Source organism: Castanea sativa, chromosome 12 (assembly GCF_040712315.1).
Source record: "Castanea sativa cultivar Marrone di Chiusa Pesio chromosome 12, ASM4071231v1".
Classification (NCBI taxonomy): domain Eukaryota; kingdom Viridiplantae; phylum Streptophyta; class Magnoliopsida; order Fagales; family Fagaceae; genus Castanea; species Castanea sativa.
The window spans coordinates 7,264,594-7,335,311 of NC_134024.1; the positions used below are offsets into that span (position 1 = coordinate 7,264,594).

The following is a 70,718-nucleotide window of genomic DNA, read 5'->3' on the forward strand; positions in this document are numbered from 1 at the left end:
AGACATTTTATTCCATTCTTCCACATATGAGATGAAAAAAAGAAATATACCGCATCAGCATACTAGAAGAGCGAATAGAACTCTGCTGTCTTATGGAGACCACAAGAAGTGGCACACAAAAAGAAGTCAAAACTTTCATTTAAAAATGTTGTTGACACCGAAAGATGGAAAGAAATATTCAAAGTATGCGGCTCTGACTCAACTTTTGACATTGTTCCCACTGGCCATTTTACTACTCTTTGGCAATTTGCCCCCACCATATATGACCTTTTCCTCCCACAAAAAGATCCCAACTTACTTGCCATTGGACAAGAATGTAACCATAATTCACCAGATTAGTTGGAAACTACGTTGAAAGTTGAAACTTTACAATTTCTAAAAAGTCAAATATCATCAACTAATCATCATTTTATTAATTATTATAAATATAATTAAAATGAGAGTTTTACTATAAACGGGCCGTTAAACATCATTACTTTCTCACCTAATTATCACTATTATTAGAATTAATTATTCGTGAGTTTCAATTAGCTAAATTAGTAAAATTTTGGGTCAGGCTTAGGTTCAGTATCTAGTAGTATTGGACTCGTTGAAATAATGACATGGGTTCACTTTTAGATATGTGTCACTATCTAACTGGGTCCAGTGCAATAGATGCACTAGACCTAAATTAAGTCCTAAAATTTTTTACGATAAAATAAGAGATTAATGGTTTAATCTTCACCTATACCAAAAATTAAATAGTATCTTTGTAATACCCCAATTTGATTGATTGTGTGATGTATATGGATGCGTGATGAGTTTCACATTGGGTATTTACTGAATTGATTTGGGCTTTATTAACAACTACAAAGCCTCAATTGTGACTAGTCTTTTTGAAGTATAGCACAGATGTGATTCGCGCTTTCCCTTAGATCGTTGCACACCAGATATTTACTGGCAGATTTTATAAGTTAAAACCCTCTCTAACCAAAAAAAAAAAAAAAGAATTAATTATTCAACTACTACTATTAAAAAAATTTTAAAAAGCAAGCTTTCTCTATTTTCTGTATTTGGGTCTGTATATGCAAATAGTGCAAGTGCAACATAATTTATAACAGTAACTTCCCGATTTAGCGAGTTTGGTTTACATTCTAGAAAGAAAGGAACGAGCCGACAGTCCTACGTGGTCCAATGCGAGGGATAAGCATTAGCCACGTGTGCGGCACCAACCTCTTTAAAAACCATATGACTTTCAGACCGAACCTCCTCTCTCTCTCTCTCTCTCTCGCTCTCGCTCTCTGTCTTTCTCTCTGCTCCAATTCAGGACAAGACATCTAAACCTTAATAAAAAAACCCAACATTTTCTTTGTTTTTCATTTTTCTTTGTTTTCTCCCTCTCAGCTCTGTGTCTATTAAAAAATCAACCATGCCATTTTGCACCATAGACACAGAGCTCAATCACGACCAAAACAACAACAACAACAACAACAACAACAACAATGGGACCAATATCTTTTACAGAACCTATGGTCATGGACCCACCAAGGTCCTCCTCATCATAGGTGCCACTTCTTTGTTTTTCATTTTTCATTTCTGGGTATTTGGAATTTTTGGTGATCAATTCAATTCAGAATCTGTATGTTTTGAAATGGGTTGTGATTGAATTTTGATGGTTTTTTTTGGTTGTTGTTGATGATGAATTTGGATGGTCAGGATTAGCTGGGACCCACGAGTCATGGGGCCCACAGATCAAAGGTATGGTGGGGACCGATTTGCCCAATGAAGATGAAACGAGGAGCGGTGGCGGTGGCGGTGTCTGTGATTGGAATCGAGTTCCCGATGACAATGAGAGTGGCGGTGGCATCGAGGTCTGTGCCTTTGATAATCGTGGAATGGGTCAGAGCTCCGTACCCACCAGAAAATCTCATTACACGTATGTCCATCGAGCGTGTTCTTAAATCTTTGATATAACATAGAAGAGGATAGTTAATTAATAAAGTCGTTCAATTTTTCAGTTTTTCCTAGATTTTTGTTTGGTTTTTTAAGGTAACAATTCACATAGTATAACATAGAGAGATGAGGATATAATGTCTTTTTCATTCTTTTTCTGAATCCACATTTGCATTTTGAGGCGCGTGCATGTGGACGCGCGTGTGTGCTTGTGTCCATGTGAATTTTCTGCTAAATTTTTAGTTCATAGGGTTTGTTATGTTTCACATTTGCTTGGATTTTAATTTTCTTTCTTCCTTACCCCATTTTATTGAATGATTATGTGACTTAAAACCAGAGTTGGAAGAAATGACAGCTTTCTCCTAGATGAGACTTTCTAGAAACTATTAGTTGGAGTGAACTTTTGATCTCGTACAAGTCAAAGTCAAAAACAAAGTTGAATTTTTTTTTTTTCAATTTTATTTTACTTAAGTTTGAGTAATCAAATGGCTCTTTTACTAGGAGGTTAGTTTTTTTTTTTTTTTTTTTTTTTTTTTTTAAATATGAATTGAATTTCTAATTAATGGGCTCTGATTGTTGGGGTGCAGAACAAAGATTATGGCAAATGATGCAATTGCACTGATGGATCATTTGGGCTGGAAAAAAGCTCATGTTTTTGGACATTCCATGGGTAAGTCTATGACCCTGAATTTTATGTTTAGACTTTGTTCAACTAGGTTTATAATCAGGCAAGTTACAAAGTTCCCCTTAAATTGGAATGTTGCATTACTAGGACAAGAAAATCAAGGAACTATTGGTGGTGTTTTAGATGTAATGTTTAAGAGAAAATGTTCAATTTTGATGAAGTTTCAGTAATCACTTGGTTGAAATACTGAAATTCAACTTTAAGATTCTCTAAATGGTTGTTTATTACTTATCAAAGAGGATTCTATAAAGAACCCAGAAATGGTAGATTTTCATAATGCCTTGGTACCATGATCTAGATTCACATTGCAGGAAAACTATTTTCTTTGATTGATATTGAATCAAATCCATTTTAAGTTTCTTTCCTTTTACTATCAAAACAGGAGCTATGATAGCTTGCAAGTTGGCAGCAATGGTGCCTGAAAGAATTCTGTCTTTGGCTTTACTTAACGTGACAGGTGGAGGTTTCGAATGTTTTCCAAAGGTATTTTATATCTTTCAGCACCACTCATCTTGACTATCTTTATTTCCTTTTTGAACTGTGGAATATTGATGTTACGTCTATCATATGAGTACAACCTCATTGTTTCTTTTCGATCATGTTTAACAAATGTGGTAGCTCTCCTCATTTTTTTTAATATAGTGGAACCCATATTGGTTTCAAAGTTCAAACATCTTAGAAGACTGCTTTTAAATGATTATAGTTGGGGAGGCATAACTATTAAACCTTGTAGTTTTAATTTTTGTTTAAAAAAGGTTTGCATTATATAAAAAGATCCATATTGCCAAACCAAATTATTGCAGACTGTCTTGTATCCTAATGTGAGGTTACCACGTTGTCCACAATCCATACTATTGCCATTGGTACTGGTTATCAGTTGAAACTAAATCTTGTTAACTATACAGCAGCTTGTATACATTATATTGGACTAGATGAGTCTTTCAGGGTGTAATTTCTGGAAGAACTGCAAGATCATGATTTGTGATCAAGTATGAATGCACACAGTTGAGATCTGTTGCATTGCTGTCATAATTTGACTCATAACACAAAAGATATGTTTAACCATCCACACCAAAACTTCTTTAGCTTCATACAAAACTAAATGGAGGAAAATGTGAGTATTATTTCATTACTGAATCAACCAGATATACCACCACTTGTCATTTGGAGGAGATGATTATGAACTGAGAGGAGCAGAAGTGAGGAATGTTGATTTTGCAAAGCTTAACAGATGCTCCTTTTCAGTATATAATATTTAGTGTCCGGATGAGGGAGCAGAGATCAATCATGTGCAACTTACAAAGTGATTTTTTTTTTCCTCTTTTGGCAATTGTGCACAATGAAATTTTGTGGAGTGTTATGAAGATGGCTTAGTGTAGAAAGGTTAGGGATATGAAAATAAGATTTTTGGTCAGAAAATAATAAAACCAGTTCTGTTGGTGATACTACTGGAGAACAAAGTAGTTTTGAAAGTTGAGGCCAAGAATAAGAATAAGGAATCAGAGAAGATTGCAGAGATTACAAGATAAAGAAGAGGAGAAGAAGAGAAAAAACTACACAAGATTAAACAAAACCATAAGTTGTTAAATCTCATTTGCAAATCACAATAACAAAGAGTTACTAGCCTTTATAAATCAGAAAACCCTAATAATTAATCCTTAGTTTAATTAAGGATTAAAATTAGCTTTTTTTAGGGCCAAAAGACTATCATGGACAGTTGACTGCAAATCAAAAGAATTTCTTGTCATGGGCTTCGTGAATGGCACAAGACCCACATTCTTAGTGTTGGGCTTCCACACTAGCCATCTTGAATCTAAGTCATCAATTACAGATGAATTTCATGTGGTTTCAAAAATTATAAGCATGTGCTTGTAATTCTGCATATTTAACAAAAAAAGGAAGTGCAATCACCGATAAGTTTGCTTTACAGATGTGAGTTGTGTTGGTGTCTATTGCAAACATAAGATGTCCATTGCCCAACATGGGCCCATGCTATGTTCTACTTATGGGGATCTTCTGAATATCCTGTATCAAAAGCTACTTTGTAGTGATAAATTATTGTAAAATTCTCACCTGATATAAATTTATTGGGTTGGGTAACTTAATTTTGCAAGTAACTTATTCTACAAAAAGATTCTCAAATTATTTTGTTTCTTGCAGCTTGATCTAAGAACTTTATCCGTTGCAATCCGTTTCTTACGGGCCAAATCTCCTGAGCAACGGGCAGCTGTTGACTTGGACACCCACTACTCAGAGGTAAAAGATGCTCTCAGTTCTGTCCAGAGTTTTGCTATTTATGTATTTGGATGTTCAACTGGTGAAGAAAACTGTTTTATTTGAACATTTAGTGGAAGATAATCTTGGTATTCGTTTTACAATTTTTTTTGCACTGGTTTATTTTCACTTATTCTAAACTAGAAATACACTTCCATTCTTTTTGTGGTTAACGCTTTTATCTACCATCTGCAGGAATATCTTGAAGAATGTATTGGACCCAACACAAGAAGAGAAATCTTATATCAAGTAATAAATTTTAAAAGCTTATCACTTCTCAATTCCATTCCTTTAACTATCTGTTGTAATTTTTTGAAAACATCACCTAGAAGTATTGAGACATAGAATTGGATTTTCTATTAACGGAAAATCATTCTCAATTAATTGTTCATAGACTTTACATTAAGATGTCCCTAACAAGACCTAAAACCTGTGTGCTGCAGGAATATGTAAAAGGTATATCAGCAACTGGAATGCAGTCTAACTATGGTTTTGAGGGTCAACTTAATGCTTGCTGGACCCATAAAATGACACGAACAGAAATTGAATCGATCCGTTCAGCTGGATTTCTTGTTTCAGTCATTCATGGCAGGTGTGCAGGCATATTTTCTGTATTAATTAAACAGTGCTTGGTCACAAAATATTTTCTCAACTCTATTTCTCATTGCACTTGAGCATAGTTGTTATGTTCTGTGATATGTATCAATATAATATTCTTTTGTACAATGAGTAAAAAGCATATCTTGCAAACTCAATTTTTAAAGCTTCAGAAAGGATAAATTTTAGAACATTTTACCATTTAATTTCATTGATTCAGGATTTCCACTCAAGACTTTGTTTGTGAATGTGTAGGCATGATATCATTGCTCAAATATATTATGCAAGGAGACTTGCAGAGAAGCTGCATCCTGTTGCTAGAATGATAGAACTTCATGGAGGTCATCTAGTGAGCCATGAGAGGACCGAAGAGGTATATTTTTCATCTATAATTTATTTGATTACAATAAAGCAGCTCATTGAATTATGGAATGGTGAAAATCTAAGACAAAAGGATTTAAATAATCGGTGCTTAATAATAACAATAATAATTAGTCCTTCTTGAAATCTATGACCGTGACTTGATTGGACCATAGTTTACAAGGAGAACAGAACCTAAAAACTTTTCTTTTCCCTTAAATTTCAGGTCAATCAAGCAATTCTTGAATTAATCAAGGCATCAGAAGTGAGTATCAATCCTAATGAATGGACTAATTTGCCAAAGAAAAAGCCTGGTAAGTATTCCACATTGAAGACAAAAGCCTCTCTTTCTTCCTTTGATTGGATTGACATAATGACCTTTAGCTGTAGCTCAGGAGTCATTATCCAATACTATCAGAGCACCACAATCCCTACTTACATAAAATAGGGCATTGCATGTGAGTTCACAGATAGGAGTAGGAAAGATATGCATGTAAATAGGAAGTATAGTGCTGTAGGAGTGCCCAATAATTCCTTATAGCACTTAGAAAGTTAGAAGTACATTCTAGTTTTAGCCCTACAGCCATTGCATATCAATATTGTGGATAAAGTGATCTGGAAATATAACCTAATGTTAGGAAATTCACTGCACCGGAATTTCTTAACTATAACTATAATTCTAGATTTCAGTATGCTGTGATAAAACTAGCTCAACTGCTAACCAGGGTTATTGCTTGGAGTATACCATAATAAGAGCTTATCCATCATAGCTTCAGGGTGTAACCAAGTTGAACTAAGATGAGCTATGTTTTATGATATTGAATGTTGGGCTATTAATAAGTAACATGTTCATAAAATGAGACTTTTTGTTGTTGTATCTCATAAAATTAACCTCCATAGACTAGTTGAACAACTTTTGATGAATCTAACTACTAACGAAAACTCTGCTGTTACTTAAATCATAAGTAACAAACTAACAATAACCAAATCACATATGCAGTATAAAATTCTACATTCTATTTTGAAATCATGTGTTGATACGTGTTGCTTTTTTTTTTCCCTGCAGGGTGGATAGGGCCAAGGGTGACATTAATCAGAATAAACACAGAGGGAGGAAGCAATATCTCTATCATGCTTTACGTTCTATCAAGACTGAATATTTTCCTGTTATACCTTTTTGGTCTCATTGTTTTGGCATTTGAGTATGGACGAAGGGTTCTAAAAAGTTTAAAACCTGTTAAAGTTGGACCTTCCCTTGCATTAGATGATAGTCAATGAACCCATGTTTTTACTGGTAATCCTCCACTCCAAGATTTCTTCTTCTTTTATTTTTATTTTTTTGTCATTCTCACTTTTCTTGATTAAGAGCATAAATAAGAGAAGCTAAACATTTCTTTTCCTTTTTGCAGGGGCTTATTGATATGTCACCCTTCCATTACCTCATATACCATAACAAGTGATGAATACTGAATACACAGGATTCATAAAAAGTGATGAATACTGAATACACAGGATTCATAAAACGATTTTTTTAACAAAAGATGAGAGGCTGACAATTCGGCCATTCAGATTTTCAAAGCGATTGGAGGCAAAAAATGTGGGAGATTGGGACAGCCAATATTTAGGCGGATACCTCTCCCCTTGCTATTGGTTCATGTTTAATTTTTTATACTTGCAAAAGATGATGTAACAAATCCCCTTTTGAGTGGCAATTTATAAGAAGAAAGAAAAGGCTTCTTGACTCCTTTGTTTAAAAACCCCTCTGCTTCTTGACTCTTGAGATACAGAATAATCATGGTTTTGGAATCTCAAAGGCATAGGTGCAACTATAAGTTAATTACAAAGAAAGCTTTACAAGGTTGCTGGAACATTTTTTATTTTTATAATTCGATAAACGTGGGAAAAGGGAATTAAATAATAGTCATGTTGGAACTTTGAAATCAACATGTACCTAACCTACATATTGAAATGCCGCTGTCACTTGTCACAGAAAATAATGAAATTTCAACAGCTCTAAAGTGCCCAGCAGGGGTTGTACTAGATGGAACCCAAACATAAAAAGAAAGATCTTCTAATCAAAATTTAATAATATTTTGGGATTTGACCCCAAAGATTATAAGCTTCCTATAAAAATTAAAAAACTTGGTGAAAAAGTCTAGATCACCAACTTTCTCTGGAGTATTATGGAATGTGATATTGATTTATGACCTATCAGATGCATGTATAACAATAGCTTACCCATAAAAAAATAAAAAATAAAAGTTCAAAATTCAAGAGCTGGAACTTCCAAAGAATGAAAGAAGCAAAAGTTATCTCATAATAATAATAAAGTTAGAAGTATACTAGAAACTACACAAATGATCATTTTAGTGTTGGCAAATTCCATGTCAAAGTTAAAATTGTAAGTGCAATGATTTTCATGTATTTGATTTCCATAGAACTAAGAGACTTATATCTGAACAAACCTGGAGCTTTCTCCCATTGAATATCATTGAGATGTTCCATACACCGAGATCAAAACATGTGTTACACCAAAAGGGTTTCACAAGTACTGAGATAATTGCACCAATAGTTTCAAAATATGTGTTACATCTCTTGTAATGGGTTTTTGTTATGAGTTTTTTTTTTTTTTTTAAATTTAATCGGCGTTATGTGGCTTATTAATCATATAAAGATAATTTATTTTAAACAAAATTCTATTACCAAAATAACAAGCTGTTTATTAATTGTTAAAATAATTTACTCTAGGTAAAACTTTATTATCTAAAAATTTCAAGAAATATAAAGTGCTACTCCAACTAAAATTTTATAACACAAAGTTTCAAAAAATTTATAATAAAATTATTTTTTTATTTTAATTATGTTGATCATTTGTAAAAATTTTGTGTTTTAATATAAAAGAGTTTCATCTTAGGTAATATGTTTGTGCTAAGTGACTATCAACATGAATTACACATCGTAAAATTATGTATTTTAGTCACATGATCCATTAATTATTAAAATAATTAATTTATTTTACATAAAATTATATTTAAATTACAAGTAGTATCTAACTAATTGTTAAAATGATTTCAATTATACCAGTAAAAAATTAAATTTTTATATAAATTTTAATTAATCCATCGAACACAAGCTTATTATTAGTTTCAAAACTATAGTTCGGCCACCTCAATTTTTCCAAACAATGGAAAGTGATGCATCCATGTTGCAAAAAGGCCATGTTTAAAGAGCACTGCTGTAATGAACTGGTTTTCCCAGTTACAATGCAACCAACTATGACTAAATATAAGATTCAAAAGTTGTTATTACTTATTACAACTTAAACATATAATATAGCAGAAGAAACCACAAATTTTTATAAGACAAGCTGGAATAACATAATTTTATATAAATAGATAGATCATGTTAAAATTCATCATGGCATTCGTTTCATTTCATTATTATTGTTCTACATCCTCAGGTCAAGATAATAATCGAATTTTTTAGTATGAGTATGATTTGAATCCAAAACTTTTATTTAAAGACAAGTGATTTTATTAGGCGAGCTAGCTAAAAAAAACACAATCAAATCATATACATAGAAGAAGGAGAGATGATTGAACGAACCACTATTGTTTGATTCAGGCGATCCAATATTAATGTCCTCCATGTTATATATGGTGGACTAAAACAAACATTCAATATACTATATATAAATACTAGCCTAAAACAAACAATATGTTATTATAATCCAATGTTTGGTTTCAAAGAAAACAGTTTGTCAGCAACAATATTAAGGTAGCATTTGAATTCTCACAGCCAAAAAAAAAAAAAAAAAAAACTTAGAGAGAGAGAGAGAGAGAGAGAAAGAGAACGTGCCCGTCACTTCTTTCTGAGAGATGAACATCCTCTGAGTCTGATGTTTTTCAGTGTTGTTTGATTGAGAGAGAAGTTGGTAAATAATAATGAAACAAACAAGGAAAGATAAGAAGTTTTGAGAGAGAGAGAGAATCTTTAGGTTGTGCTGAATAATATACCATGCATATCCAAAGCAATAAAAGAGGAGTAGATTAAAAACCAATAAGCTGAAATTAAGAATGCATGGTTATAGTTATACTAGATTACTATATAATCATGTACGATCCTATCAGTTACGTGTTATCCTAAGAATCCCGCTCGAATATACCAATATGCTCATTGATAGGATAAATGGATAATGCAACAAAAACATGCAACCTGTCTGTTTTTTTCTTCTTCTCTGAATTAGCAACTTGTTTTTTCTTATTTCATTTCATTTTAAATGTATTCATTTTTAAGATTTAAATTTAAATAAATTTAATATGATGTAATTTAAAATTTAATGAAATGATGTATATCATGTAATATGTATATTGTTAATTAAATATAAAAAATAGAATCTTAATTATAAATTATAACCTCTTTTCACTTTTAAATTTTTAATATCTTAAAAAATTAGGACCATTTGAGTGGTTTTTTGTCATTTTGGCCTCGGTATTGCATCATTGGCATGGCACGGAATCGAATATATGCATGACATATCCATCCTTACTATCTATAAGCTCTGTTTGTTTCGGTATTAATATTTTCTGAAAAATTATTCATTTTTCAAAGAGCATTTTTTAGAAAACCATCTCATTTTTTGGTGTTTGGTAATAACTTTGAAAATGGGCTTGAGAATGTTTTCTGGTATTTGGTATCTACAGTTTTTATAACATTTCTTGTATAATTTAAAGCATGTATAATGTGTGTATTGTGTAAAGCCACCTAATGTAATCAATATAAATAAATAATAAATAAAAAAAACCAAGCATGAATTTGATTTTCAAACTAAAATTTTGACAACGGATACAATCAAAATTAACTATCCAATTTTCATGATCTCAAATACTCATTTTGCTATTGTATATGAACAATAACATCCAATATATATATATATATATATATATATATATATATAAACCATACTTTTCATAATTCAAAATAATCATTATAACCTTAAATTCCATTTTAAATAGTTTTACTAGCAAACTAATCTAGTACAAATAGTTTAGTAAAAATACCAAAAATTGTTATAGAACCATTGGCCAATCTGTGAGGAGAAAAAAAAAAAAACTTTGTTAAAGAATAGTGTTATAGAGGGGAGAAGAAATAGGGATAAAAAAGAGAAGAGAGGCAGATAGATAGAGAAATCTGTGGGAAGAGAAAAGGCCAGAGAGGGTGATAGTGAGAGTGTGAGAAGAGAGAAAAAACATAGGGAGGAGAAGTGAGAGAGTTTATTGTGAGAAAGGCTGAATGAGTGAAAGAAAATATTTTTTCCCAGGTCAAAAGAAGATAATATTTATAGGAGTTATGCACTGTGTAAGAGAGAGATTGTTTTCCAATTTTTTTTAGAAAAAAACCTATAGAAAATAAGTTTTATTTTTATAAGAGTTTTCTATTGACTAAAAATAGTTTTCCGTTGACCAATTTTTTTTATACTATCAAATACTAGAAAATGTGAAAAACTATCTTTATAGAAGGTTTTCCAGCGAAACAAACAGAGCGTAAGAGGATTCCTCTCTTTGGACTGGATTTTTATATGGTTCAAAAATACTCCTAGACCCTACATTTAATAGAACATTTTCTTACTAATCCATGTCTTCAAAACAAACTTATTCAAAAATAAAAATAAAAAACGTCTCAGTCCACTTTATTATTTCCCTCAAGACCATGTTCCAATTTTTTTTTTTTTTTTTGATTTCCTTGATTCCTAATCTCGTTTACAAAAAAAATAAAAATAAATAAAAACATCATCCCACGCAGAAAGCGTGTATGATGAGGCTAGTATTCATATAATAGGACAGAGTTTGGCTCCAACATGTTATTAGAAGCTATTTTTTAAAACTTATTATGTAGTAAATTATAAAGCTATCCAGGTATATTATTTAAACAAATCACATGACTCATTTAAAAAGTTATATACCTAAAAGTACACATAAATGGTTTATTCAATTGTCACATAGTTGATTGGAGTAAGATACTTTTAAATATGTTTTGAACCAAACTTTTTTATTTTATTTTTCCTTATATTATTGTTATTATTATTATTATTATTATTATTATTATTATTATTATTATATAAAGAAAATGATAAGTTGACAAATAAATAAGAATGGGTGGATTCAATGGAAGGGGATCTTATCCCAACAACAAAAGATTATAGCCTGACATAGTGACTATTCAAGAGTATGATCCAAGATGTAGATCTCAACCAAAGCATGCAGGAGTGATTATACCAACAATAACAACTAAGCCTTAATCTTTTTCTTTTTTTTTGATTTATCAATTATAAACTTTTAATAGAATAGTCAAACTCGGCCATATGTATCTTGATGACCATATTACCAAAGAAGAAAAAAAGTGACTATGCCATTGGATAACTCAACTCACCCATGGTGTTAATGTGTTATATTCAATTTTGTTAAATACTTATTCATAAAAATCAAGTATTTTTGTAGAATAAAATAGATGGAACAAATGTTTTATTTCAAATCTAAATATAAGAAAATGAAAACAGAATTAATTCAATAAAAAACCACAATATCTATTTCTTGATTTATATCTAATGAATATATGACTTATAAGAAGCACGTTACTCATTAGAGCAAAGTTGTTAAAATCTACGGCCAAAATCACATTTCGTACTTAAAATTTATCCATTTTTCTAATTTGTCTTTTTAGAGTTGCAAAAGCAGCATTCAAATCCTTCAAAAAAAGTAAAATGATCCAATTTGGTTCTTACACTACACAACATCATCATGTTGTGTTGTCGGATTTGGGTACATTTATAATATGAAAAATGTATTAATAAGCATCTTAAAAATATACAAATGAACTAAAAGTGTCACATTATCATTATGATGTCATGTTGAATTTGGGTTTAAATGGATAGTGTCAATGACCACCCGCACGAAACCCTTTTTATCATTAAAATAAATTATGATGCCATGTAAAAACATGGCTCTAACACCGTTGAGATTAAGAACAATGAAAAATAATGAGATGAGTTATAGTGAAAATATTGTTTTTTTTTTTTTATGAACAAAAAGTCGTCAAAAAAGGGGAGCAGGTGCGGGGACGGGGGCGACTATTGTGACTCACTTCCCTAAGCGTGACAATAACGACACTCCGTTAGAGAATATTGGATTAAGTCATAACTACTGTGATCTGGGGTGACCACAAACCTCACCCTAACATCTCGAGAGCTGAAAATATTGTGTTTGTGAGATGGTAATATGATATTTGTATTAAAAAAAAAAAAGTTATTACCGGGCCTGTTGAGTTTTTTATTTTTTTTTTAAGCCCAAACCCATTATATGAACTCAAAAAATAAAATCATTCGAAAGAACTTGACGATTTCAGTGCCCTAATTTCCAAAGCCCATTATCTCTCTCTCTTTGCATAGCTTGAAGCTATGGCTGCTCCAGTTGCTGACATGGCAGGCACACAACCCCAATGGGAGTTCAACTGGTTAGTCTCTCTCTCTTGAATTCTTGTTCTAATTTGCATGTGAATTTGAATACTTTCTGTCATATTAAGTCTCAGTGTCAACTGGGTTTTCTGGGCTTTGATGCTTTTCATCGTTTTCTTCAATTTACATTCTTAAAGTTGGGATCTTTATTGCCAAACCAATGTGGGTTTCATTCACTTTATTCATATCTTTTGTATAATTGTTGTTTGTGCGTTTGTAATTTTTCATATAATTGTTGTTTAGTTTTAGCTTATGTTGTTATTGTCTGTGTTCTCTATTGGGTTATTTAGGTTGGTTAGTAGTGATTGATTTAGTTTCAGTATTACACTATTACTTTCATGTGTATAGAGCTCATGTCAAATTGGTTATTTTTATCTCCTGGTTTGGTAACTTTTATGAGTGTCAGAACAACCAAAGTATAACAAATTTGGAAGAGTGTGGACAAACCAAAATCTAACCTTTTAACATGAGGAGAATAATTAGTTCTTAGTGGCACTAACCTTTAATATAATGTTACTACTTTGTAACCCTTTACTTTATGTTAACAATCTGCTAGCTTTCAGATATTTAGGGTGCGGTTGTATAAGCTGTTGGAAAACAGTGTTTTGAGTTTAAAAGGAGTGTCTCTAAAAAAGCTATGAGGAGTTGTGGTTGCAAACAGAGTTTGGGGTTTTTAATACGCTCTTTTAAGCTCCCAAAACGCCTAACCAAATGGGCCCTTAGTATCCATCTTAATTACTATGGGTGAGGTTAAGCTTTGTTATTAGGTGCCCCATTTTAATTTCCCATTGAAGTGAGCCTAAACTTGTGTTCACAAGGAGTTTAGTAACAGAAAAGGGTTACTTTTTTTTTTTATCATCTGCACAAGAGCTCTCAATCAGTGATCTACTATGCACTCTTTGAAGGGTGTCTTTTTCTAGCCTGCTTGGCCATTCTTCTCTAATTTTTCACTTGAGTTTTTACTGATTTTATTCATAGTTATGATCAGGGGCTCTGTTCATGAAACATACTTAGAAATTCAAGGGGAAAAAAAAATCATTTTGAAGTGTTTATCTGAAAGGCATGTAAATCTAGTAGTAGAATTATGAGATACTTCTGAAAATATGCAAGAATGAGCATCTGTGAGGTGAAGGTGCACTTTAAATTTTTTTTAAGATAGATAATTGCATAAATCCTAATGTAGGTACAAACCATACATCTTGGAGATTCTTTACCATTAGAAAGACCTAATGAATAACTACAAACTTCAAAGGGTAACTATCTTTGAGAAGGAGTCTGGATTCTATCAATCATTATTTATATGTTTACTTCAATGACATGATGTTCAGGTTCACTTTATCTGACTTTGAGGATTTATTTCTTTAGAATGGTACTTAAATTTTACCTCCAAGTTAATTCTAAGTTGAAATATTATCTGCAGCGACTTGGAAGTAGACTATGAGTCTGAGGAGAATGCTTCTATGGTCTATGCAGCATTAGCTGTTGATAAGGAGGTGATCCTTCATGATGCCTAAGTCATTTTTTTCTTTGTTTTGGGGGGTGGACACAAATTTAGATTCTTACTCAATTCCATTTCTGATTGCAGTTACAGCCAGACAAAGTGAAAAGGCAGATGGAAGTGTCTAATGGAAAGCTTATAGTGTAAGCTCTCTTATAGTGTCTAATGATTAATATTGTAACTGTTCTATATTGCATTATAGTGACTTGATTAATACTATGAAATTCCTTAGCAAAGAAGGGCAGGAGGGGGGAAAGTTAAGCAGAAGAAAAAGGCAGGATGCCACAATATATCATTTGAGAAACTGGGACCAATTCCTGTTTGCCTGCTTGTATTAATTTTCTACTAAATTTATCATTTTAATTTATAAAAGCCCTTGCCAATGAGCTTTAGCTCAAAGAGCACTCCCTTGTTCCATAATAATGGGATTGAGGGTGATGTCTTGGATTTTAAACCCAATGGATGCATGTGTATCTTACCGATAAAAAAAAGGTCATACCCAGTGCACAAGTTATCACTTGTGATCAATTTGGGAGAGGTTATTCACGGGTAGCTTAAACCCAATTTTTTTGGGTGGGAGGCTGATTTCTAGTCTCGAATCCCCAACCTGTCACTTCATATATAAATAAACTCTCTGATTGCCTTATATAACTTCCCATCTCTGTCTTTCTTATACAGGCACTTTGAGGCGGTAGAAGCAAGATTTCTTCGTGCATCATTTAGTGCTTTTGTAGACGTCCTTACACTTGCCACAAAAACAATTGAAGAATTTGGACTAGGAATGGAATTGTGACACCATATGTATTTCACCAACTGGCACTGCTGGTTGTTCCGTGAAATTGATCATTTTTTTTGTTTGTGACATCTTGTTACCTTAGTCTGTAGCAAACTTTTGGTTATGAATTATGAAATTTCTTTTTTTATCTAAGATGCAGCAGTATGAGTTTTACTTTGAGTGATAGTTAATTTATGAAGTTTTTACATGTACAATAGCAATGCTAAATACACAGATTTTAAAATAATGTTAGAGTGATCACTGATTTGTGTTCAAATTTTTAGAGAAAGTGATGCAGCCCAAATGGCTTTGCTCTGGTTGTTTGTAGAACCTGATTTGCCTGGTAATTATAATCCATAACCCAACTTTACTGGGGTTGTTTTTTATTAATCATCACGCCTTTTATAATTCTTGCAGATTCTGCTCTGCCCTGCGGCATGAGCAAGGTTACATGAAATAGAGTGAGGGATTGAGATCCCGTGCAATTGCACAAATCCCAGCCGTTTATTTAATCCAACGCCTTCTTATTTTGACACCTCACCAGACACGCTGGCAATCCGTGTGCTCACTCAAAATCAAATTTCAGCTTCCCATTTTTTGAATTTCACCAAAACTTTTCGTCCTCTCTCTCATTTCAACCTAGCTCTCTCCGTTACTCTCCCTAACCCTCCACTCTCTCAGCCCCCTATGCCTCCACCGCTCTCTCCACTCTCTCAACATCCACGGCCTCTCCCTCAACCCCGTCATCACCGTTCTCTCCTCTCTCTCACTTCAACCTAGCTCTCTCCGTCACTCTCCCTAACCCTCCACTCTCTCAACCCCACTGTGCCTCCACCACTCTCTCAACATCCACGGCCTCTTCCTCAACCCCATCGTCACCGTTTCCCGCATACCCAACTCAAACGGATAATAAAGAACAAAGAAAAAACGGCGCCATCCGAGATCCCGACCCCCAAACACTTGCACCCTTTTTGACCCAGATCAGAGAGAGAGAGTATGGGTTGGGGTTTGGAGAGAATCGGGTGTTTAAGTGAGAAATTGATGCTTTTCAGACCTAGATCAGAGAAAGTAAGGGTTAGGGTTTGGAGAGAATCGGGTTAGGGTTTGATGCTTTTTCAGGTTTGATCTATGGAGGGATATGAGATTGAGAGAGAAAGAAGGAGAGAAGAAGCCACCAAAAAATGGCAGGTTGAGGGAGAGGTAGAGGAGCTCAGGGAGAGAGAAATTTGAGAGAGAGACCATCACTCTCATTCTTGCCGATTTGGGCTTGTTTCAGAGAGAGACCAGCACTCGGTACCACCACCCGGTAGAGTTTTTTTTCATCTCATTTTTTTTTAATAAACTCTTTTTTTTTTATCTCTATTTTTTAATTCTGTTTTCTGTTTTTTTGGTTTTTAGCTTACGAATTGAAATCAAGTCTTATATTGCTTCCATTTTTGTCAATTGTTGAAAAATGCTTGATACAAAAATAGTAATTGTGGAATAAAAAATGCTTTCTCTGGCATTAAAAATCTACCAACGTGATACAAAAACAATATATTAGAACTGTACATCTTCCAAAAATAGTGATTGTGGCTGCTCAACTTAAGGACTCTGGAGGAATTTAGTGTAGATTTGACATAGCTTTATTATGCTTGATGAAAACTGCCATGGATATTGAAAATATTCATAGGTCAAACTCTTTTTCTCATTGGGGCTGAATTTAATTCTGTTTTCTCTTTTTTGGGTTTTAAGCTTAGGAATTGAAATCAAGTCTTAATTCTGTTATTGTTGTTATTGTGGTTGTTGTTGTTGTTGTTGTTGTTGTTGGAACACCTGGAAGAATATTGGATTGTAGAATGTGAGGCATTTTATTCTTGATGAGTGTGATAAGATGCTAGAATCACTGGGTATGGTCTTCTTATTCTTCTTCCCTTTATCCCCTTGTTTATGTGAATTAGTTCTAAATGTCATGTCATTGCCGTGTTGGTTGTGTCAATTGTTGTGGCTTAGGTTTCAATTTGCCTTGTCATTGGCAAGGGAATGAATTTGTAGTTGTAGTACTTGCAATATTTTCAGTTTTTCCTACTTCTAGTCTGAACTTTTCTTTGGGCGTAACCACTTCTCTTGATCCTTTTGGTTATATGTGGTTGAGTGATTGTGTTTGTGGGGCCTTAGTGAGGATATTGGTTCAACTTCTTTTTTCTTGGGTACTAGCTGGATGTTTCTACTATTTGAGAGATGAGTAAGTTCAATCATTACATAGTAGTTCAAAAGGATTGACTTTTTGGATTGCCAATTATTTGTTCATCTATTGTTGTTGAGTTTTGGTTGCTGTAGAAGATGGTATTTTGATGCACTTTATATTGACACTTGTTTTTTTCAACCAATGAAATTTATGTTGATGATGAGACCAAGTTGACTCTGCACGGTCTTGTACAGGTATCATCGATGCTTTTTTTTTTAAAAAAAATTTTGCAATATTTTTGTTTCTCAGTTGACTGTCTCTTGCTCATTCAACTAATGCACATTTCCATTGTCTCTCTGTGCAGCACTACATTTTATTGAAGGAGGCAGAGAAAAACCGCAAATTGAATGACCTTCTTGACACATTGGACTTCAATCAAGTTGTCATTTTTGTCAAGAGTGTGACCAGAGCTGCTGAGCTGAACAAGTTTCTTACCAAGTGTGACCAGAGCTGCTGAGTTGAACAAGTTGCTTTGTTCATGATTTGTACTTTTATTTTTCATATTTTTATTGTATGGGGAAAACATTTAGCTGAGTTGAACAAGTTACTTTGTTCATGATTTTTACTTTTATTTTTCATATTTTTTTGCTCTGTCAAGTTAAGATTAACAGACGAACAATTATGTAATATTTTCCACACAAACGTGATATAAACATGTATTTTACTTTCCATTTGTTCCATACTTTCCATTTTTTGGCACCATTTGTTCCTTGCAGACCTTAATTTGGTACATACCAGGACTTGAATGTCTCCAAAACATTTTGTCCTCCTTAAAAAAAACGAGGAGTGGTGGTAGATATTTCTAACAATGCTGGGATTCTAGTTATTAGTAAATGTTTCAACAAAGTCAGTCACAGTTTTTAAATTTGAGCCAACAAGAGTTGGGATGGTAAACCATTCTCCACAATTACACAATTCCAAGGAGTATTTAAACCTCCTGAACGTGAGCCAAATCTCCACAATTCCTCATTCTCGTCCTGTGCTTTTCCTCTGTCTTATCTCTTTCATTTTTTTTTTCTTCTCTTGCTGTGCTTTTCTTTTTGTCTTATCTCTTTCATTTTTTTTTTCTTCTCTTGCTGTGCTTTTCTTTTTGTCTCATCTCTTTCATTTTTTTTTTCTTTTACTACATACGATAGAATTAGACACTCAATAGCACCAAATCTAATATGAAATTGGAAATCTCTCATTCATTCTAGCATGCACTAACAAATTTAGGAAACAAAAGTTAGAGTATAAAGAGACATTGCACTTAAAAATATTAATCACTTGCATATATAATTAATGTTTAATTAGAAGTTACTCAAACATGCCATTGTTCAATTTAACATATTTAACATGTTTGACTAACTTCTTTAGTTAAAAAAATTTTCCAAAAGATTTGTTACATGTGCAATCAGTAAATAAGTCAGATTTGCTGTCCAAGAAGCTGTCCAAGAAACTGTCCAAGGCAAAGCTGTCCAAAAATGCTGTCCACTATGCAATATACTATCAAACAAACTGTCCAAAAAATGTTATCCATCATACTACAAAATCAATATTAGCCAGAAAATATGTCAAAAAAAAATCAAGTTACATTTTAAACTTAAACAAACATAAGAAAATTTCACTATAATTGAACTTACCATTTATTAGTTTTTTACCTACCAAAATAGTGTTGTGTTTCCAAGCAAGCATTTGTATTTTCAACACATGGAGTTGGTCCATAATTGAACCTAACTTCATTTCCCTGTGTATATATATAAACAAATAAGTTTACTCATTTGGTAAGTAGAGTGGATATAAACACATGAATTTAGTTTTACTTGACCAATATTCATTTGGTGAGTAAGAATTAAAACTAAATATTTTAAATTTGAGGGACCAATACTAAACTTGCCTCAACCAAAAATTTAAGCCACTCACCAAATTGTTATAGGTGGAACTCACACAAAAGGTCAGGAATGATGGAGTTACTCACCACAGGCCAAGCCACTCACACAAAAGGTAAGTCACTCACCACAAGTCAAGCCAAAACCCAAATCACCCATTGCCAAGTATGCATAGCCGAGAGACGATCAATAGCCAGCCACAATCATCCATCACTATCAACCATCAAAGAGCCAACCCAAATCACTAGTCATCAAGACAACACACAGCCATATCCCAACCCATCAACTACCTCATTGGCAGCCAAGACCCACTTAAACACATAAAGCCACTTCAATAGAAACCACTTCAACAGAAACTTCATAATACAAACCAATCAGAAAATCAGACCTCAAATTTAACAAGGAAATGAAAAAAAAAAAAAAGTAAGGAAGATTGGCAGACTTAAAGCAATGTTTACATTTTACCTGAAAAACAACTGCATCATTTGATACTTGAGACAATGGAGTTAATTGAGACAATGATGGAGTTAATGGTGCCTATGTAAACACAATGATTATAAGAGAAATAATTTACGAAATCATCTAATTACTTATAATTGCAAAACAAGTAAACATGTAAGTTTTTTCAAATTTTCATGTATGAAAACATTTACATTTTACCTGACTAACATCCGCAGGATTTGATACTTGAGACAACAATGGAGTTAATGGTGCCTATGTAATCACAATGATTATAAGAGAGAGTTTAAGAAATTATATAATTACTTATAAATGCAAAACATGTAAACAAGTATGTTTACCCTTAAGAATGAGGTGAAACTAGTTTGGTAACTAGGGATTGGTCCCAATTCAGATGTCATCATTGGTGTGGAAAAAGTGACAGGATAAGTCCTCGATATCACAAAAAAGAAAACCTTATTGATAAATTCACAAATAAAAAGGCAAGTGTAGTACAACCTCCAACTTCACAAATTATTAAGTTATTCCACTACAAATAAAAAAAATCTCTTACTTGATGCGAATAATGTTCTCCATGTGAGCCATAATTATTGTATTGCATGTTAGGAGCAAAACCAGGTTCCTAAATGAGAAAAAATATATTATTATTAGCCATAACAAGATAAAAGTATACAAACATTGGAAACTTAGTAAGGGATAAAAATAAATAAATAAAATTTATTTTGGAAAACTATTGACTAACCTCATCATTTAATTCAACTCTACTCCTTTTTTTGGTTTGCTTCTCAACCCAACTTTTCTTTCGTTTTCCACCCTTGCGCCCATCTTTTTTCTTAAGACCTTTTACTCTTTCAACCAAATCTTCCAAATGTTGGTTAGGATCAAGATTTTCTACACCACTACGTAATGGCATTTGATGGGGCAATTGATGACCACCCACATTTTTTGCTGCAATGTCTTCAACTTTCTTTTCATATTCCTCTAGCATCTTCTCTACTAAAGCGAATGCCTCTTCATTGTCAGCCGCTCGAGAAGCTAATCATACTAACTTGGGACATAATCTTCTATATCGTAGTGTAACACTCAAGTTGACATCTTCTTCCACATTTGTTCTCCTATTGTCCAAGATATATCCACTTTTTGCCTCTCTTGTCCATCTTTTTAAAATGTAAATATCAGGAATTGTCTTTATATCAAGGAAGTCAAAGACTTTCAAAACATGACAACATAATATCCCAACAATTTCAAACTTCCTACAACTACATGCAAATGTCTTATTTGTAGTGTCATAAGAGACTATGAACTCACCCGGCTGATGCATAAACTCAATAGTGTATGTATGCACTAACGAGTCCTCTTGGCGATTTTTTATCCTTGTTGCTGATGCAAGGTCATATTGATCATGAAGCATCCGAAATATTAAAGGTGTGTAGACTTGTACTGCTTGCTTCAACAATGGAGAATTTTTCAAGCCCAACTGAGGAAACTTTTGCCTAGCATTAAATTCAGTTTGTAACTCTCTTTCTCGTTTTTGCTTAATCACCCGATCAAAATGTTCAAAAAATTCAGCCACATCCAAATCAGATTTCAAGTAATCTTTTAAATCTCCATTCAAGCTTTCACTGAGTTGGGTACTTCGTATTCCCAATGTAAATGCATTCTTCATGTAACATTTTGCCCATTTTCCTTTCAATTTGTAAATACCATCCAACCAACTACGATCATGTATACCATATGTGTCAATCATGTCCTCCCAAGTTTTTTCAAATTCATTTTCATCATTTAACTCAAACATAGAAGTTTTAAAAACTTGAAGAAAAGAAGAGCCATCCTTCATCAAATTCCCCAAATGTTTTATCCCATTTTACATTATGTGCCAAGTACATAATCCATGGTAAGTGTTAGGCATCACCTCACTCAATGCCTTTGCCATTGCAGGATCTTGATCCGTAAAAATTGTTTTAGGTCTTTTACCTGCATGTGCAACTAAGAAACTTTCAAACAGCCACTTAAATGATTCTGCCGCTTCATCGTATAAAAGAGCAGCTCCAAAAACTGTTAACCCTCTATGGTGATTGAAACCGATAAACACCCCTAATGGTCTTAGCTCTTTATTAGTACCATATGTAGTGTCAAATGTCACCACATCACCAAAATTAGCATAATCAATAACCATTCTAGCATCAGCCCAAAAAATGTTAGTTATTTGTTCAATGTTATCTAATTGTACTCCATATTGAAAAGATGGATTTTTTGTCAATTGATCCTGAAAGTACCCTAATAAACATGCAGCTTGACCATATACCAAGTTTTTTTGCCGCATTGTTCTAAGGTAATTTTTTTGATCAAGCTCAGTGAATCCAAGATTAGCTCTCCCACTAGCCTCTCTACTCATCAACTCATGGGCTGCTTTTGGCTTAATTCTAGAAGAGGATGCTAACTCAATTAATCCCGCATGAACTTCTGAAATTTTTCGTTGAGATCTCATCATATAAACTGTTTTTGATAAATGAAGAGTGTGATTATGTTCTCCAACAAAATCAGACACTTTAAACTTTCCACTTTCTCGCACTAATGAAACATAAAATCTTACAGGACAATTAGTCCTTGTATCATCTCGGTTACGTGTGCGAATCATATCTTCTTTTTCTTTACCTCGAATGCCCTGCTTTGCACATACAAATCCCCTTGATGTTACCTTACCATCATTCTTACTTTTATTTATGTAATGTTTCCTAACATCAAAGCCTACTTGCCTTCCATATTTTACCCAAAATTCCCATACATCTTCTAATGTATCAAATTCCATACCAACTCTAGGATCCAAATCTGCATTGGCATCCATGTTTTGAGAGAATTCTCTCACCACACTATGCAATGAATTAGAAATACTCCTGTAATTAACAAATGTACAACATTATCTACTATTATAAATATAGAAGAATGAATGTATTTCATTAAAAATAAAAGCAGAAATTTTTTGTACCCTGTACCACTGACCATCCATTCCTATAATTATGCTAGACCATATTTCACATATCCAAAATGCACTATATTCAAGTTGCAGAAAAAAAATACCCAAACATATTCCTCAAAACATAAACAAAATAATCATTCCATGGTGAAATATATATCACTAAAAGAACTAAAATCAAACCCAAAAGAGAGAACTCACCTCCTTGAGTCGTTTGATGTTGGAAGCAACCTAGGAAGATGCAATATTTTCTTTGTGGAGGCTGATGGGTCTTTGTTGGGTGATGTTGGCAGCGGTGGTGGCGGGTTGAGGGAGAGGCACTTGGAGACAGAGAGAGGGAGAGTGTGAGTGTTTCGGGTTAAGAAATTTCAGAGGAAGAAGCTTTGTTTTGGCTGATGGGTCTTCGTTGGGTGATGCTGGCAGCGGTGACGGCGGGTTGAGGGAGAGGCAGAAGGAACGGCGGGTTAAGGGAGAGAGGTAGAAAAAATGGCGGCGGGTGATGGGTGTGTGTGAGTGTGAGTGTTTAGGGGTTAAGAAATTTCAGATGGGTCTTTGTTGGGTAATGGGTGACGGCGAGTTGAGGGAGAGGCAGAGGAGCTCAGGGAGAGAAATTTCAAATGGGTCTTTGTTGGGTGATAGGTGACGGTGGGTTGAGGGAGAGGCAGAAAAAATGGCGGCTTGAGGGAGAGGTAGAGGAGCTCAGGGAGAGGGAGATTTGAATAAGAAATTTCAGATGGGTCTTGGGTGATGGGTGACGGCGGGTTGAGGGAGAAGAGAGGAGCTCACGGAGAGGAGAAATCTAATTTTATCAAATGTGAAAACAGCTCACACGCATCAGCAACAGTGGGACTCCAAAAATTTTAAGGGTAAAAGGGTCTTTTTAATTTTGGTGAGGTGTCAAAATAAGGAGGCGTTGGATTAAATGAACGGCTGGGATTTGTGCAATTGCACACCGTGCAATACCCTAGGTATTGCACGGGATCTCAATCCTAGAGTGAGATACTCAAACTGAATTTTTCCAGAAAAGTACATAAGAAATGCTGATGGGTGACAAATAATATTTTTAGTGTCTGTCATCTTTCTCACTATCTGTTAACTCGGTAGAATTTAAAACTACTATATTTTTCTTTTTTTGTCTCTCTCTAAAGGTGAATTCAAAAGTTCTGTCTTTTTAGCTATTTTTGTCAAACTATCATTTTGATAATTGGTATAATAGGCAACAGAATAATTCAACAAGTACCGACATATCAATAAATCTGATGAATATAAAGAATGCTAGAAAAGATAGCTTAATATGTGATGATACCAGTAGTTTTAAAAATTCTAAGGCAACTGATAGACCTATATCTATACCATATAAAAGTCATAATGAAAGTCCTATAGAAATAATGAAAGAAGGAAAAGACATAGAGAGCTTCTAGCATTTCAGATAACCATAAAGGATCACAAATTACTAAATCCTCTATCTCTGTATTGATAAGTAATCCCAAATAGGAATTGTATCTGTCACCAGTTTCTTCATAAACTCTGTCTGCTTCTCCAAAGCTTTTATACCATATAGACAAAAGACCAATAACATGAAAGATGGCCTAATTAGGGAAAGAACAACACGTATGGAAAATGAAGGAATATTAAAAAAGGGTATAGTAAAAGAAATGATAGAAAAGATCAATAGGACTTAGGGTTCCCGTAAATATTGTTCTAAAAACCAGATTTTATCTTGAAACAAATTTATTTTAGTGGCTGAGACGACTAATCCATTGTGTTTAATTATTTTGACAAATATTTCTAAATGCTTCCAATTGTCATCAACATCATCGTGCAATATAGATGTGGAAAGAAAAATGTTCACTTAACTGCGTCCTTGATGAGATGCTTTTATGTATTTGGAACAGGATTTGATTTGTAAGTCGATATTAGTTGCAACTTAAAACCAATCTTCTTGCAAGATGGTCACCAACCAAAAGAGAGGTGGGCCAGGTCCATAGTTACCATTTAATAAATGGAGAATGTTAACCAGCACCGCCTGGTGCTGGTTAAGGGCAGAAAAGACGACAAAAAAAAAAAAATTCTAAATAGTACTACAAAACTGAAAAAAATGATATGAATAGCAAAAAAAAACAAAACTTGTGTCAGAAAAGTAAAAGAATTTTGTGGTTAACGGGCACCATGCGGTGCCCGTTAACACAACCTTTAATAAATTTGCAATTTCAGATGTTGCATCATAGATGACAGGTAGATTGCATTCAGGAAAAGGTTTTATTTATGTTCCTTAACTGGCTTCTATGAAATGAATTGGATCCTTGCATTGATTGAATTGGACATTTGCTTATTGAAGTTACTGAGAAAGTTTAACCTGTTTAATAGAAAATTCAAACTTTGTAGACGGTCAATGCAAAATACTAATTTACCGACATACAATCTACAAAAACTGCAAAAATAAGGACCAAACATTCTTAAAAGTAAAATATGTAGTTCTCATTACTGCTCGATGTTATACATATTCAACAAAAGAAAAATGTATTATAATGAAGACAAAGTACATTACTGCAAGATTACTCAGAATGGTACATCACATTATCAATGAATTACTTGAATGTTTCAATGAGGTGGGGTAATACACGAGAAAATACTAATACTTTACTATATAAAGTACAAAACAAAAGGTAAAAAACTGAAAGCAAAAGTCTACAGACATAGCATTGCTCCCATGGCCTCTTTCTCAACCCATTGTATTCTATTTGTTTCAGTATTCATCCAAGTAAGTGTATAGCATGTCATCTTTCTTTGACTTGCGTCGGCTAAGCAAGGCTTTCAGGAGACGTTTACTTTTGCTAGGGTATTGTTCAACATCTTTGCCATTTTCTCTTTCAGCAGGAAATCGCATTGAAGCAGATTTTCGAGGCTCTGAAGGGTACTGGTACAAGTAGAACAAACTCCAAAGTTTCAGTTAGAGAATATAAGAGTTTTGTTTTTCTTTTAGTTTTGGGTGAAAAGGGGGTTGGGGGGGAGTTGTAGGAAACCATGGATTACTGAAAAGATTATTATGTACTCACCCGTCGTCTTACAAATTCAACTACAATTGCACAAAATTCAGACAATATTATTATGTACTCACCCGTCGTCTTGGATTAGGATTTGGAGTGGTCGGCCTACTTGAGTTAGGGGTAGTGGGCCGCGTTGAGCTTGGGGTTATTGACCTACTTGAAAGAGATCCAGAACGTAAAAGTGGAAACCGATGTGGTGAAACTGTTCTCTTGTCTGATTTGTAAGGTAAACATCTCAGTTGAATGATAATAGATGATATATGCATATAAATAAGACATTTACAGAGAGACTACAAAATAAAATGCATTTGGAAGATTTATATATGTCAGCTCAACATTCATACCAACCTAATTCTTTTTTGGGCATGGTTGCAGTAAAGGAAAAAGTTGCAGATCGCTGGGGAGGTCGTGGAGAAGGTGAGGGGGAATGCCCTCTACTGCATGAAACAGACTTATAATATCAGAATCCTCGTTACAAAATGAACCAAGAGTACCAGATAAATGCATAACAAAGATACAACATTAGTATATACCTTACTGTAGATGGTGGGGTTTCTCTAATTGTGGCTCGAACAGCTTTGGGAATCAATCAGATTACAAGAAGAATTAGATTATGTAAAAGTGTTGCCCAATACATATGGAATGACACAGATCATGAGATAAAAGACCCTACCATTCCTAAATTGATGCCAGTCATCTTCATCATCCAGGCTGCGGCCCTGGTATTTAGATTTAGTACGGTTGGCACCACTCATGGTCTCCCCAACTGAAATGAATTCAAGGAATTGTAAGCATCCAAATTTAATATTCCCATAATACTAAAAATCTGACAAGGAAAAAAAGAGAGTGGAGGGGGGGGGGGGGGTGTTTAAATTTGCATTAGTATATACATTTAATAAATGAAAAAATTGGAGAATTATATATTTGCCTGGCAAGATGTATCGCTTGTGGTACTTAGGAGTATCTATCACCAGTGACTGTTGGGAAATGCCCTCATGATTGATAAACTCTTGGCAGGTCCGTAATCTCTAACATTCCACATCCAAGCAATGATGAAAGTGAGTATTATGTAAATTTTGCTTTCGTAGAGTGAAAACTATAGCTAGTGACACAAATATTGTTAGTGTTATGGTCCAATAATCAATTCACTCATGTTCAGTAATGACAATGTCGATATGAAAATGAGATAAAAGCATTGCTACTAAATATTTAAGAATGGCATGTTCTTGGGTAAATATCATCCATCATTTCCCTTTTAAATCCCATATGGCCATATCTGATGGCAATATCAATGTTTTGGTAAGAGAGCCAGAAGCAGAGCCTGATATCCAAATCTATGATAATTGCCCATATTTGTAAACTACACTGTATCCAGGTAAACTTTATGTTGTGTACAAATATAATTGTGTACATTCTTTGAAGGTTTGGATAATGAATGTAATTTTTGAAGAAAAATGCCCACACATCAAAAAATTGTGTGCATTGAATATATAGAATTGTGTATGGACTTTTTACAAACAAGGTTTAATTGTCATATTTAGTATAGGAAGGCTGACAATGTAAGTAGGAAAATTCCTTAAAAAGATGAACGACTTCTTAACAGTAAATCTTTTCTGAGTGTAATGAGCATAACTTTCTAATTTTTAAAGCAAGAAGCAGCTATTTGGCATAGGGTGATTTATGCTTTTCAGCTCCAATCATCTGAATCTCTTGCCTTCTCCACCAGTGAAATTGGGTCACTTCAAACCATGTAAGTTTTTGTATTCATTTTTCATTTCTTTCCCAGTTATTTTCAACATATCCTAACATCATACTTTGCACATCGAAGTTGTTCATGTTTACTGATAAGGATTGTAAGTACACTTATATTTCTTATTGCCAAGTATATTAGTAATACAGAAGCATAATTTATTGAAATGGTTACTAAACTAGAACAGCGAGGTAAATCTTATGTTTGATCTGAAAAGTAAGTCATCACAATGTGGTGCAAGAGCCATTTGATCAATATTTTCACTGCATTATCTTAGAAATACACAAAAAATGATTCTCCCTCTTTGCTAAATACAAGGCTTTACCAAAACTAAACACTGACTTTAAAAGAATCTGAACTTTTGTTAAGCTGCTATTCCAAACTGACTTGCTAATGAGCATCCCTACCATAAGTGCCTATTCAAGGTTTACAAGTATCTTATTGATTAAAGAAACAATCCCAGCTCACCTGCTCAATGGAAGATACACGGAGCTCTGTCCCAGAAACTTCGTCAACCTTCTCATCCAAGAGATCATTGACCTTATATGTAATAGAACCCAAATGGTCCACAGTATTCACAAGAGCTTTAATCGTATAATCTTTTAATGTTTCTACTACACTGCAAACATGTGAGGATAACCTCTTTCAGAAAAGATAGAATTGAAACCTCACTTGAAAACACCAGCATTTATAAAATCAGATTAACTCACATCTGGTTTTGGTCATCATTGGTGTATGATAGTTCAAAATACTCTGCTGCTGAGTATAACTGTGTTCTTAGATTTTTCAGGTCCTGAACAAACATATGCTATAAGAAAAAACAGTTGCACAAAAAATAAAATCTTAAGAAGCCTGATTGCGTAAAGCTTGATCAAGTCTTAAAAAACTGCAGCATATTCAATTCCCTTATCAGACTAAAGGGATGAACTGAAAGTCCAAATCCCAATTTTTGGCCAATATTTGAAGTTTTAAGGAAGATTGTAAAGCTTATATAGATTATGTGTAAACAAGGAGCAGGAGTACCTTGAGACTATCTGCGAAAATCAAACTCTGCTGCATGGAAACCTCATCGAAATTTGATGCTTCATGAGGGACTGGCAATGTGGAAGATGTCGTCATTGTCCCCATGATGGAGAGGATGGAAGACAATAATTCCTTAGCCTGCAACAACCAAGATGATCAATTTAGTATTAAAGAAAAAATGATAATATGAAGCAAAGGGAAAAGTAGGAACTAGAAGAGAAAACATTCCAATTTTGAACCTCAATTTGTTTTTAAATTTTGAAAAACAGAAGTTGCTGTCTTCTTGGAGCTCAACATCAGAAAAAGCATTAAAATGCTGGGAACTTGAAACCCCAATATATTTCAATGACAACAACAGAAAACTTGACTCTCGTTTTTCTAAAGAGAGAGAGTTTGCAACCAAAATCAAAACCCCATTTCAACCCTGACATTTATATAGCAATAGCTGTCTAAAATAAAAGATATAACAATGACAACTGAAACCCCCTAATTGAATTTGTAACAACAGCAGCAAGTCGTGTGTAAGAGAGAGAGAGAGAGAGAGACTCTTCTTTAAAAAGTCACCATCAATGAAATGCCAGAAACCTCTATTTAAATAAAAGATTAGCTGTACTTAACCCCTTCAAAAAAATAAGATTAGCTGTGTATGACATAATTAATGAAAATCCAACAGCATAAAACATATAGTGCTTTGCCACACTTCAACAACTATCCCCGTCAGGAAAATCAACAGACAGAGAATAAACTAAACACTGGAATTCGATACCATTGCAAAAAGCCCATTTTGTCTGAATCTTCACCAATACTCACATTGTATCAAAAAATTTTAAAATAAAAATTAAACCCAGGATAAAGTACAAGACAAACCAAACCTTAAAAACATCAAAAGCTGTAAAATTTCAATACCCTCTTTTTCATTTCTAATAAAACTGAGTTAAAGAAAAAGAAAACCTTATGCACAATGAAAAAAAATGATATCTTAGGCTCAGCTGAGTAAAGGCTGTTACTTTCTTGGGTTAATCTCTTTCAACTCTTTCAATAGAGCTAAAACAAAACGGCAAGCAATTGTGTCCAAGCAAAAATGAAGAGAGAGAGAGAGAGAGGGACTAACCTGGTGTTTCTTTACACTGAACTTCCTCTTATGATCCTGTAGCTGAAACTATAACACAAAACTGACAAAACCCACTTCCAGTTCAAAACCTTAAGCATGAACCCACTTCAAAAAAATTCAAACTTTGAATGCCAAATGCGAAACCAACGAAGGCAGCCAAAAAAAACTAACAGCAAATAATAAATAGGCCTTTCTTTGAGACAGTGACAAAGGTGGTTTGGTACGAGATTTTGACTACACTAGAGAAAACGACAACTTCGAATTGTATCTATAGAGTAGGTAATGAGGAACACAAAGAAAGCAATGAGTTATTAGAGAGAGAGAGAGAGAGTGAGAGATGAAGAACAGAGGGACAGGCATCAAGGAGAGCACGTCTCTTGTATAGGGCCAATAGGCACTTTAGGCAGGGAATCCGGAGCATTTTGTTTGTCAAACACAGCAAAAGCCTGCCCCTTTTGGAAGCAAAAACTGGTCTCAACTCAAGCTGCAATTTCACTTCTCACTCATCATTGCCTTTAGTTGGGTCCTACTTTTTTTTTTTCTTGGTACTGTGGGTCCCTCACCATTTCTATTTAGAGAGAGTTTTGTCCTCTGAGCGACATAAATCGTCTCCTGGTTTTTCAGCACCTCCCAGGCTCCCACACGTTGTGGAAGGATTTTTTTTACATATTAGATAAAATCAAATATTGTAATGGATATCGACAAAAATAACATTTTTTTTTTTTTAGAGAATTTTAATTTATACTAATTTATTTTTAATGTAAGTAGAAATTTTCGAGTGCAAAAGACCTATTTGATTGAATTAACTATAACCCACTAATTACAATAATATAAATAACGGATTTATGTAAAAACAATATTGTCTTAACGAGTGAAAATTGTAGCGTCCCTAACATTGAAGTTTAATATAACAAAGTTAGGAGTTTTATAGTTCAACGAACATATTTTTTGTGTTTCTAACAGAGATGTCTAAGTTTAAATTATGTTTGGCTTATTCAAATGTTAATCTATGGACTTTGTTTCTAATTTACATTAATATAGTAACCGGTTGACTCCTCCATGTTACTTTAAAAAGGGTTAGAGAATCATTTTACTTTTTTAATCTTGTTTTAGTACGGTCAACAAGTATAATCAGAAGAAAGAATTTTGATTATTTTATTTTGAAGTCCTTCCATTGTAGTTATTTTAGGATGAAACTTGTGTTAAATTTATTTAAGCATATGTGTTATGTTAAATTTAATAAGATTACCGTTTAAATGTTTAATAATATATGAAGAAAGGTTCATTATTCTTTACCTATGATTCAACTTAACTCTCCTCCCCCCCCCCCAAAAAAAGCATTTCTTCCAATATATTTATTTAAATTTTAAGACATTTTTCAAGTTAGAAAACATAAAAGAACATACCTTAGCATTATCTTTGTTCTTTACAAAAAAAGGTGCACCCAGGGGGCAATACCATTAAGTATTGACTCTTAATAATATAGAAGAATGGTGACGTAACATGTTGTATTTTTTTAGAGTGATTAATGTATGCGAAAATAATGTTATTTTAATTACAACTTAATGAGTTATAAAATAAAAATAAAGAGTTGTGTCCCTAACCTTACCTAATGCAAAAAATAATACATGATTACTTTAATTGATTTTATAATTTGAACTATCAAACATTATAAGTTTATAAGCAATACTAGAGATACAAACTCTTTTACAAAAAAATTTATAAGCTGCTGATGTGGTGAGTGATTATTAGTAAATAAAAAAAGTGATGTTAATGGTGAATATAGATAAAAATTAGTAATAAGTTGGTCACAACATTAGTTTGTAAAAATGTTGTAAAATAGTTTGTATCTATAGCATTACTTTAAATTTATTTCCTTAAAATTTGTTGAAGGAAAATGCCAAAGTTATTATCAAATTTAATTTACTACCCAAAAAAATTACAAATTAGACATAAAAATATTTGATTTTACTACAATAAAATTGATAAAATTCTTAATTACTTTTTTGTACCCTAGGATTGCAAGCACATTAAAATTTTCTTTCATTTTCTAGTATAATAAAAAAAATCTTTTTAAATCTTCAAAACAATCAACTTTGTTGGGTCCCATATTTTATTTTCCCTTTTCCACTAATTACGGGGAAACTGGTGGGTTGATTTCAGCCGTCTGATTAAAATGTAAAGATTTTATCAGTTTTTGGGTAAAAAATGGTAGCCCCACGCGCATGATATGCAAGTTGGGCACTAAACAGTCTCAAGTATTCTAGTATATCCACGGCCTTGAAAGGCACGCTTGAAGTTTGAGTTTGATAAAGATAGCTCTTTGTCACACTTCTTACAACTCCATCCAAACTAAGCCCACGCGCCACTTCAAGTGCGTACTTATTATACAAAAATAGAAGAACAAAAGAAAAATAGTAAAACTCAAAACAAAATAATTGGAGTTGTTGGGAAGCTTCTTCCCCATTAAAAGTTGCATTGATATGAAGACTAAAATTTGTCATTCTAGAGGTACTTGGCAAATAATTGGTGAAATAGTAATACAAATTATGTTTTTGGGTTTAATGGATATTTATTATGAATGTCAACATTTTGAACGTTGAAGATTTGAATTAATGGGTTATCAATATGCTTGGAATTGATTCTTCTTGGGACGATGCTTAGTGGTTAATGGGAACGGACTATAAATTTGTTAGTAATATGTTTACGCTAGTTCAAATCTAGCTTGATCCAATAATTCACCGATCCACCATGAAATGAATAACTTATTTGTTGTTTTCTAGGAAGGCCAAATCAAAATATGGAAGACTAAAGAAAAGTGAGATTTTTTGATATATTTTTTCCGCTGTTCATTTGCTCTATCTTTTTTAATATCTAGATTCTAGTTTTTTTTTTCCCCTCCAAAATTAATCTGTATGTGATACTTGCATTCAATTTTTTTTAATTCCAAAGAAAAATACGTATATTAAACATTTGAATTTCACTTTTTTTTTAATACATTTCAGATGTTCGAGATCCATATTCTCTTTAACAATTTAAACCAAAATTTTCGAGGTATAAAGAAACCATAACATCCTTTTGAAAAAAAAAATGACAACCTTCCCCTTGAATTTGGTGATGAACTCAAAGCCCAACCTTGCCATTAAGTCATGCATCACAACTCGTCCATCACATCTCCATCAAAAAATTGGAGTTGGGGACTTCCTCATTACAAAATTGCAGTAATATGTGGACTAAAATTTTCATTTATATGATATTATAGTGGTAATTCATTTTTGAGGTTTGAACTTTGAATGAGACAAATTATGAATGTGAAGAATTTGGATGATGAGGAATTGAATTACATAAAATCCGACACTTCAATATCTAGATTTTAATTTTTCTATTTCTCCATAGTAAATCTGGATGGTTTATTTATTTACTTATTCCAAAGCAAATTCGAATATTGAACATTTAGATTTCACTTTATAATTTTTGAACCCCAATATTCAAGATTCAAATTTAAACCAACATTTCTCAATTCTCAAGGTATAAAAAAACAATAATAACCTTCAAAGTTCAGGGAAAAAATGACTACCTTCCCCTTAAGTTTTACCATAAACATAACACATATATACCATAAAAACATTATTTAGCCATTAAATCACCCTATTTTTGAGGACTCATATTCCTAATATTTGTGTTAATAAATTATCCAATAGGCAACAAAAAAGATTAATTAATTAAGCAATGGCATATTAAGAATATTATTACTTAAAAACTCTTTCTTTTAGCGTGTTCTTAGTGAAATTTTGACAAGTGAAGGGCGATAGCTTTGATTCATAAAGCAACAACTCACCAATTTGTTTTATGACCAATCAATCCATCCCTCCCTCATGGGTGCAAGAGAAAGCAAAGCGAATGAATTATTTGTGATTCATAAAGCAAGTGAAGGGCGATAGCTTTGATTCATAAAGCAACAACTCACCAATTTGTTTGATGGTCAATCAATCCATTCCCCCCCCCCCCCCCCCCTCCTCATGGGTGCAGGAAAAAGCAAAGCGAATGAATTATTTGAAAGGAAGTGGGCACAATTTGAAAGGTAGTGGGCACAATAAGCATGAGTCGATTCCAAAATGACAACTGCTATAGTTAGTTTTTGTCACACAAAAATAACATTTTATGTTCTTAACAAAGAGCATGTTCCCCCTCAAAAAAAAAAAAAAAAATGCATGTTGGTTCACATTAATGAGGTCCTATAAGGGAAATTGGGATATAATGTAACGCGGAATTCATTATATTTGTTGTACTCCTCATAAGCTCAATGGTGTGATTGTCATTTTTACGAAAATTTAGGGGTCATTATTATTTTCTTATACCTCAATAGAGATTTGTGTAATTTTTTTATATAAAAAAAATGTAAAAATGTAAATTTTGTTTTGTTTTGTGTGTTCATGTAAGATTCTTAGAAAAACAAATCCCATTTTGAGAAAATTGAAAAGAAAATTACTTGAAAGTAGAGGGGAAAAAATATTAAGAAAAAATGGAAGGGAGAGAAGCTTAGTTAAAAAAACGAAAATAAATGGATACAAGATGATAGTAGTTTTTATCATTTGCCTTATTTTCCATTCCTAAAGCCAACGCTAGTTATCTAATCACCATTAAGAGCATCCACAACCCAAAATGCCATCCTATTTTATAATATTCCAGCATTCCAACTTTTATTTTACAATATAACACATTAAAATAATATTTCTACACAATAAAATAATATATCCCAAAACCCAAATAAAAACAAAAACCCAAAACCTAAATCACCTCTACAACCACCTGCTACCACCATCACCACCATGAAGAACATACCCAAACTATTATTTTCTTGAAATCCCATAAACCCCAACCACAAACTCATGGCCATTGAAACCTAGAAACTCATATATTAACAAAACCCAGAAACCCATAGAGAAAACAAAATCAAATCAAACCAATAGCAATAGTAACCCCCAACTCTGGCAACCACGGAAACCCACAAAATAAAAATCAAAATAAAAATCAAACCAAACCAAACCACAGCAACCCCCATCTCCACCACCATGAACCCACAAAAAAAATTCATCCCAAATCAAATCAAACCAATAGCAAAATGCCATACCCAATTCAGTCATACCCACCTCTTCCTTTAAGCACCGATCACAACAAAAAAATTAAAAAAAAAAAAAAAAAACTACAAAACCCAAAACTCCAAACCTGCCGATCCACTACAATCCTTAGCCCTAGAGCCACCACAACCCACCACGACTTGCCACGATCCATGCCGATTCAAAACCCAACCAACGCAACCAAACTTGAGAGACCCACAAACTCATCAAAGCCACACTGGACTTGAGAGACCCATAACCCACGACCCACATTGGACTTGATGCACCCATAAACCATGATGGAGCCATGATCCATGGAGAAGACGAGAAGCTTGGCGTCGACAGTGATGGCAAGAGAGAGAGGGGATGAGAGAGAAGAGAAAGACTTGGTCAGGTGGCTTGCGGTGGCCTGTGACGGTGGCTTGCGGTGGGGCCTATGACAGTGGGTTCGGCCATGGTGGCTAGGTGATGGCGTTTATATCCACCATCAAGGTTATCAAAATCAGGATCCTATGTAGAATCATGGAAGGTAGGTGAGATCATAAATCATAGGATTAGATCGCGAATTGTAAGATTCTACATTATTTGAGAAGGAAACAAAAAATACACATTGGTATATTAAATAATCATATAAATTATAAATACATTGATATAATTACCATACATCACTACATTCATTTGTAAGCATTTGAAGAGGCCAAAAACCTCAAAATGTGACACTTTATTGAGATATTTTTTTATTTGGGTCCAATTGACACCTTTCTACATTATAGTAGAAAAACTTCATCTATAGAGATTTTATTTTTTATTTAGGTCCAACTGAGTCTTTTGTTAAGTTAAAGAAGATTATAAAACACTAAAGTCGTTTAGGATCGTCAGAATTGTACTATCCTACCGATCTTGAATGATTGAAAGATCCTTGAAAAATTCGGATCGTTTTGTGCAGGTGCAATCGTAAAATCGTAGGATCGTAGAATCTAGATCGGGATTTTGACAACCATGTCCACCATGGTTTTGGGTTTGAAGAGGAGATAACAAACAAGAGAGAAAAAGACAAAAGAGGGAAATGAAAGAATGAAAAAGGAAGAGATAGAAGAATCAGAGATAATATAATAATAATTTTTAATTATACATTCTTACTATAGTACCATGCTAGAAATAGGATGGTACTATAGCAACATTGTATACTTTTTTTACAATTGACACAATTTGCAAGTCGGGTTGAAGCATCATTTTAAGGGTTAATATATCAACACATAGGATATAGAAGGGGGATTGTAAATACTCTAATGTCAACACTCTAATTCAACAACAACTTTGAATCCTTTAATGAGAGCCACGAGTTATGGTTGTTGAAGTAGACATGTAGAAGAGACCATCAGTTCAGTATTTCGTGAAGCTAGAGAATTCAATTTATTATTTTTCTAGCCAGAAGTCTATGTTTTTTCAACTATAGTGTCATATTAATGTGATGGAAGTCGTCAATTAGAGTAGGATTAATTATCTCTAAATTTAATGGAAGTCTTTCTATTTGACTTGCTCTCCCTTTGTGATGGAATGAGAATAGATAAGGGTTGGTGAGATTGATGTGAAGGGGTAGGGATGGCTCTTTTTATTGGAGTAAACTCTAAACAAGTATAAAACACTTGGATACAAGGCATGTCTTGAAATCTTTTATAATATTATAAAAATAAAAAAAAAGTCATGTCATGAAAGACAATTATGAATTTGCTTAATTTGTTTATGAACAAGATATTTTTTAATGATTTACATAAAAGTTTTTTAGACAAGAGAAAATAAGTTACAGAAGGGTGGTCTGCTTCGATACGATAATACTTGATGAACAGGAAAGGTATAAGTAATGTAATAATTAATCTCATGAAAAGTTCGATATTGGTTTATGATGAACGTTGACGACATGCTTAACACATCCAAGTTAAATGGAAAGCAGTGTTTCTAGTAGCGGACGCGGGAGCAACATGTAAGCAGTTGATATGGTAGAAGAATAGTGGCTGGAGACAACAATTTTGATGTTTAAAAAGTGAATAGTATCAATTTATTATTATTATTTTCTTTTCATTCCCTATTTCATAAATTTCCAAACGCATTAAAGAAAATATCAAAATACATCATATACTCTTAAAGATCATATAAAATAAAATATACCATAATCCATTTCATTAAGTTATTTTATGATCTATCTATTTATTCCATTATTTAAAATTTTCCAAATACCATAGGAATAATTCAGAAAAAGCCTAATAATAAAACAAAGAAGGCCCTTAAGTTTCACAATTTGAACAAAAATTTTGCTAATGTGTGCCTTAAGGATACACAATAATTATTCATTTTTGAAAAAAAATTTCATGAATTGAAAAATGAATAATTATTGTGTATCCTTAAGGCACATATTAACCGGACCCTTAGTTTTTTTTTTTTTTTTCTCTTTAAGCACATGAACAATCATAGCTTGAGATTTATTTTCATATATTCCCATTCTGTATAAATTTTTCTTATACAAATCAGAATTGTAGGAATCAAATTAATAAAAAAAAATTTAAAAAAAAAATCAGAGAGTGAGCTCCACGTTAAAGGGATGAAAGAAGATTTAGAGACAATGAAGGTTGGTGAAAAAACGTGAGCTTTGGAGTCACTCAATAGTGTTTGGTTTGGTCATTGCAATCCTCAGCAGAAAGCAGGAGCACACTCCATCATTTGAAATTCGAAGTCTTCACAGGACGCTGTCATCAATCATAACCCACATGCACTCCTCTCTTCCATACTCAACAACATGTTTTAGTCTGAAAAAGTGTAGATGTCAATTCATGATGACCCATCAATGCTTCAAACTATTTCCATGGGGCCTAATCTCATGAGGATTTAGGGGGGGAAAAAAACTAGTTACTTTTAATTATGTCAAATTAACCTCAACATTTTTATTTTCAAAACCTCTGTTTCGATTATCAAAAAAAAAAAAAAAACCTCTGTTTTACTTTGTTGAATTCTGTGTGAAAAATCTAACACCAGTACATAAGAAGTGTACTAGTTTAACCTTCTATTTCCTGCCATTAAAGAGAGGGGAAAAACTTTATCAAAAAGGCAAACTCATTAGAGAGCGGGAAAAAACTTTATCAATACCCCCCCCCCCCTCTCTCTCTCTCTCTCTCTCTCTCTCGTTATTTAGTGTGCGTATTCGCTTATTTTGCTGAAAATTGAAAATTTATTGCTGAAAATACTGTAGTAAAATATTTTTTATTGTCACAAATTATTGTTCATGCGTTTTTATCACTTTGGCTGGTCCATGAACAGTGTCATGGACTAGCCCAAAAAAACGCAATCTCAAAAAATGCAACTGCTACACAAGCGGACCCTTAGTATTGTAGGAGTACAAAATCTTTGAAATTATTTAGTAATTTCCTCATCTTATATGAATGATAATTTTTTTTTTCTAAGAAAATTTCAACCTATAATGTCTACTCTTGATTTGAACGTAATCTCAAAAAACGCAGCCGCAGCCACTACACAAACGGACCCTTAGTATGTAGGAGTACAAAATCTTTGAAATTATTTATTCCTCATCTTATATGAATGATAAATCTCATTTGTTTTTCGAATAATTTTTCATCAGATTATAACACCAATCAGTTTTTAGTGTAAGTAAGGACTGAACTCAAAATCTTTTCTACAACTATTAAAAACTTTATTAGTTAAGCTACCGAAATCCCACGCTCTCATTTTATTTTTGAATTTAAATAGTGGTATACCTTCTTTTAAAAAAAAAAATAGTTGTATACTTCGAAAATGTGAGATTTGAATTACGCAATTAAAAATATAAGGTAATGTGTCAAATATATACATTTATAAGATTTTTTTTCCCAATGATTTATGAACCCCCACAAACAAACAAGGAGAATGGGATAGACTTTTTATTTATTTTTTAATTTTTAAAATCAATTTACTAGACTCCTATGATTACTTTTCCTTTCCCAAACAATCTAATTTTGTCCTACCAATAAATAAATACTATAATAACAAATAATAATCTTAGTTTGTGGGTCCAACTAAAAGAAAAGGAAAGAAACATAGGTTTCATTAGGTTGAATGTATGGACTTTTTTTGAATCCATGATTAGCAGAGTGACAACATTAATTTAAGTTTTTAAAGTTTTTATAATAAAGTACTAATCAGTGGCGAGATTGGTGGGAATCATATGGGTCCCGTAGAAGAAGGCTAGGAATGATGATTCTCCGTTCTTATCTCGTGCGGACTCATCCCCTTGTCCCTTCTGCTGCAGACTAGCCTAGCCTAGCCGAGTTGACTCAGTTGAGTCTCTCTCTCCCTATAGCTATAGCTTAGTAGCTTGCCTTTCACCTGGGCCTGGTAGAGATCTTCAACTTTCTATGGACTTGGGCTATATCTTTGATTACTTGGATCCAGTGTATATATGGGCCAAGTAAGGCAAAGCCCATAAGAAGGGATCATATGGCTCATAGAAGCCCAAACCCATCAAATTGAAACAACCCTTTTTTTGGTTATTGGTCTATAGATTGAGGCCACTTCTTTATAAGCCCATGTAGCTTTTGTGCCAAATAGGTGAATTATTGAGTATGTTGTGGTTATTAAGAAAGTTATACACAACTTTAGGAACACAAAGATAGAAATTAGAAAAAAGGTTATGTGGGCTTTTAAGCCTTTTTAAGGTAGATTTCCAAAAAGCCCAAGATAGAATGGAATGGAATTTCATCTTTTGAAACAATTCATATTGTCTATTGTGATTGCAGTGCATGCCTAATTCATTATGGTCATTGTCATGGCCTAAAATGTATTAAGGCTAATTAGGCAATTATATATCTCAATCAAAATTGGAGATTTCGGATTCTTCTTCTTATTAGAACCCAGAGTGTTGGGGGTTAAAGGTTAATCCATCATTTGCTAAAAGGTCTAACACAAAATCACCATAACTGGGGTCAAATTCTAGTATTGATTTCAATCTCGACCTCAATGCATATATGCAAGTCCCATGTTTACAATAACTTCCTCTCTTAATCCTTGTTATCAGGTGTGAGTCAAATCTATCAACTATCAAGCATAAAAATTAGTAGAATATGATAACCACTATGAATTTTTTTTTTTTGAAATAATTTTTACTAGTGGTGGAGGCCAATTCAAAATATGGTTATACTCGTAAAAAATATTAAGTAATATTATTGAATTATAAAACTCGTCATTCTTTTCGGGTGAGAAATTTGAACTTTAAATATTTCCTTTAAAAATACCAAGCAATTCTGACTAGTTAACCTACAAGGCTTTTAGCGACTCTCGACAATCTTGACATCGTGACCATTTGAACAATCAACATTCACTAAGGCCTCCTTAAATGTACATCAAGATAGATTTATGACATCCAATTATAGGTTACAATCCTGCATATGCAAGTAATAAAGTCCATAAATGCATAAACAAACAAAGCCAAAACATTCTAGTCTACCGTTTTAGTAGTCGCCATCACAATTCAGAATTTGCAGGTAAGAATAGTAGGGGAAAGTATATGTATAGCGATGCATAAATGGGCCGCCAATGGCGGTTATGACGGCTCAACCCATTAATTAAATACATACTAATACTCAAAAACCCCTAAATCGGAATTAATTAAGATAAAAATGATGAAGAGGGTAAGTGAACTCACGTGTATTAGTATGATAATTAATTCATTTTAATGTGAATTTATGCTCTCAACCTCTGTAATTGTGCTGTAACCTCCTCTCATTATAGATATCTTAATTTGGCATGCATGTATGTGCCAATGTTGATGCATACGGCTAAGTGCAAACAAGATAAAATTTTAATTTTTAATTTGAATAAATTTTTATACTAATGGCTAGGACTATCCAAGCATAACCCGGACCCCAAGGATTCTTCTGACCCGAAAGTCACTTAAACATAAAACTATTCAATCCAAATGCTAAGTCAGTCAACAAAAATTCCCCATTGTCAATCGTCGATATCGGTTCAAGTGACGGGTTTCTTGTCTAAAGCACCAACAACTTCGACTCCAATCAGCCAACCAACACGTATATTCCCACATACAATTCACACCTTACTTATGTGTTAAATTGTGATTGGATTTTAGCACGTTCATGTAGGTCCACCATTGATAGTTGAACATGTTGTGTCAACTTATGCACCAATCACGAGTTAACACATAAGAAGGTTGTGTGAATGAGTGTGTCCATATATAGCGTTATTCTTCTGTCCAATGTTGCAAGTTTTAGCATTCTTCATTGGTGCTTCGTTGTGTGCCGCCATAAGGTAATCAAGCTTTTTTTGAGAAATTCAGTAAGATCTCCATCAGATCTTAGCCAGAATTGGCTAGATCTCTACCATATATGGCAAGATATACGCTCGATCTGACGGGATCTATGCTAGATCCAGCAATATCTACACTAGATCTGGCTAGCGCTGCAAAAGCTCAAGCGTCAACGATTCCGACCAGATTTGATAGCCAGAATTTCATTTTGTGGCAATTAGAAACCCATGCAATCATGGAAAGCAACAGGTTTGCAATCTTTAGACCCACAATTTTAAAGTCGTGTTGTTAGTTTTGCTACCAAACCCGAGTTGGATTGACCCATAGACAACCCTAGCCGTTTGGTTTAGTGGCACCTCCAATTATATCTTAAGTTTCGTTATTGATATCTCAACTTATTTCCACAATAATGAATTAAATTCCCCTAAAAAATGGTGAATAATTTGGAAAATGATACTCTTTATTTGATATAAATTTATTGTATGATTAAAATGAGATATTATAAATCTAATAACATATCTAGCACCAAACTATTTAAAATATTAAATTAAATGATGTGAAATTGTGTATATCATTAGATATAAAAAAAAAAAAAAAATCTAAATGGTAAAATGGACTTGAAATTAAGAGATCCCAACTTCATACTGATTTTTTTGGACATGCAATGTTCTAATAAAGGTGGGGTTTTAATTTCTAAGAAAATTATGTGATATGCATGCACGGAAAAAATAAATAAATAAATGACTTAAAGTAACACTAAGTTGCCATGTCTCTTGTGTGTGTGAACAAAGAAGTTTGCCACCATTATTCTAATTATTACGCTTTTTTTTTTTTTTTTGCTTATCAGCGTATTTCACATTCAATTTTGGTTTTCCCATAATAATAAAAAATAGGTAAAATACAGTTTAACATTCTTGATATTTGGGTTAATGCCGATCAAATTTAAGATTTTTTAAATTAATCAACTTAGTTCTTAATCACGGTGAGAAAGAAGAGAAAAATGAGTAACAATTTATGGACTAAATTGAATTTAGGGACCAAATTAGTCACTTTTGAAAAGCCTTGGATCAGATTAACATTATCCCAAACATCTGTTAACTATATTTTACCCTTAAATGCAAGAGAGAATAAGTTTTTATTTTTAATTTTATATATATTTTTTGGAACATGTATACATGCATATAGTATAATTTATCATGTGAATGTAATGTACATGTGTGTGAAATCAATATATAAAGAGATAGTAAAGCATTAATTGAGCACGAATGATACATACCCCTCTTCTTGATTGGTAATCGTTCACTATTAAATATCACATTTACTAGATTCCACCGAGAATGTAACCCCCCACGGTGTGTGCACGAACTTCAATCCATCTCATTCTCAATTTATACCTTTGTGTTTTCCATTCATTCCCTCTCCAACACACACACACGCACACATTCTCTTTCTCTCTCAAATGGGTTCTATCCAACATGACATTCCCATAAAGATTGAGAACCCACATGAATTTGACTGGGTATACCAGGAAGATCATTCTAAAAAGTAAGATATATATACTAAATTTTGTACTGTTTGGTTTGCTTATTATGTTGTACTCACTATGCAAGTTTTCTATTTTGTGTGTGTGTGTGTGTTTTTTGTGTTCTGCAGAAACTTCGAACTTCCAGCACTAGACAGCTACTTTGACGAGTTATCTGACTCGTTTCCATTACCATATAGCTACTCAAAGCAACTTCCTTTCACTGAGTTCCAAGACTTCGAAGATTTCCCTAATGACTTTTTCTCAATGGAACAAGTACAAGACTTTGCATCCCATTTTGACATGGATCATGTGGTACTCGACCAAAGTCCTGTTAACCCCATTACAGAATTTGCTCCTTCTGGAAGTGAGTTAAGTGAGTCTTCAGTGATAAGTCAGAGTGAGTATGCAAGTTCTGGCAAGAGTGAAGAGGAAAAAGGGACAGGTAGTAGGAGAAAGAGGACTGCTTTATTGGAGTTGGATGAGATACAGAAACACTTTGATGTCCCAATCACCAAAGCAGCAAAAGAAATGAATGTGGGGTTGACAGTGTTGAAGAAAAGGTGCAGGGAGCTAAACATCATGAGGTGGCCACATAGGAAGATCAAGAGCTTGAATTCCCTCATCAAGAATATTCAGGTACGTGCATGCATGTCAATTTTTGGGTCCAGATAGGTCCAATATGTATGGGTTACTATATATGCAATTGTGATCATTATGAGAGCCTCCAAAGTTGAGCCTTTCAATAAGGATTTTTTGCAACCTTCTGTTCTGCTCTGTGTTTGTTTACGGATATGCCTCAAAGGGTACCGACCATATTGATCACGTTCAAGGCTATAGAAAATATTGTCACTGCCAAAGCCTTCATAATCTTTGAATGTCATAAATTGACAATTTGGAATTTGTGGTTGTTTGGCTGCGAAATTTCAACTTCGTCTACTGTAAAATTTGTTTACTGTCAAGATTTTTCACATTATTGTTCAATTGGTATTCTAATTCCTAAGGTAAAAAGGCATGTAAAAATTGTATTCTTCCTCGTTTGAATTTTAATATTTGGATGAATGATATACTTGACTAGAAAAAGAAGTTAAAAATTTGCCTTTAATATTTTCAGAACAAAAGATTGGAGTTAGAACTTCTGGTGGTTGAGGTACATAGAAGAATTGACAGATAATTCCTGTTTGATGTTTTATTTTCAATCTTTCGTATTCAGAAACTCAACAGTAAATGTCTAAATTGTTCGTTATATGTATTTTAGGATTTAGGTTTGAAACGGGAGGCAGACATCTTGGAGGATCACAAGAGACTTCTAGAGATACTGCCGGATACGGAGCTGACTGAGGAAATTAAGAGGCTGAGGCAGGCTTGCTTCAAAGCAAACTACAAGAAGAAAAGAATGGCTATCCAAGATTGACTACCTTGTCATTTAAACATAGAGAGAGAGAGAGGTCTAATTAATAGTTTGTTATCTAGAATAGCAGAAATGACAATACCAGTTAGCAATCGTATTGGGAAATGATAAGATAAACTTTGAATTAGTTTGTTTATGAGTGTAGATTTTGAAAGCATAGAAATATTCTGGCGTATATTGTGGGATTAAGTTGATGTTGATATTGCTTAAAGACTATAGATTGTGCTTTTCAGTTCCAAACATTATCAGTCAAGGAAAACTCCTTGGCATTATTTTTCTTGCTTACTTTTCCGAAACTATCTAGCTATTAAAAATCAGACGCGGTTGTAGACTTTGTCAATTGCCTATATACAATGTATGTCACCAATATCAACAATCTAATCTCTACTATGGGAGTCAATGCTCAATACCACTAGTTTTCAGTTTTCATTCTAACGCAGTGACGTATTGGTGCATAAGGGATAAGAATTAAGAGACAAATTTGGCTAATAATACTGTTTGTTTGTTAACACTAATGTAGCTTAGTGCTATTTCAGAGGAGAGAATCTGGTTCTAAAATAGTAATATTTAAATCTCTCTCCCTCAATTGTTATAACAAAATCCATTTTAATTTTTCTTGCATTGAGAACTATAAATAACACAATAATATATATAGAAAAAAAAAACGTTTCTACACTAATCAATTTTCTTAGATCTTCTAGTATATTACAACTGAGAAGTGAGAACCCTATTAATCCTTTGTTTTAGCCAAATATGCTATTGATGAATCTTACACTGATTTTCAGAATAATTTGGTAGCAATTATTACTAGTTTTTTTTTTTGTTTTGGTAGAATGGTGCTCCATCACTTAAAGTAGAATATACATATAAACATAATATTGAATTATTTTGGAGCTATATATACAAGATTTCAAAACAGAATTAGGAGGACCATAAATTTATGGCAGCATGATTGAGGAGCTAGAGGGTGGTAAAAACTAAAAAGTCAGTGGGAGTCCCTCTCTTTTAGTCTTCCTTGCCTACGTCTCCATGGGACCGCTTGCTTTAAGCTTTCATAAATGTTTGCCTGCAATTATATTATATATGGGTAGGATTAAATAATTGAACATCAATGATTAGAGAAATTAGTCAACCGCCTCGTTAGAGATAAACTTCTCTTTTTTTTTTTTTTTTTTTTATGGTAACATTTTTTTAATACATTTAAAGATCTTTGTTTTTTTCATTTTCTAGAGGAGCCAAAGAGATTTACCTTAGCTATATTAAATTATTAATGCGCATTAAAAATGGTTTGAGAACACAGAAATTTGCTGGAAAATCAGTTTGAAGGAAAATGATGAACAATCTGTTTATGTATGTTGAAAAAAAAGAGACACAAAACGTAGCACATGAATTTGCACCAAATAATGATTATGCAATTGTGTTCTGGATGGCCTTGTTCAGATTGGAACATGTAGCATTGTTCTGGTTTTAAATGACTAAAAAAATTTAGCCTTTAAAAGCAAAAAATAGATAGAAATAGAGAAAGCTTTCTACAAAATTGCGAAAAGTTATAACTTTTTTTTTTTTTGAGAAGACCATAAGCTATCACTTGGTTGCAATTGATAACATGTTATGGAATGTTGATATAGCATGCACTATGAGAGCAATTAATATATATATATATATATATATTCACAGGTAAACATCAACAATCAATTAAAGCCTTAGTTCCAAAACTTTATAATCAACAAACTAGTCAGAATATATTCACATGTATCAAGAAAAAAAAGGGAAGAAAAAAAATGCAGAAAAGTGGGGGGAAAAAAGCTTCATGACATGACAAGAAAGCATAAAACCTTAAAATCGTAACACAACCTGCAGATACACAAAACAACAAGGAAAGTTTGGCCTGGTCCTTGATTAAAAAACATAACTTTAACTTTTTGTGACACAGAAACTCATGATCATGCACTTTTTTTTTTTTTTTTTCATTTAATGGTAAATAAACATGGAATAGAATGAGTAATTCTAATTCATGCGATACTATAAGGTTTGGAATGGAACTTACCAAAAAAGGTGGCTTTGTGTGAGAAAGATTCAAGAAGCTCCCAGACCTTTTCTTAACCCTTGTGATCTTAATCTTTGTATCACCACCACCACCACCACCACCACTATCCACCACCGGATATGATGAAAAGTCAAAAATACCCTCAACAACCTCCTTAGTCTTCCTGAAACTCCCCCACCTCATAGACCCTCCTTTGTCTTTAGCCATTTTCTTCCCCACCAAACCCTCTGGGCTCCTAAGTGGAAACCTGAAAGAGATAGAGCGGCCCACATAAGGCCCATCCAACACCGTAGTTGGAGAGGGTGTGTTGGTCATTTTGCTCTCACTCAACAACAACCTCGGAGGCAGTTCCAAGGATCTTGCACACTTGGGTTTGGAACTAGATTCGGTTGTTGTTTTCGTGCATGGCCTAGGTTTGCCTGGTGCTTCCTCCCACTGGAATGGAACCGAAGCTTGGATTCGGAGTGGTGGTGTTAACATCCCTGTAGGCTCGGGTGGCTTGCTTGGGAGTGAGAAAAGAGAGAGCTTAGGTGTGGAGTTTGCTTCGTAGTCTGCCTCGGACCCCATTGATTTTCTTTCTTCCTCTGTATCTAAAGGTTTACGCTTTCTCTAAAAACTCAAAAGACCCATTTCTCCATGAAGAAAAATATGCATACCCAGTTGATTATTTTGTCTTTCTGTTATGTGGGTATGGGAGTTTTTATATAGAGAGAAAGTGAGTTTTTAGAGAGAGAAAGGTTGAGAAGTGGTGGGGATGTGAATTGTGACGGTCACAGCAAACGCTCCTGGCGCTTCTTCTTCACGAGATATTGCGAGGTTTTATATTCATTGGCAAGTCTTTGTTAACGAAAATTTGCACACCCTGGCCCTACCTTTTAGAGAGATCTTTGGATCTTATTGGTAAATTGATCATCAACGGTCATTAGCTAATTTTGTCTTTTGAAAAGTCATATATAGCTAGGGAGGGTTTTTTGGATAGAAGTGGAGAAAGAAAAGAAAAGAAGAGAAAATCAAAAGTGTGATAGCTAATTTTAACGGTTAGGTAAGGGTCATGCTAATTGGCAATTACTACTACTACAAGTCACAATAAATACGTATGTAACATAAACTTTTTCTCAGAAACTTTGGCTTGATTTATACTTTTATTGTGATTGGTGGGATGTAAATATATAGTGGATGATTGTTCAATAATTTTTTTTCACAATTGTTAGAGTAGATTGTTACAAGCATCGGAAAAATGATGTATATGAGACTAATATTGTGATTTTAACAAATTGTGAAGAGAATGGTAAAGAGTCCGTGCCTCTTATATTACTTTTCACGGGTCTAATTGTTGGAATTAAAATTCTTCTCAAGGAGCAAAAACTTTGGAGAGGAGGGGGAGTTGGTTATTTTAGATTAATATCAATTTCACTTAGATCACATCAATGTGACAAATTGGGAAAAAAGGTTGTGTTAACTTATTATTGGTGTATTTGGATAATTTATAGATATTACTTTGGGGAGGAGGGGGAGTTGACTATGTTAGATTAATATCAATTTCACTTAGATCACTTTGTATCAAAAAAAAAAAAAAATCACTTAGATCACATCAATGTGACAAATTGGGGTAAAAGGTTGTGTCAACTTATAATTGGTGTGTTTGGATAATTTATAGATATTAGTGGAAGTAATAGTTTGTGTAGAAAAATATATTCCAAATGGAGTATGCGTGGCGTAGGGTAAAAGTTAGAAAACTAGAGATTGTTTATATAGTGACATCAACTTAACAATTAGAATCTTCTAAACAAGCTAGATCTTAATCTTGGCAGAAAACTAAAGATGGTGATCCATTATTACATTACATCTGATTTATTCTTTGGTTCTAAATTAGTATCTTGACCTTGGCGTGGCATATACTTCGATACCCATAGATTTGCAAGAGAGTAAAAGAGCAAATTTTCTTGTCCTTTTCTTTCTTTCTGTGAGTCAAATGTTGGATAAAAATAATTAAGATAGCGACTCGAAAGGTCGTTGAGACTTGTACCTCGGGTCATACAGACATACACTCATGCGCGTGTCATCTAGCTACCTCTTGTGGTGGAGGTGGAAGGGTTAGACTTTTTGTTCTGGTTTTTTTTTTTTTCAACCTAATAATGCTGGTGTCATTTTCACAATTAGATAAAAGATCGATTGCATTGGCAAATCTAAATCTTAGGTGCTATCTTATTGATTATCATCAGATTTTCCTAAAAGAGACAATTCTGTAATGTTCCAATCATTCCTATTCCCATAAAACAATATAAATTGTTTTAGACTCTATGATTTGATATGCTTAGCAGCTTAATTAAGCTCATGTGAGATCAAGTACACATCATGACTAATATGATATAGTGAATAAATGTAATAAGATTTGTAAGCTTTAATTGTTGCCATATTCACAATTAGAGGACAAAAGAATGCATTAGCAAATGAAAATTTTAGGTGCCGTCTTACTGAGTATCATCAGATTTTCTTGAAAAAAACTGCTTTAATGTTCTAGACTTCTGAGTTCTAAACTTCTGCTTTAATGTTCTAAATTTTTTTAGACTTTGTATGACTTAATATGCTTAGCAGCTGAATTAAGCTCATGTGAGATTAAGGACACATCATAACTAATATGATATAGTGAACAAATGTAATGAGATTTGTAAGCTTATGTGAGCTTTGATAACATAAAGAGTGTTTAGATTAATATGCATGATACATGTGTGTACATGGAGGGAAACTTAAAGGAGACTCCATAGTCCATATTGCTAGATGACCTGTAAAGTTGAATATGAAAGGTATTTTGGGGCCCAAATGATGATCTCCATGGTTTTTCAGGACCTTTGCTAGGGTCCCTTTTTAATAATCTGGGGTTGTCTTGAATATATTCCAACTAAAAAAACAGAGAATGAAAAGAAGTTCTGTTTTTTCCAGCATGGAAAGAAGATAATACCAAATTCCAGCTTAAACAAGTCTAACCACTCTGTACCCCACGAGGTCTCCTTTTTCATATTTTTGGTTTATTTCATGTCTTTCACTTCTTGCTCTATTTTAGAAAAGAGGGATGCATCATAGAAAAGAGGATTAATTATAACTTTCATTCATTATAGAGTCAACAACATTGTTTACTTTACTCTAAACTATTAAGTTTTTACGAGCACTATCATGACTCATGATTAATTTATAATGTTCATTCCACCATCTAAAATAAGAGTCAAATCTAACAAATTAGTAAATTTGTTGGGTGATGGAGTGAACTAATATGTCAAAATTAACACAAGTTCTTATTAATTTGCAATATCCAATTGCATCAAACCACTAATTTTTTAACTCTAACTTTGGATGGTGATGTGTAGAGATTGCAAATTAATTTAAAGTTGATATTTTCGGAATTTTATAATTTAGGATGGACATTGTAAATGAACCCTATGGTTAAGGTCGCTAACTACAGGTAGGCTTAACAAGGAAAAAAGAATTCGCACAAAATCACTACAAGACATAATCAAGACACATGTTTTGAGGTTAAAATAAAACGACTATGAGTCTCATGAAGTGAAAAACTCAAAACTACTTCTCACATAATCTAAAGAATAACATGGCATGTGCTGATAACAAATTCAATTAAGAAACTACTCAATCTAGATGTTTATTGTCGCTTCTGCCCTGCATCATTTTCTCATCCATAAAAACTAAAGTTAGTTTTATAAATCGATTTGGCGGATATGAAAATCTCAATAAGTTATAAGGAAGAATTGAAACCAGAGGGCATGTTTTTACAACACAAGGATGTTTTTGCATTTTAACCCACAAAAAATATGTGGGATTCTATTGTTTTTATTAATCCACCCATGGATATCTCTTCTCTTTTAATTTTAAATTATACTATCAAAAGTTTTTGGATGGAGTTAACTTTGATTCTATAGTGTACGAAGTTCCTTTTATTCAACCTCATTAGATGAAATTCTTGTTAGGTGAAACCGTGAAAGTACAAAAAAAGAATTTCATAGTTTTATTATTGGATTTGGAACACATAAAATCCTATACTTTTAAATGAAACAATTATAGAACCCCAGACCTTCACAAATGTACTAAAAAAAATTCCAACAAATCTCATCCTCACAAATGAAATGTACATTAATAAAAGTATAAAATTTAACGTATTCCAAAGATAAACTATCACTTTTTTTTTTTGGTGGGGTACTTTGCACATTATTTTAATACCCAAAAAACAAAAACAAAAAAAGACAAAATAAAATATCAATGAAGCTTTCAGTAAAATCATTGTCCCACCCACCCACCTGGTTTTATTAGCTTCTTGTTGTTTCTGTAAAAATTAAGTCCTCAAACACCAACTTATGGAACAATCTGGGACACAAGCAGAATCCACCACAACTTTCATTGACCTCTCAATCTCATAAAATTAATTTCCAAAACCCTACACATTGTACTCTCAAATTAAATTTATTGAAATGTGTAATGGAGAGAGGGAACAGGTGCAGAATGCAACGTTAACCATTCATAGTGACTAAGACTAGTAAGCCCATTCCTGCCAGAATCTTAACCCTCCGACTTCCTCATCTAACAACTGACCCTTTTTTTTTCTGCTGCCCCTATATAGTCACATCCAGAATGGTTTTCAGTCTTTTGTTTCTTTCAGAACATTTATTTCTGATCCAATCACAAATGGAATGGGACATTTGAACTGGCTATTTACTATTAGAAAAAAAGAAAAAAAGAAAACCAAAACAAAACAAAGAGAACCATTGTGGCTTGCTAGATGTTCCTTGTCATGGGTCATCTTCAGTAAAAGTAAAACCATGCATCTAAATTGGATTCATTCATTCCTTGGTTCTTTTTTTGTTTCCTTTTTTAGATATCAAATGCCATGTAAAAAAAGAAAAAAAAAAGATGTATATTATGTGTTTGGTATAATTGTGGGGTCTGTTTGATTAGATATTTTGGGAGTTTAAAATAGCGTTTGAAAAACTAAAAACTTTGTTTTGCAACCATAATTCTTTATAAATTTTTTTTCAATGTATATTTTAAACTCAAAACACAGTTTTCAAATAGCTTATACAAACGTCAAAGGTTTTGTAGCTGAATTGACACCTCCCCGTGCACAAAGTGCTTGGAGGTCTAGGGGAAAAGGGTTTGAGCTGCGGGATTAGCAGCATGTTGTAATTATCTCTCTAAAAAAAAAAAAAAAAAAAGCTTATACAAACACACCTTAATATATGAAACTATGTATCATAAGAGCAATATTTATAACATTTGCATGTAAATGTAATAATTATTGATATAGTTAGGATTGCTTTCAATGATGTAAACCCCTGATCGTTATTGAAGAGCTTGAAATTTCAACCTCTACCAAAGTAACATGAATGCTGCAACATGTCAACTAGCTCTAGCTGTCTAGCACATCTTGAACCTTAATGAGGGTTGGATGATACTTCTACATGAAGAAACAATCCTAAATACTCCATAAACAAAGATTGGCCAAAAGGGACAATATAGGAAGAGAATCTGAGCTTTGTCTAATGGAAAATTTTCCAACTAAACAAATACAAGTGACAAAGTATATCCAAAACTGTCCAATTTTCTTGAGCTGCCGTCCACCTGGACCACCTCCTCTACTACACATCCCTTTCTACTCACATACCTTTCTCACTTCCTTTCAGGCTTCAACTACCACCAGAAAATGGGGTGCTTAAAAAAGAAGCCATTATTGACTTCTAAGAATAATTGGAATAAAGAAAACAAAAATAAAATAAAAATTTGAGGGGGAGGGGAAAGCGATATTTCAACACAAGAAAAAATATTGTTAATACATTCTTATTCATCCTATGAAAGAAGAGGTTTAGAAGCAATATTTGACCCCCCCCCCCCCAAAAAAAAAAAAAGTAAAGAACAATGTTACAGACAGCTTTTCATAACTAATTTGACAGATTTTTACTAATTTTTTTTAGTTGAGCTTATTATTTATATCATTTTATTATCTATCGATAAAATGATATTTGTAAAATATCTTTGTGAAAAACTTTCTGGACTCATGAAAGGAGTAGCAGAAGCCATACAAACAAGTAGTGTAGTGCACTGTCAAGAATCTTGTGGCCATTAAGGTAGCACTATTTGGTCTCTACCCTCTCTCATCTTCTATTTGTTGTAAGTAAAAAAAAGCACACACACAACTTTAAAAAATGCAGAGAAAGAAATGAGTACGCACACACTACAGCTCTCTCTGCTACTTTATATTTTGGCACATGTTATGGGAATAATATCTTCCCCAAAAAAAAAAATAGGACAAAACATTTTCCTTTTTCATAATATTTTACATAGGAATCATCAGTTTTTGTCCATTGCCACATACCTATCGCATTTAATAGCAATTTAAAAAAGATTAATACAACCAAAATCCCAAAACAATGTGGTTTTCTTCTCGAACAATACCCCAAGTAATATTAATTAAAATATTATTTAAGAATTACACTACAATGTCTCAATGAGTTATGAGTGATACTAACACCTTTTCTTCTTTTCTTTTTTTTTTGAGATGGTACTTTATGTATGAGAATGTACCGATTAAGTTACAAGGTTTTTGTCAACACCTTAATTATTAGTCACCTGCTAATTAACATATGGATTATGATACATACTTATAGATGAAGGTAATGTATATTATTCATGGCATCTTGTAATCAATGACCGAATCTTAAGCAATTGCAAACATTTAGATTACTACTAAAATTTCTCATTTTGAGCACCTAATCATGATAAAATGATAACCTCATATGAGCAAGGTTATCAGGATCGAGATACTACACGGGATTGATGAGAGTGTAGTATTCCCATAACATGTGCCAAAATATAAAGTAGCAGAGAGAGCTGTAGTGTGTGCGTACTCATTTCTTTCTCTGCATTTTTTAAAGTTGTGTGTGTGCTTTCTTTTACTTACAACAAATAGAAGATGAGAGAGGGTAGAGACCAAATAGTGCTACCTTACTGGCCACAAGATTCTTGACAGTGGACTACACTACTTGTTTGTATGGCTTCTGCTACTCCTTTCATGAGTCCAGAAAGTTTTTCACAAAGATATTTTACAACTATCATTTTAACGATAGATAATAAAATGATATCAATAATAAGCTCAACTAAAAATAGAACAAAACATTTTCCTTTTTCATAATATTTTACATAGGAATCATCAGTTTTTGTCCATTGCCACATAACTATCGCACTTAATAGCAATTTAAAAAAGATTAATACAACCAAAATCCCAAAACAATGTGGTTTTCTTCTGGAACAATACCCCAAGTAATATTAATTAAAATATTATTTAAGAATTACACTACAATGTCTCAATGAGTTATGAGTGATACTAACACTTTTTTTTTTTTTTTTTTTTTGAGATAGTACTTTATGTATGAGAATGTACCGATTAAGTTACAAGGTCTACACCTTAATTATTTGTCACCTGCTAATTAACATATGGATTATGATACATACTTATAGATGACGGTAATGTATATTATTCATGGCATCTTGTAATCGATGACCGAATCTTAAGCAATTGCAAGGATTTAGATTACTACTAAAATTTCTCATTTTGAGCACCTAATCATGATGGATTGATAACCTCATATGAGCAAGGTTATCAAGATCGAGATACTACATGGGATTGGTGAGAGTGTTCAGGGATTGGATCGTAGGATCGGCATGAGAATCGTAAAATCCTACTTTTCGATTAAAAAAAAAAAACTAAAAATACATATAATTATAGTTTAGGCGTAAATGCACTTTTAGTTCATATATTTTGACTTTTCCATTTTGGTCCCTACAATTTAATTTTACCACTTTTAATCCCTAAACCAATTAATGCGTGACATTTAAGTTCTTTCCATCACCCAACTAACGAGGAAAGCTGAGGTGGTTGATGGAGAAATAAAATAATGATATTTTTTTACACGTGGCCCCACCCACTTCGACACTCATCATCACCATCGTTGCAGATCCACCACCTCTCCACTGATCACTCGCACATGACTCTTTACTGTAAGGTCTTCGCACTCTATTCCACTCTATTCCACCACTCATACACATATACATAGCCTCTGCTTGCTTTACTATGCTAAGTTTTTTAGCTAGTATTTATTTGTTTTCTATGAAATACAAAAAAAGATTTGAATAGTTTGGTGAATTTTGTAGGGCGATCTGCCATTTCCTATTTAGGAAGCAAAGTATTGCAAAGAGCTCGAAGCTGCGGTGGATGTAGTTGAGAGAGCTTGCCATCTTTGTGTCGACGTAATTTCCTTTCTCTACATTTTGTTTTTGTCTTCCTTAATTGCCTGTTTGGTTACTGTGAGAATGCCAGAAAGGAAAACAACTTGCAACATTCTGAATCGCTATTTGTTGCTTCTATCGTGTCTTGTTTCTTGTTTTTTCTACAATGCAAATTATTGGTTTTTGAAGCAAGAACTCTATTGTGAAAATGCTGGTCCATACGATGTTTTGTGTGTGTGTTTTGTTTTTAATTTTATGGAGCAAAGAACTCAAAAGCTCTGCATAACGACGTGAGAATTAGACCTTTTGTTTTCTTTCTAACATTTTCTAGGGAACCAAACAATACTTTGTGGTTTATTATTTTTCTTATTCTTTAATTGATTATATTTATGTTCATTAAATTGTAATTGATAAATTGTTATAGGTGAAAGCATCTTTGTTTTCGAGTGATGGACAGATTGTTGAAAAGAACGACCAAACTTCGGTCACGGTTGCAGATCTACAACGATGGTGATGATGAGTGTCGAAGTGGGTGGGGACACGTGTAAAAAAATATCATTATTTTATTTATCCGTCAGTCACCTTAGCTTTTCCCGTTAGTTGGGTGACAGAAAGGACTTAAATGTCACACGTTAATTGGTTTAAGGACTAAAAGTGGTAAAATTAAAATGTAAGGACCAAAATGGAAAAAAGTCAAAATGTAGGGACTAAAAGTGCATTTACGCCTATAATTTATAATATATATTAAAGAAACATTGAAAAAAAGTAATTTTTTATACAAATTGATGGGGTATAAAAAAAAATACAACTCCAACTTTGTCCATGGAGGTCGTCCAAGAGAAAACTAGGTAGGAAAAGGTTGTAGGAACCTCGTCCCTGGAAAATCTCGTCCAAGCTCATCACTGATAGTACCTCCTCAGGTGTTCCACGTTCCAGGGGTGCTCTAACTTTCGTCCGTCCAGAGCTTCCAGGTAATACGACCCCTACCTTTTGAAGTTGATTACCCTGTAGGGTCCTTCCCAGTTGGCTCCCAATTTTCCATGAGCTGGGTTCCTGGTTGCCAAGGACACCCTTTTCAGAACGAGGTCCTCGACATTGAAACGCCTGGGTTTTACTATGGCATCATGCTGCCTAGCCATAAGATTCTTGTATCTTGCTGTCCTTTGCTCCGCGTTCATTCTTACCTCATCAATGAGATCGAGATCAAGACAAAGTTGTTCCTCATTTTCTTCCTCCTGATAATTCATCACTCGATGGTTAGCCATATGAACTTTTGCCGGTATGACGGCCTCACTTCCATAGGCTAGCTTGAAGGGGGTTTTTATTGTCAGGGTTCTCATAGTCGTCCTGTTGGCCCAAAGAACACTTGGTAACTCGTCTAGCCATATCCCCTTTGCCCCCTCGAGCCGAGTCTTGATGATTTTCAGCAAGGATTGGTTCGCTACTTCTACTTGTCCATTTGCCTGCGGGTGGGAGGGTGAGGAATAGTGATTCTTGATTCCAAACTGTTCGCAAAAGTCTGTGAAGGGTGCGTTGTCAAACTGACGTCCGTTATCTGATACTAGTACCCTAGGTACTCCGAACCTACATAGAATATTCTTCCAAACAAAATTCTTGACATTTTGCTGAGTAATTTTTGCAAGAGGTTCAGCCTCCACCTACTTGGTAAAGTAATCAATCCCTACTACCATAAACTTCATTTGTCTGATCCCTGTGGGGAAAGGACCTAGGATATCCAGTCCCCATTATGCAAAGGGCCATGAGGCCATCATTGGGGTCTGGTACTCCGACGACTGTCTAGGGACGTTGCTATAGTGCTGACACTGATCACACACCTTGACATAGGCCTTAGCATTTGCCAGTATTGTAGGCCAATAGTAGCCTGCACGGACGACCTTATAGACAAGCGATCTTGCTCCTGAGTGATTTCCACATGCTCCTTCATGAACTTCCCTCAAAACATAGTTTGACTCGTCTGGAGCTAAGCACCTTAGGTAAGGTTGAGAAAAGCCTCGCTTGTAAAGGACTTCGTTTATGAGGACGTACTTGGCTGCTTTGACCCTTAGCTTCCTAGCTTCGTCCTTGTCTTCTGGAAGCCTTCCATCTTTAAAATAGATTACTATTGAACTCATCCAATTTTCTCCCCCTACTATTTGTTGTATATCTGGGAGATCTATACTTGGCATGTACTGCATTCTGTTGTACGTGTCCATAACTTCTCCCCTCGAAGCTGCTTTTGCCAAGGCACCCGCTTCCATATTTTCCTCCCTTGGGAGTTGAACAAAACTCACTTCCTTAAATTTTTGGACAAGCCGTCTCACTTTGCTAAGATATTTCTTCATCCTATCTTCCTTAACATCACACAGTCCATTCACCTGGTTGATGACGAGCTGAGAATCCCCTTTGATTATTATTGATTCCGCCCCTAGGGACTTAGCCAATTATAGCCCTTTGAGTAAAGTTTCATACTCAGCTTTGTTATTGGTGGTTTGGTACTGCAAATGGGTTGCGTACTCTAATTTGTCACCCTCCAGGGATTTTAGTATGACTCCAATCCCTCCTGCATATAGTGTGGATGACCCGTCTACGTCAATAACCTACCTTTCATCTCCTTCGTCTTTGTTCAGCTCGTCCTAGTTGGGGGTGAACTTTGCAATGAAATCCGCCAACGCCTGTGCCTTTACCACGCTCCTTGGCTGATATCTGACATCAAATTCACTAAGTTCCACTGCCCACTGAATCAGTCGCCTTGCAGCTTCCAACTTGTTCATTGCTTTCTTTAGGGGATGATCCATTAGGACATTAATAACATGAGCTTGGAAATAATGTCTCAGCTTCCTGGAAGCCATGATCAAGGCAAAGGCTAGCTTTTCCATCATCGGATATCGTCCTTCCGCTTCTCTTAATGCGCGGCTTGTATAGTACACCGGTTTTCTGAACTCGTCCTTCTTCTCTAACCAACGTCGAGCTCACAGCATAAGGGGACACCGCCAAATACAAAAATAATTCCTCTCCAAGTACAGATGGACTTAGCAATGGCGCTATTATGAGGTAAGTTTTCAGGTCTTGAAAGGCCCTCTGACACTCGTCCGTCCACTCAAATGCCTTCTTGAGGACTTTAAAGAATGGCAAACACTTGTCAGTAGCTTTTGAAACAAACCTGTTAAGGGCGGCAACTCGTCCGGTAAGAGACTGAACTTCTTTGATGTTCTTCTGTGGTTCCATATTTAGTATCACCTGGATTTTGTCCGAACTTGCTTTAATTCCTCTGTGCGAAACCATGAACCCCAAGAACTTTCCCGACGAAACTCCGAAAGCACACTTGCTTGGATTTAATTTCATGTTATACTGCCGAAGTGTATCAAAAGTCTCCTGAAGGTCATCCAAATGCTTTCCCTCATCCAAGCTCTTTACCAGCATATCATCCACATAAACCTCCATATTTCGCCCAATTTGAGGACGAAACATGTGGTTAACCAGTCTTTGGTAAGTCGCCAATCCAAAGGGCATTACCTTGTAGCAAAATAATCATTGACTAGTAATGAATGAGGTCTTTTCTTGATCTGCCTCGTCCATCTTTATCTGGTTGTAGCCTAAGAAGGCATCCATGAAACTTAGCAACCTGTGACCTGCCGTCGAGTCCACCAGCTGGTCAATGCGTGGCAATGGATAACTGTCCTTAGGGCAAGCCTTGTTTAAGTCAGTAAAGTCCACGCACATTTGCCACTTGTCGTTGGCCTTCTTTACCATGACCATGTTCGCCAACCAGTCTGGATAATAAACTTCTCGGATGAACTCCGCGGTGATCAACTTCTGGACTTCTTCTTTGATGGTATTGTCTCACTCAAGGGCAAAAATCCTCTTCTTCTGACGCACTGGTTTGGAGTAGGGACACACATTCAGGCAGTGTGTAATGACACTTGGGTCAATACCCGGCATGTCCTCATGACTTCATGCAAAGATATTAAGGCTTTTCTTCAAAAACTAGATCAGAGTATGCTTTGCCTCTTCTTTCATGCCTGCCCTAATTCTAGTGAACTTCTCGGGTTTGTTCTCGTCCAAAGGGACATCTTCTAACACCTCAGTGGGTTCTGCTGCTATCCTTGTCATCACCCTACTCATTGCTGATTACATGACTAAAAGGGTGTTGGTAGACAATGGAAGTTCCGTGAACATTTTGTATTACCCCGCCTTCTAGCAAATGAGACAGGACGAGATCAACTTCGACTAGTGAATTCGCCATTGGTGGGATTTGGAGGAATGAAGGTGCAGCCTATGGGCACCATCACGTTACCAGTGGTGGTTGGAATGTATCCACAGCAAATAACCAAAGAGGTAAACTTCTTTGTCGTTGATTGTGCATCATCATATAATGCTATTATTGGAAGGCCAACATTGAATAGTTGGAAGGCGGTAACCTCTACCTATGATTTGTCTGTCAAATTCCCGATCGAGCAAGGAGTGGGTCAAGTACAAGGAGATCAGTTAGCCGCTAGAGAATGCTAGGGACGAGGTTGATGCTATGGACAATTACAGCTATGGTCTCTGTGTTTACTTATATCTACTGTTGTGTTCTTATTACTACTATGATGTGTATTAAGAATAAAACGTGCACTAGTTCTTAAACTTTTGCACCGTCTACAGACAAGTTTATGAAAGACAAGGTTATGTATTTTTCTTAAGTATTTTCCTAAGTACTTTCATCAGGCACTAACTTCTAAGCAGGCGCCATTTTTGTGAACAGTGTTTATATAATGATGTGGTTTGGATTTTCAGTGTATTTTATACATAAATCTAACTTTTATAATAATACCCACAAGGAGGGCAAAACCTTAAGACGAATGAAAATCTTTGAATGCAGGGATGTAACGTTCATAAGGTTTCCTCAAGATAAGGATAAAGTAAAGAAAAAATAAGCCAAGGCATAAAAGACCATACAGTGAAGTACTAGTCCGTGGACGAGCATCCGACCAAGACGCTCAGGTGCTCTAGGACGAGTCAAACACTAAAAGTGTCTTGACAAAAGGCAAATGCCAAGTCAAGCCCATGGACGAGGCAAAGTTCTGACAAGACTATTGCTATCCTGAATCGTCCATACACAAACAGGTTGTCCACGGGAAAAACTTGTGGACAAACCTCGAGCATCATCCATAGCATAGAAGTATGAAAATCTCAATAACAGCAGTAATAGAGGGTGACCTCGTCCATGCAATAACAATAATGGATGAAAATAGACATTCATCAAAGATTAAAAAGGGTAGACGACCACCATCCAAAAACCCTTACAAAGTAAGCCTTAAAAGACAACTGTTAATAAGCTCATCCAGAATATTCTGGACGAGAGAATTGTATTCAAATACATCTTAAAAAAGGTCCTAAAAACAGTGGACCAAAACAAAGACAAACAAAACAAACACTTTGAGTAATTAAATATCAAAAATCTCGTCTTCAGGCGGGAGGAGCATCAGCATTGGGGTCGTCCTGAGCTGGCTTTGTAGAGACATCGTCCTCAATATTAACGTCCTTTGAACTCGCCTGGAGGAGGGAACTTGTAGCAGCTCCACCAAGGTTAAGCTTAACAAGGCTGAAGTCAATTCCAGGGAACTTCTCCACAGCTTCCATCCTGAAGTCTTCAAACCCAACTGCGTAGTTAGAGTCCAATAAATTAGTGAATTGTTTGGATCCCTGAAACTCTGCAACTGTGTCTTCCTTAGCCTTTGCAAGGAGGGCACTTAATTCGTCATTTTTCTTTTGGAGAAGCGAGAGACGAGCATCTTTCTCTTTGACGTCTATCTTCAACCCCTCGACGTTGCTCTTCAGCTTCCTTGCATCCTCCTTGGCCTTGGCAGCCACTTCAGCCCACTTCTTAGACTCGTCCTTCCCCTTTTGGACTGTCCTCTCTAGCAGAATCCTCGTCTTATCTAGTTCAGTTGCTTGCCTAGATGCGGCGATAAACTTTGACATTGCCTGCAAAAATTAAAATTTTTATTATAATATGTATATATGTAATTGACAAGACGAGGCACGTACGAGAAAAATGTGTACCTTGAAGAGGTCATGAATGCAAAACGTTCAAAATCCTTCAAAGACATGTCATAGCATGCCATCACATCCTTGTTTGTTTCTGCTTTCTCAAACCTTTCCTAGGTGAGATCTTCGTCCCTAAGAAGGTTCTGAGGCACCTGTTGAGAAGAGGTAGGGGCAGCGACCTTGGACGGGATTTGCGCAGACAAGGGGTCCTTGGGTTCAGAATCAACATCTACTACCTGGACGGAATGACCCTAAGGGACGAGGACAAGGTCGGTTTGGTCATCTTTGGTTTGGGCATTTTTAGCCCTGGACGACTAATGCTTAGCCCTTTTTTCCTTGCTTCTGCTTGGAAGATTCTCCAAGTCAACTCCAAGAGACAAGCTCTTCCTTTTATCCCCAGTGGAAGGACGAGGTTGAGACTTCTCTAGGACAGGACGAGGAGACTCACCAAGGGCAGGACGAGGTTGAGGCTAAACCTCTGGCCCCACATCCTCGTCCATTACCTCCTTCCCTTTATTCTCCTTCATGGTAGCCATTCCTGCAGAGAAGATTGTTAGAATCACTTCTAGAAATTACAAAAGATTACTCAAAGTAAAAACTTACGTCTACGGATTGTACGCTCGTAGGCTGTGGCTGCAGGAGAAGGCTCAGGACCAAGGTTCCAAGTAGTGAGATGCTGGAAAGTGACCAAATAGTGGAAGTCCCTCTCCGGGTGAAGACGAGCTTTCTGAACTCGTTCAAGGTAAAACCTATCCATATGAGGCCGTCTAGCACCTACAAAAAAGAGAAGAAAGTGAGTAGATGACTGCAATCAAAAGTAACAAAAAGTAAAGCTTTAGCCACAGACGTACCTTTAGGATGAAGGTTCCCTAACTCTCCTGTGTAGGGAGGAAATGGATCTCTGTCAACTTCAATAGGGCGTCCAGCCCAAAAGCCAAAGACGAAGAAAAACTCCGTCTTTCATTTCCTATCAAAGGTGACTAAGGACTTAATCAGCCTATAATCTTTCCCTATGGCTGTGAACTAGTAAAAGCCAAGGGATTAATTAATCTTGGAGGGCTTATAGCAGAAGAGGAACTCATCCACAGTAAGAGGACGATCCCCCTCAAACACTTCCCTCCATAAAACTTGCATAGCGACAATCAGCCTCCATGCATTGGGGTTAAACTGACATATACCTAAACCTAGCCTAGAAAGTAGTTCCCTGGCAAAGGCATTAAGGGGCAACCTCAAACCCCCCAAGAGGTAAGCCTCATAAATACCTACACCAAAACGGGGTTGACAACACCACTAACCACGCACAGGTACCCTGGGATTCAAGTCCTCAGGAATTTGATACCAAGTCTTAAAAAAATCTAATTTTCTCTCGTCTATCTTAGAAGAAACCCCCATAGCACAACTATAAACTACCTCTTCCTCGTCCTGAGCAGAAGACAAGGGAGCACTCGTACCAGCCCTAGACCCAGACTCAGCCCTCGTCCTAAGTTTTTCCTGAAGTACCTCTATGGGAACTCTAGGGAAGCCAGACGTATACTTGTCCGTAGTGTTTCCCTCGCTATTGCTATTGCAATCACTACTACTATCACTAGACCCATTAAAACTACTAAGGTCATGATACTTGTCTATGGCTTTGACAACACTATTGCTAGACGAAGAAAGGGTTACCTCAGACATTTTTAAAGAAAGCTAAAAACCTGAGGACGAAGATGGAGAAAATACCTAGATCTAGACTAAGAGAGACTATGGACGCAAGAAACTTCTAGACGAGGCGCTAGGATGAGGGATGTCAAAGAAGAAAATTTCAGAAATGAGGGGGGTAGTGGAGGAATTCTACTATTTATAGGCAATGAACCCTGGTACCCGAAGCGACGCGACCAACCAAAATGTGACAAATGACATGTCCCTCAAAAAATGAACTGACATAACCAGTCGCCAATTAGATCATGACACGTGGCACCCACAACAGCTTACATAACGACACACATCCAAAAGATGACATCAGTTAATGTACTCCCTGGACAACCTATGGACAAGGGGGCAACTGATGTGGTATAAAAAAAAATACAACTCCAGCTTCATCCATGGAAGTCGTCCAAGAGAAAACCAGGTAGGCAAAGGTTGTAGGAACCTCGTCCAGGATAAGGCCGTCCATGTAGTAAGGTCCGTGGATGAAGTTTTGCATGGTCAAAGTTTCACAACGCCATGCCATGTCGTCCAAAGAGAACCATCAACCTCGTCCTGGGAGATCGTCCAGAAGGGAATGACCTCGCTTGGAAGCAAGATGCGCCTAACTGGAGGTTCCCTGGACGAGGACCCTGGACGAGCCCTTGACACTTAGGAAAAATTCCTAAAGTGAATATAACAACTCCGTATTACACGCATAACTTCCAGTGACTATTTTGTGAGGAAAATGTAACTCCTAAACAGTTGAAGAAGTTATCTCTAAACCTTCACACCTCCTCAAATCCAGGGGAGGTTACAAGTTTGATAACTGTCTTTAGGAAACTATATAAACGCTCATTCAGACCAAACAAAGGTACGTTTTGACATTTCCCAAAAAGTTGGAACTCCGAAATTATAGAGAGAAAACTAACTTTGCCATCGGAGGGTTCTTGGCCGGTAACCCCGGTCACCTTTGATTGTTTTTCTTTCTTTTTCAGACCACCAAGGCGACTAGTAGTCCTTTCAAGTCTGAAGCATCCAACCAACTGATTTTCTTCGCATCATCACAAATTATTGAGATTACTAATAAAGTACCAAATTACAAATATACACTACAAGAAAAAAGCCCTATTGCAACGAAATTTTTTGTTGCAAAAAACTTCAAATTGTTGCAATAAACCTCTATTGTAACGAAAAAAATTTGTTGCCCACTGTTGTGATAAAGTCTATGGCAATAGACTATTGCAACAAATATTTCATTGCAATAGAGTTTTGTTGCAATAAAATATTATTATTATTATTAAAAATACTTTATTGCAACAAAAAATATTGTTGCTATAATTTGTTGCAACAAAAAAAAAAACTTTAATAAGTGAGGTCATAGTAAATTGTACCTAGGGGGAGGAAAAAAAAAGAAATAAGAAATAAAGTGAGGGGTCATTAGTTGCCCAATAAGCTGTAACAAAGTATATTTTTTGTTAAAGTGTATAACAATACTAAACGCAGCTGTAGAACCAGCTTTTGTAGTGTAACTTGGGATAGCCATATCCATTGGGTAATGGATATCCTACCCTATCCTACCCAATTGTTCTGAGTAATACCCGGTTCTTCATGGGTAGAACTTAATCAGGTAAGGTATGGATATTACCCAAATTGCTCGGGTAGGGTATAATTATTATCCAAACCCGACCCGTTTAAAAATAAAACCTAAATCTTTCATGTCACTTAGACTCTCTCTCTCTCTCTACCTCTCCTCAGTAGTCAGTCCTCACTATCACACTCTCTCTCCGCCTTACTGTCGCTCACACTCTCTCTTCGCCTCACCGTCACTCACACTCTCTCTCTCTTTGTGCCTCTCCTCAATCCTCACCATCACTCACACACTCTCTCTCAGAGCTCTCCAATCTCTGCCTCTTCTCATCGTCACCACCGCTTCTGCTCTATTGGTTTCATGTTGTGGGTATCTAGGTTTGACATTTTGGGAAGGTTCTATCACTGGTTGAACAAGCTTGTGTACTTTGTCTCTCTCTGCTCATTTATCACCTATATGCAACCAAGTGATGTAATAAGTTTAGACTTGGCCAAAAAAAAAAAAAAGACAATACAAGCGAAATGTTAGGCACAACAACTATATACAATAAGTTTAGAAAGTTACACTACAAAAAACCGGTTCTACAGTCGCGTTTAGTATTGTTATATATTTTTGTTAGTATTGTTATATATTTTAACAAAATATATACTTTGTTATAGCTTATTGGGCAACTAATGGCCCTCACTTTATTTCATTTATCTATTTTTTCCTCCCCCTAGGTACTGCTTACTATAACCTCATTTTTTTTTTTTTTTGCAACAAATTATAGCAATAATATTTTTTGTTGCAATAAAGTATTTTTAATAATAATAAAAATATTTTATTTCAATAAAACTCTATTGCAGTGAAATATTTGTTGCAATAATGTATTGCCACAGACTTTATCGCAATAGAGGGCAATAAAATTTCTTCATTAAAATAGAGGTTTATTGCAATAATTTTAAGTTTTTTGCAACAAAACATTTCGTTGCAACAAGACTTTTTTCTTGTAGTAATTTTTAATTTAGTACTTTATTAGTAATTTCACTAATTTGTGTCAAAAATTACTCTTTTTTTTCAATGTTTCTTTAATATATATTATAAATTATAATTATAGGTATTTTTTAGTATTTTTTTTATTGGAAAGTAGGATTGTACAATCCTCGTGCCAATCCTATAATCCAATTCCTGAATCCTCTCACCGATCCTATCTAGGATCTTGGTTCTGATAGCCTTGTTTACTTTTATCTTAGTGCTCATTATATATAAATAATACGTAAGCTTTAGACCTTATGTTCTTCTCCTGATGCATGGGAAGGGGCCCTTCATCTTTATCTTGTTGGTTCCCCTTGCTCTTCCTCTCATACCTTCCTTCTTTTGTTTTGCCGCCTTCTCCTTTTTTCACTTTTCTTCTTCTGCTTACATGCGTGAGATATGCCCAGCTCTCAACATTTCTTCTACATTAGCAAGAACAAAGTAACTATCTAAAATTAGTGAAGATTCATAGAATCCAACTATAACCGAATGTAAGACAATTCCAAAATGTAAACACAAATTCCTTCTACATTCCACCTATAGATGGCAAAATTGGATACGACCCACGAACCTGACCCGACACGATACGACACGAAATTAGCAGGTTATGAGTTGAAACTTAATAGGTTAGTGTCATATTCTAGTTGACATGACGGACCCGTTTAATAAACGGGTTGGGTTAGCATCCAATACATGTTGTTTGACCTGTCTAATCCGTTTAATTAAATGGCAATTTACCAATATACCCTTCAAATCCTAAGTATATAAACTTATTAGTTGTTGTGGTTTATTTTCTTTAACATATTATGATTGATTATTTGTAATATTGAGATATGTTTTAGTTTTGAATGATTATTTGTGATGCAGTTACTCGTTAATTCTAGATTTTATATTAAAAATTTTTATTTTTTTGGTTTTTCATAATTCAATTTGGTTAAAATACTATTTTTTTTTCATTCTGATAAAATTCGATAAACAAGTCGACACAATTGACTCATTTAATAAATGGGTCGTGTTAAGGTTTAGGAATCTTGATCCGTTTAACAAACATGTTGGGTTAATGTTGGCTCATATAATCGGATACTCATGAGTCGACACGACACAAACCCGACATGCGAACATGAATTTCCACCCCTAATTTCACCAAATGCCTCCTAATAGAATCATTAAAACCCAATTAGTTTGGTTCCTTAAAAAAAAACAATTAGTTTGAGAGTCCCAAAAATAAAAACAAAAAAGAGCTTATCAATGTGAAAATTCATGCATCTACAAATTACAATCCAAACATGCTCCGCTTGCAACATCTATACACTTACATATAACCAGTTGATTAAAAAAACTACATACTAACATCACTTAGTTTAAGTAAAAGTATTTTTAATTATATACTAGTATCAGTTTGATAATAACTAGTACAGAGTAAAACACTATATAGCAATACTAAATCAAATGAATTACAAAAGACCACTCAATATCAGTATGATATGAGTATTGAGTTCCAGTTAGATCAATTGGTAAAATCTTTAATGATACTAAAAAAAAAAAAAGGTATGATATGAGTAATTTGAGCCGATTAAATACACATGAGTTGAATTTGGAGAAAGTCAATAACTAATTCTATTATAATATCACTTCAAGGTCTATTATCATCATAGTCATCGTCATCGTCATCGTCATCGTCATCGTCATTGAAAAATTCTATAATACCACGCATTATTTATTTATTGTCTTATGATACTTTTATTAGTAATAGGGTTACACATGACAATAAGCATTAACTTCACGGTTTTTTAAATATTTTTAATTTTGCTTGTTCACGCTAGACTGCAATAGGAGGAAAAAAAATAGTGTTTACACTTTACACTTCACATTTACGATGATAGGTTCCACTATATTACATAATAATCCTTTTTTTCCCTCCAATGTCATTTTGAAGAAGCAATAACAAGGTCATATGTAATAATAACAAGTTTCAGTAACAACAATATCCACTGGACTTGTTCTTCCCTGTTTGACAGGACCCTACATCCTTGGGCCGGTTAAAGGATGGGTTTCCATCTTCTTTATCAGCATCTTCCTCTTGACACAAATCCTCCAAATTTGGAGTCTTTGTTTCTTGCTCTCTCTCTCATTCTGTTTTCTCTTGATAACTTCATAGCTAATGGCCTCATGGGCTATTGCTGGACTATGTACAGAACAATTTAAGTTAGTATTTTTTGCAAACTCTACTCTACTTCTCCTTCCTTCCTTCCTCCCCTCAATCCAAATAGGCCATTAAGGGAGTTAATTCTTCTTCTCTCTCCAATAACAAGGCTTCCATTTCCATATTATCATGTCTGAGCTGTGACATAGGACTAACCATTTTCCTGTGTTGGTGGTTGGAACCTTATGCTCCGAACATATTTGGAGCCAAACTTTTATTCGATATATTATGCAAACAACTAAATTTAGAATTCAAACAGCTAAATTTAGAAGTGGTAGAGATAGAACGCAAACAACTAATTGTAGTTTCTCTGAGATAGAATGCAAACAACTAATTGTAGTTTCTCTTAGCTTGTTGATTGCTACAGTACAGGCGCTTGATGAACCAACTCCCAAAACCTTCTGCTTCTTTCTTTCTTTTTTATTAATAATTCAAAAAAAAAAAAAAAAAACTTTCATTTGTGGCTAAAGAATGGAATAATCCTAAAACTTCATTATTAAGTTAATCAATAATATGCCAAAGGAAATGAATGCTGAACCCAGACTAACCCTTTTAACTCTCAGAGTCCCATCAAGGTTACGTACGGGTAATCAATTGGGTCGTGGCTCGTGGGAAATTTGATGTGGATATTTTTCCTAGGCCCAATCAGAGGAAATGAAGAAGAAAAAGTCTAAACTCAAAAAAGTGAGCTTGTCATTTGTCACCTTCACCCCTCCATGCAAAATTTCACATCACAATTCACAATCACTAAGCTGTAATCAAAGAAACTTTAGGCAAATGCACTGATATTATAGCCAAATTATAGCCAGAATCTAGTCTAAAGGATAAAGGGTAGAAAGATTAAGGCCAAATCACTGACTTTATACATCAAAGAACGTGTCAAAGATGGAGTAAATTATCAAGTTTATAGTATAGGACTATGTTCGCACCAACCTCCCATTCCCAAAGAAAGTAATCAAGCACCAAGCTTTAATTCTAAAATTATGGGATTAGTCATGGATTCTCAATAGACTGATCATGGTCTGCCACAGGCAATCCTTTTTGTCATTATAACTTATTTGAAGTCATATTCTTTGTTAATGCCTCAATTGACATGTTTTTTTTTTTTTTAAATGATCATTCCTATTTTCTTCCCAACACTTTGTTTGGATATATAAAAAGAAGAATATATTACATCCAATAAATTAACCATAAAGTCATCAAATGAGCAAACTGCTAGATCATTAGAAAGAAAATCAAGGTGAACATGGATAATTGTGACTGACCGTGATTAATTTATTGAGGATCCATAGCCAACTCCAAAAAGTTTGGGACTAAGGCTTGGTTGTTGTTGTTTGGTGGACTGTTCTGTTGCACAAAATCATTTCTTGTTGATGGATAATTCATTTGAAATCAGTATAAAAAACAATTATTCAACAACATTTCTATAGCATTAAAATTATTTTGTGCTTTTTCACTATACAAATTCAACCATATAGTTATCAGCAGAAACACTTACAAACTGCAAGACTATCTAATATGTATTAAGCCTCATCTTTAATTTTTTTTAGCTCTCCTCACTACCTTCTTAAATGTATCATCCCCTCACAAGTCAATGTCCCCTCAAGATCTCCAATAATTCGAGCTATCCGAACCTCAAGGCCCCTTTGAACTTCCTGAAAGAGAGTTCTGACACTATCAGCAAAGCGTTTCATGTCAAAGCTGGCGGTCTTATGTATTTCTTCAGTGACCCCAACAAATCCAGAAGCAATCTTGGATTGAATTTCCACCCATTTCTGTCCTGTTGCAACTATATGTCTCTGCAGCTGAAATGTTTCGTCAAGGAATTTTTGTAGTGCTTTAGTTTCTTTCTTTGGTCTTGCTGTACTAGAATCTCCACCACTCGCAGTTAGATCATGCTCATGCTGAAAAATAAAAATAAGAAACTATAAGTAAATGACTACATTTTTAAACCGCCAAAAGAGAGGCCAATGAGAATGTCATATAGTGTGTTAGGCCCTAATTGAAGCCAAACAGAAGCACCAATATTTAAAAGAGATGGTTGAAGTTTTGCAACTATCAAAGTGTTGAGAACACTGAATTGCCAAAAGTCAATTTTATTGTCATAGTTTTTTGAACTTTACTGAATTAATCCAAGCTTACCATGCGCTTGGAAAGGTCATCTGCCTTCTCTTGAAAGGACTGGTACCTGCCAACTTGTTTATTCAGCAAAGACATCAATGCAAGGAAACTCTTGATCCCAATTTGTCTATTGTCATTGCTTTCTGTATCTTCAAGGCTTTCTTGCTTCCCTGTCAGTCTCTCAAGCATTAGAAGTTGCTGCTTCAGCCTTTTGATCTTATAAGAAACTTGAAGAGCATGAAGATCCATCCTCCAAGGAGAATTGTTTGTCTTATTCAAGGGCTGACTAGATGATGCCAGTTTTTCAGTGACATCAATATCAACTGGACTTGTTCTTCCCTCTTTTACAGGACCCGCATTGGCAATTTCTTTATCATCTTCTAACTCTTTTTCAGGAGAATAGGCTATTAAACCTACATCCTTGGACTGGTTAAAGAATGAGTTTCCTTCTTCTTTCTCAGCATCTTCCTCTAGACACAAATCCTCCGAATTTGGAGTCCTTGTTTCTTGCTCTCTCTCATTCTGTTTTCTCTTATTGATAACTCCAGAGCCAATGGTCTCATGGGCTATTACTGGACTATGTACAGAACAATTTAAATTAGTATTTTGGCAATTTAGGGCCTTGAATTCTGATGCTAGTTGCTCTTTTAAGGAAGTTAGTTCTTCTTCTCTCTCCAATAACAAGGCTTCCAATTTCATATTATCATGTCTGAGCTGTGACATATCCTCATTCATTCCCTCAATATGGGACTGCAGCCGCTTTGATTCTAGTTCCATGCTCATCAACTGCCAACGAAATGTTTCTAATTTCTCATCTTTGATTCTCATTTGTTCTGCAAAAGCATCCAGTTCTAAGTGATGCCTTTGCTCAATTAAAGTTGCATACTTCTCAGCTTCCGACAGTACCCAACTTTCCAATTGCTTAACATCAGCTGTCATAGCTTAAAAAGCAAGAAAGGGGAAGGTATTAAGAAAAAAAGAATCTAGAATTTGCTACAAAATCAGGAATTAAAGCATTTTGACTGGATTTTATGAAAGAAAATAAAATCAAGAATATGTGTGTGCATGCGCACGTGTATTAGAGTTCGCAATTGATAATGTTGGTTAAAGCTAAGAGGTCATATATGTTAAATCCTAATGAAAATTGGGAACTTTGTTCTTACCCAACGCGTCATTTCCTTCCAGTGAGTAGCAGTCAGAGATTGGAGAAAGTTCTGGCTCCTTTCTGTCCTTTTTAAGCCCAATATGCCCATACTCAAGAACAAGATCAGTTGGCTGTGATCTTGTCTTTCCAATGTGTGATGATCCCGTTGCATGCTG

The 70,718-nt window shown here is 34.5% G+C and overlaps 6 protein-coding genes, 1 long non-coding RNA gene and 1 pseudogene across 16 annotated transcripts in view; 4 read left to right on the top strand and 4 right to left on the bottom strand.

The window, feature by feature from the left end:
- The first annotated feature begins 1,248 nt into the window (after nt 1-1,248).
- On the top strand, nt 1,249-7,590 carry LOC142621114 (uncharacterized). 3 transcript variants are annotated; one of them, XR_012841704.1, is made up of 12 exons: nt 1,270-1,544; nt 1,696-1,915; nt 2,520-2,602; nt 3,000-3,100; nt 4,778-4,873; nt 5,087-5,140; nt 5,335-5,483; nt 5,744-5,861; nt 6,075-6,162; nt 6,915-7,142; nt 7,258-7,302; nt 7,337-7,380. XR_012841704.1 is itself a non-coding variant. In XM_075794425.1 (11 exons), the coding sequence occupies exons 1-10, from the start codon at nt 1,409-1,411 to the stop codon at nt 7,124-7,126; spliced, it is 1,257 nt and encodes a 418-aa protein (XP_075650540.1). In that variant the 5' UTR covers nt 1,249-1,408; the 3' UTR covers nt 7,127-7,142; nt 7,258-7,590. The 3 variants fall into 3 exon arrangements, 2 of the variants coding, with proteins under 2 accessions (XP_075650540.1, XP_075650541.1); XM_075794425.1 differs by having other exon boundaries at nt 1,249-1,544; nt 7,258-7,590; XM_075794426.1 differs by having other exon boundaries at nt 6,924-7,142; nt 7,258-7,380.
- Nucleotides 7,591-13,224: 5,634 nt separating this feature from the next.
- LOC142620988 (uncharacterized) lies at nt 13,225-15,784 on the top strand. Its single transcript, XM_075794307.1, has 4 exons — nt 13,225-13,357; nt 14,779-14,851; nt 14,944-14,999; nt 15,535-15,784. The coding sequence occupies exons 1-4, from the start codon at nt 13,302-13,304 to the stop codon at nt 15,647-15,649; spliced, it is 300 nt and encodes a 99-aa protein (XP_075650422.1). The 5' UTR covers nt 13,225-13,301; the 3' UTR covers nt 15,650-15,784.
- Nucleotides 15,785-16,946: 1,162 nt separating this feature from the next.
- On the top strand, nt 16,947-18,529 carry LOC142620989 (uncharacterized). The gene is made up of 2 exons (XR_012841673.1): nt 16,947-17,520; nt 18,181-18,529. It is a non-coding gene; the product is annotated as an uncharacterized LOC142620989 (long non-coding RNA).
- A 1,448-nt stretch (nt 18,530-19,977) lies between these two features.
- LOC142620105 (protein FAR1-RELATED SEQUENCE 5-like) lies at nt 19,978-23,030 on the bottom strand (annotated as a pseudogene).
- Nucleotides 23,031-25,612: 2,582 nt separating this feature from the next.
- On the bottom strand, nt 25,613-30,518 carry LOC142618402 (protein ABIL2-like). Of its 4 annotated transcripts, none has more exons than XM_075791325.1 (10): nt 30,091-30,518; nt 28,980-29,117; nt 28,667-28,749; nt 28,425-28,575; nt 27,135-27,234; nt 26,880-26,972; nt 26,740-26,782; nt 26,555-26,643; nt 26,278-26,420; nt 25,613-26,076 (listed from the first exon to the last, which is right to left on the bottom strand). In XM_075791325.1, exons 2-10 carry the CDS (start codon nt 29,082-29,084, stop codon nt 25,906-25,908), a joined length of 978 nt encoding a protein of 325 aa, XP_075647440.1. In that variant the 5' UTR covers nt 29,085-29,117; nt 30,091-30,518; the 3' UTR covers nt 25,613-25,905. The 4 variants fall into 4 exon arrangements, with proteins under 4 accessions (XP_075647440.1, XP_075647441.1, XP_075647439.1 ...); XM_075791326.1 differs by having other exon boundaries at nt 26,555-26,640; nt 30,091-30,420; XM_075791324.1 differs by having other exon boundaries at nt 26,555-26,640; nt 28,667-28,764; nt 30,091-30,232.
- A 12,342-nt stretch (nt 30,519-42,860) lies between these two features.
- LOC142618617 (protein RKD4) lies at nt 42,861-44,687 on the top strand. 2 transcript variants are annotated; one of them, XM_075791561.1, is made up of 4 exons: nt 42,962-43,059; nt 43,168-43,675; nt 44,151-44,186; nt 44,295-44,687. In XM_075791561.1, the coding sequence occupies exons 1-4, from the start codon at nt 42,974-42,976 to the stop codon at nt 44,448-44,450; spliced, it is 786 nt and encodes a 261-aa protein (XP_075647676.1). In that variant the 5' UTR covers nt 42,962-42,973; the 3' UTR covers nt 44,451-44,687. The 2 variants fall into 2 exon arrangements, with proteins under 2 accessions (XP_075647677.1, XP_075647676.1); XM_075791562.1 differs by lacking the exon at nt 44,151-44,186 and having other exon boundaries at nt 42,861-43,059.
- A 427-nt stretch (nt 44,688-45,114) lies between these two features.
- LOC142618611 (uncharacterized protein At4g00950) lies at nt 45,115-47,286 on the bottom strand. The gene is made up of 2 exons (XM_075791555.1): nt 46,495-47,286; nt 45,115-45,513 (listed from the first exon to the last, which is right to left on the bottom strand). The coding sequence occupies exons 1-2, from the start codon at nt 47,059-47,061 to the stop codon at nt 45,433-45,435; spliced, it is 648 nt and encodes a 215-aa protein (XP_075647670.1). The 5' UTR covers nt 47,062-47,286; the 3' UTR covers nt 45,115-45,432.
- Nucleotides 47,287-68,677: 21,391 nt separating this feature from the next.
- Nucleotides 68,678-70,718, bottom strand: part of LOC142621246 (uncharacterized) — a 4,563-nt gene continuing 2,522 nt past the window's right edge. For all 4 annotated transcript variants that reach the window (XM_075794565.1, XM_075794566.1, XM_075794567.1 and 1 more), the window contains exons 2-4: nt 70,562-70,718; nt 69,420-70,339; nt 68,678-69,181 (exon numbers count right to left, since the gene is read on the bottom strand). The exon at nt 70,562-70,718 is cut by the window's right edge and continues 1,082 nt beyond it. In XM_075794565.1, coding sequence (XP_075650680.1) covers nt 68,837-69,181; nt 69,420-70,339; nt 70,562-70,718 — 1,422 coding nt within the window. In that variant the 3' untranslated portion in view covers nt 68,678-68,836. The remainder of the gene's footprint in view (nt 69,182-69,419; nt 70,340-70,561) is intronic.

Excerpts from the sequence above, each read along its gene's own strand:
- LOC142621114 (XM_075794425.1), top strand. The coding sequence starts at position 1,409 with ATGCCATTTTGCACCATAGACACAGAGCTCAATCACGACCAAAACAAC. Across the intron at positions 5,141-5,334 it reads GAAGAGAAATCTTATATCAA|GAATATGTAAAAGGTATATC; the intron begins GTAATAAATTTT and ends TGTGTGCTGCAG. Across the intron at positions 5,484-5,743 it reads GTTTCAGTCATTCATGGCAG|GCATGATATCATTGCTCAAA; the intron begins GTGTGCAGGCAT and ends GTGAATGTGTAG.
- LOC142620988 (XM_075794307.1), top strand. The coding sequence starts at position 13,302 with ATGGCTGCTCCAGTTGCTGACATGGCAGGCACACAACCCCAATGGGAG. Across the intron at positions 13,358-14,778 it reads CCCCAATGGGAGTTCAACTG|CGACTTGGAAGTAGACTATG; the intron begins GTTAGTCTCTCT and ends TATTATCTGCAG. Across the intron at positions 14,852-14,943 it reads CATTAGCTGTTGATAAGGAG|TTACAGCCAGACAAAGTGAA; the intron begins GTGATCCTTCAT and ends TTCTGATTGCAG.
- LOC142618402 (XM_075791323.1), bottom strand. The coding sequence starts at position 29,084 with ATGGGGACAATGACGACATCTTCCACATTGCCAGTCCCTCATGAAGCA. Across the intron at positions 28,576-28,666 it reads AATGATGACCAAAACCAGAT|TGTAGTAGAAACATTAAAAG; the intron begins GTGAGTTAATCT and ends ACATGTTTGCAG. Across the intron at positions 26,973-27,134 it reads CAAGCGATACATCTTGCCAG|TTGGGGAGACCATGAGTGGT; the intron begins GCAAATATATAA and ends AATTCATTTCAG.
- LOC142618617 (XM_075791561.1), top strand. The coding sequence starts at position 42,974 with ATGGGTTCTATCCAACATGACATTCCCATAAAGATTGAGAACCCACAT. Across the intron at positions 43,676-44,150 it reads CCCTCATCAAGAATATTCAG|AACAAAAGATTGGAGTTAGA; the intron begins GTACGTGCATGC and ends TAATATTTTCAG. Across the intron at positions 44,187-44,294 it reads TAGAACTTCTGGTGGTTGAG|GATTTAGGTTTGAAACGGGA; the intron begins GTACATAGAAGA and ends TATGTATTTTAG.
- LOC142618611 (XM_075791555.1), bottom strand. The coding sequence starts at position 47,061 with ATGGGGTCCGAGGCAGACTACGAAGCAAACTCCACACCTAAGCTCTCT. Across the intron at positions 45,514-46,494 it reads ACACAAAGCCACCTTTTTTG|GCAAACATTTATGAAAGCTT; the intron begins GTAAGTTCCATT and ends ATATAATTGCAG.